Source organism: Cyprinodon tularosa, unplaced genomic scaffold (assembly GCF_016077235.1).
Source record: "Cyprinodon tularosa strain WSP-4 unplaced genomic scaffold, ASM1607723v1 ctg87, whole genome shotgun sequence".
In the NCBI taxonomy this organism is placed as follows: domain Eukaryota; kingdom Metazoa; phylum Chordata; class Actinopteri; order Cyprinodontiformes; family Cyprinodontidae; genus Cyprinodon; species Cyprinodon tularosa.
In genome coordinates, this window is record NW_024039640.1 from 2529091 (window position 1) to 2601179 (window position 72089).

At 41.2% G+C, this 72089-nt stretch overlaps 2 protein-coding genes, 2 long non-coding RNA genes and 1 pseudogene across 5 annotated transcripts; 2 read left to right on the top strand and 3 right to left on the bottom strand.

The window, feature by feature from the left end:
* Nucleotides 1–16378: 16378 nt before the first annotated feature.
* LOC119775430 (E3 SUMO-protein ligase ZBED1-like) lies at nucleotides 16379–17937 on the bottom strand. The gene is made up of 3 exons (XM_038273410.1): nucleotides 17491–17937; nucleotides 17076–17160; nucleotides 16379–16824 (listed from the first exon to the last, which is right to left on the bottom strand). The coding sequence occupies exons 1-3, from the start codon at nucleotides 17935–17937 to the stop codon at nucleotides 16436–16438; spliced, it is 921 nt and encodes a 306-aa protein (XP_038129338.1). The 3' UTR covers nucleotides 16379–16435.
* A 4417-nt stretch (nucleotides 17938–22354) lies between these two features.
* Nucleotides 22355–22720, bottom strand: LOC119775380. Its single transcript, XR_005279647.1, has 2 exons — nucleotides 22560–22720; nucleotides 22355–22451 (listed from the first exon to the last, which is right to left on the bottom strand). It is a non-coding gene; the product is annotated as an uncharacterized LOC119775380 (long non-coding RNA).
* Nucleotides 22721–23338: 618 nt separating this feature from the next.
* LOC119775390 lies at nucleotides 23339–42893 on the top strand (annotated as a pseudogene).
* Nucleotides 42894–46719: 3826 nt separating this feature from the next.
* si:dkey-243k1.3 (endonuclease domain-containing 1 protein-like) lies at nucleotides 46720–51915 on the bottom strand. Of its 2 annotated transcripts, XM_038273361.1 has the most exons (6): nucleotides 51747–51915; nucleotides 51507–51620; nucleotides 51317–51417; nucleotides 48869–48983; nucleotides 48264–48420; nucleotides 46720–47639 (listed from the first exon to the last, which is right to left on the bottom strand). In XM_038273361.1, exons 2-6 carry the CDS (start codon nucleotides 51582–51584, stop codon nucleotides 47248–47250), a joined length of 843 nt encoding a protein of 280 aa, XP_038129289.1. In that variant the 5' UTR covers nucleotides 51585–51620; nucleotides 51747–51915; the 3' UTR covers nucleotides 46720–47247. The 2 variants fall into 2 exon arrangements, with proteins under 2 accessions (XP_038129289.1, XP_038129288.1); XM_038273360.1 differs by lacking the exon at nucleotides 51747–51915 and having other exon boundaries at nucleotides 51507–51685.
* Nucleotides 50525–51071, top strand: LOC119775394. Its single transcript, XR_005279648.1, has 3 exons — nucleotides 50525–50574; nucleotides 50661–50913; nucleotides 50988–51071. It is a non-coding gene; the product is annotated as an uncharacterized LOC119775394 (long non-coding RNA).
* Nucleotides 51916–72089: the final 20174 nt, after the last annotated feature.

Consider the following 72089-nt stretch of genomic DNA (forward strand, 5'->3'; position numbering starts at 1 on the left):
TAGGCTGTTGTCTATTTTTGGAGTTATATTTTTAATCAGGGTGACAGTTTGCTATATGAGCCTGTTCAATCAGCACCAATGCTTTCTTCAGATAAGGTCTCAGTGTTGGCTTATCATTTTTCTTTGCTCTTTTTTCTTTTTTGCTCTTTTTCTTCTGTCAAACAAGCTGTAAATTAATCAAATGAATAGAGTAAAATACACACATTTCTGTGTAACATATTTTAGATGTAATCAATACATAAAAGTCAATTTATTTATAATAAATTAAACATGTTTACTTGTTTACATAATAAAGTTTCTAGTTAAAAAATGACAAAAAACAACAGTACTTTATTTTATTCCTATACTGTAACTAGCAAACAACAATGACTCACTGTGCAATCTGTTGGTCTCTAGACAGGGTTTCCTTTGGTTTCCTTATGCAGCTGTGAACCTGTAAGAATGGCCTGACAGAGAGCTTATCCTTATATACAGCTATCTGCAGGCATAAATACCACCCTCATGTTACTGCAACTTTACTTCCTGTATTCTACAGAAATTGAGTCACTGCAATCAAGGGAGAATAAGACTTCTGCAATAACCTTGTACTGTGGAATGACAAACAAACTTGAAAAGATTAGATTTTATATTTTCTTGAAAACCCTTGTTCAGTACAGATATTTCATCTTACCAAATAGTATTAACAAAATAAATGAAATAAGTTCCCAAGTGCTGTTGCCTTGCAGCAAGAAAGTTCTGGGGACAACCACTGGTCCAAGGTCTTGCAGTTTGGAATTTCTGTTTAACTTCCTCTAACTTGTTATCAGGCAGTTATCAAGCAGAGAACATGCAAACTGTTGGGATCTGGAGCTGTACCACCTTCCTCCAGCAGAGTTCGCCGTGGGTCCTCCTGAGCTGAGCTCCCAACACACCTGTGGCCCATCTCATCATCAGAGGATCCACCACTATATAACCTGCCTTCAGACCTTGCCTCAACGCCGCAGTGTTGATCTAGTTTGGTTAGCACCTGAGCCTAGTAAACCTGAGAATCTTTGCTATCTCTGGTTGAGAAAGGATTCTAACTCTTCCTTGTTTTTGCCTCACAGGAATCCTGTCTCTTCGTGAAGCTCTGGATGAGCTTAACCTGCCGAACCTATCCTCATGAGCCAAACCTGAAGACACTTCTCTGGATTCCCCCGCAGCTCTTGGTTAAGAGCTGGAAACCCAAATCAAGGTCTGCCCTCATAGTCAGAAGTAAGACGCTGAAGCAGTTATTGGACTCTGCTGAACAAACAGTCTCTGGATCCAACAGTAACCTCTCTCAAAGAGAAACCCGGACTCCTTCAAGGTATTCTTCAGCTAACTCAAGGTCTCATAAATCATCTGTCCCTGCGCTAACTGAACTATCATCTCTGCAGACTCCAGTGAACCTGCCCCCAGGCCTGAACCAGTTCCAGTTGAAATATTCATGTGCTTGTGTAACAATAAACCTTGTTAAACTTTTCATCAGCTTCCTTTTGTGTTCTGCATATTGGGCTTACTCAGTAACCAATCATGACACAAACTGCAAGTTTAACATGCCTGTGCATGCGTGGAGTCTCTTTCTCATTGTTCACTGTCATCCTCCTCTCTGCCACGGTGTGAGAGAGGAGGACGCTGTCCAGGCTTCAGTCCAGTGATTCAGACCCCCCCCCCCCCCCCCCCCCCCCCCCCCTGAAATTCACATTTATTCATTCCTTGTGCTGTTTTTGCTCAGAGTTATATGTGTATATATTTATATTATCTTGTGTGGTTTGTTGTGTATATATACATAAATGTATCTGGAGCGTGTAACAAAAGTAATTTCCCTCTGGGATTATTAAAGTATTTCTGATTCTGAAACTTTACCACATAGAATCCAGATTGCAAATGAAATGCGCATGTAAAAAGCTCCTGATAATCATTCTCTCATAAAATAATTGCATTTTCATTCTACTGGCTCATTCTCTCCCTTCGTCTCCTCCAGTCTCTGTGCATCTTTGCTATGCTGTCAGGGCTCAGAACAAAGGGACCCAGTATTCAAGGCAGACAGTCATATAATTCAAAAGCGTTTACTGTATTTTCATGACCATAAGGCGCACCGTACTAATAGGCGCAGTCTCAGTTATGTGTGCCATTTCTGTATTTAACACACACATAAGGTGCACCGGATTATAGGGCACGAGTTTTATATACCAGTACATGTCCTCTACTACCTTTAAATACCTCTACTGCGTATTTAAAAATAGAGCGGGAGCAAAACTGAGTATGATTGTGCTTTATTCATGTATTTATTACAAAGTATTAATCAAACCTGGGAGCTGGCCGTGAGAGCGCTGTGATCCCTCCTCTGAAACAGTTTATTGAAGCATAAATTAACTTAAAATGCAGAAATCTGCCGGCAGAATATGTTTGCTTTTATTATCCTGGTGCCTGCAGTTTAGATTATACCAGTTAGTTCTGACGCGCGGCTGAAGCAGCTTTGCTGCTCTGGCTGTGCGGTGTGATGGGCACGCATGGAGTCACAGATTAACAGCGATGGTGATGAGTTGAAAAAACCACCTAGTCTCCTTACATACACCTCTCTCAGCCACTCTTTCATCATCTCCTCAATGAGGAGATGAGGAGTTATGCATAAAGCACATACCTGTTCTTTTATACACAATCCACGCCCACACTTCCCCCTTTAAAGTTCTCATGGTGGTCTCAAACGTCCGCAGTAACAACACACATAGGGCACACCGCACTTTAGGGCGTGCCGCACATTTTGAGGGAAAAAAAAGACGTTTATATGCGCCTTATAGTCGCGAAAATACGGTAATTAAAAACGTCAGCAAGGCAGGAACTTCTGCAGAAAGGAAAACGGTCAATAACCTCATAAATCTGGCAGAGGAATATAATGAACTTGAGTTAATAACCCGGTTTAATAGTTCAGTCCAGGCCTAGAGAACGAGGTAGGATCCAGCTGGTCAGATGACAACAAGACCGGTGGATGCCCCTCATAGAGTCGTTTTTCAGACTCCCAGAGGACGGAGAACAAGCAGAAGATCAGAGGACAAACCCACAGCCGGGGTAGAGGACCTGCTCCAGATTCAGAACCAGGAGATCAGAAGCCCAAAGAGGTTCCAAAGGGAAATCCAGGTCATTGACAACAAGCAGTGCCGTGTTCAGCAAACAAGCCGAATCCAGCAGGAGTACAAATAGAGGTCAGGCACACAAATCAGAAAGGGAACAGGCAGGCTCAGTGGTTGAGAGGCAGAACAGGTCAGGATCAGGTAATCAGAAAGACTGAGGTAACGTTGAAATGCTCTCACCACTGGCTTGATAATAATCTACCTGATAACAAGTTAGAGAGGAAGTTAAAAAGAAGCAGAAGCAGGTGGATCAGATTAATGGTAACAAGAAACTGTGCGGCATTAGACAGGTGAATGAAATGAACAATTAAGCCAGTCACCATAGCCAAGATCATGACAAATGCTGCCTTCTTGTTTGTGATGTGTTTTTGTTTTTTTGCTGGATGGCAAAGAACTAATGGTGCATTTATGCCACCAATTATTATGGAGTGTGCAATTAAAGGACTGAATTATATGTATTTTTTCTTTACTTGTTTCTGTAAAAGTCTCTATAAAACTCTTACAGGGGAAATGAAACGTTCAACCAAAATAACTTAATTCACGAGATTGTGTGTGTGGAGTAAAAATTGAGCACTGAGAGTAAAAAGAAAAGCTTTTATTTTCTTTACAAAGGAGAATCACAGAACCAGCTGAACACAGCTCCCAATGTGATTCTGAAGCATTCAGAATCAAACCCCTCCATTTAGGAAAAACCCACAGCATACACATACACACATGAACATTGAATCTTCCAAAGGGTAACACTTCATCATAAGACATAAATATACTTTGGATAAGCATTCCAGACAACTGCTTTCTGTTCTCACCAGAGACAGGACGGGAGAGCATATATTTTAACCATAGCATGAAGGAGGCTTTGTAAACTCATTATTTCTTATGACCTTTCCTTCACCCTTTCCTAGAGTAGGGAGGGAAGGCACCTGTTTTCTGTCCCCCTAAACAGCATAGCTGTAGTGAATGGTACAGGATCTTTCTATCATTATTTCTGATTGAACATTTTATCACACAAAATAAGCAAAGAAAAAACCTTGATTCCACAATTCCTCCCTTTTGTTCCTTAAATGAACAATTACAATAAAACAGAGTAAAAACCATAAATAATGCAAAATACATAGAAATATAAATGAGTAAAATAACACAATGTGTAATATGTAAAACAATGGCAAAAACAAAAATAACAAGAATCAATACTTCAGTCTCCATCACTATGCAGCAGTCTAAGACAGTACCTCCATTGAGACAAATCACTGGAATTAAGCTGTTGTTTCAAAAATAGACATCTAGGTGATCATAAGCAAAATAAAAGAAAATACTTCTTTTTTAAGAATAAGAGTGAGAAAACAAAAAATTTAAACTCTCATAGTAGCACAACACAAAATTATAACAGGACAAATAAACATCAAAATGTCAGAGTCAAAGTCAATTAAGAATAGTCCAAATCACTCACAAAGGAGAAAATATTTAGAGAACTTAAAGCTACAGTGTGTAATAATTACAGGGATATACAGTCAGAACTGTAGTATATTATACATAACTATGTTATTTATCATCATCTACGAGCTCAGCCTCTTAACCTTAATATTTGCGTTGCCTTAGAATTCGTTATTTATAATTACATAGGAGCGGGTCTCGCAGCCATGGAGGCAGACATCTTTGCGCTACGGCAGCGCAGAGCCAACAAACTAGCGATTGCGAGATCGCCCATTGTTTAAGTCTACATGAAATCTATACCCTACACAGACTAATAAAATACTATCTGTAAAATTATCTAAGTAAACAAACCTCATCACTTGAGAAGGTAGGTGATGCGGACGTCATGGAAGACATTTTGTCCCGTAACGCTCGCCGTACTGTTGGGGGGGGAGAAGGGGTGGGGGGGGGATGTTCAAGTTGCTGCAGTCTGCAGTCTGACCGCTAGATGTCGCTGAAAATTACACACTGTAGCTTTAATTAAGTAGGAGTAGTTAAGTAAAATGACACAATAAACCTAATCCTTAAAGTACATCTTTTGTCTTTAAATTGTTTCTCAAATAAATGTAACTAATCACTACCCCCCTCTAGATTTACCATGTTCTACTAATGAAATGGCAGAAAATCTGTTAATTAAATTTAAGGTTTGCAGGAGTTTGAATATGAAAAATGAATACTTTACAAGGCTCATGAAAAGACGCGGTCATCTTCTCTCACTGCATGAGAGGTTGTTCTTGATCTGGTAAATAAAATTATCAGTTTGTTGCTTACTTGTATATGTAAGATTAATAAGTTGTCTAAAATCTCACACAACCTGCTTTAAAAGAAAAATGAAAGGCAGATAAAAAAAAAAAACTTATTAGAAGATTTAGAGTTTTTAAAATGATGAGGCCTTAATCTGATAACCAATTTCTACAATAAAAAGCTATGACAGAGCAAAAGAACTGTAAATAAATCCCTGTTAAGATTTTTTACGACACTAAAGACATCCTCTTAAATATTGACACGGATTACATAGTACAAAAGCATCTGATTAGCTATAGAAGAGATCCCATGGCACAAGTTATCAACTGCATTGACCAGAAATAGTCAGTCAGTTGTTACCCACAGTATATCAAAGTTTAAAAGCATCCAAGTCTATGACTATAAATTATAGAATTTGAATAAATAATTGTAGGCTTTAACAGACTCCTATTGCAAAGGCAACGTTGAGTATATAAAAATCATAATTTAGATGGGTTTACCTTTTTAATACATTTAGAAAAGAATCAGTGTTTTTTTTCCTCAACACATTTGAGTTTACAAGTTAAATATCAAATATTGAAATGTCCTTTTTTCCTTATTTTGGAGCTTTTAATGTTACATCCCCAAATCCAGACTGATCTTCTATTTCTAGCTCATTGTCTGTGTACTGATACTTCTACCAAACAAGTTGTCAGTCTTCAGGTGTGTTGTAGAAACCACATTCAACACTTCATCCACAGCAAATGAAAAGGCTTCGTGCAGTGGGACTGGAATTCATTGCAAAGTAACTTTACAGCAGCACCTTGATATTCAGTGGACATTTGTAACTGAGCAACTTCCTTATCCATCATATCATTTCTCAGTGTTCCTTCATGTTCCAAGCAGAATGTAAGCACAGAGGCATCTGGATAGCTGTTGTTACAGAGCAAGAAAAGTTGGAATATCATATCACAGTTCACTGTCTTCGATGTTGAGTATTATTAATCACAGGAGGTCGTCCTTTGATCTGGGATGTATCCACATACCAGAAGAAGAGTGTGAACAGCACGTATCCCAGATGGAAAATCTAGCACTTTGTAGCAGCTTTTAACCACTGTGGCATCTGCAGGCTCCTTGCAGGCATATTTCTTAAAGCTGCCTCAGCTGGAATTGATCCTACTGAGTAGGTTATTGTAGATAACATCTTAGGTAAACCCAAAGTGCTTGATGAAGGTTCCTGATGGAAATGTTTGATGTAGCTCCTCCGGTTGAGCTATATTTGTCTGCTTCTTTAGCCTGGTCTGGTACTCTGCCAACAGTGTTGGCGGTAACGCGTTACTTAGTAACGCATTACTGTAGTCAGACTACTTTTTTCACTAACGAGTAATCTAACGCAACTACTATTCCAAAACTAGTAGTCAGATTAAAGTTACTTTTATAAAACACCATGCGTTACTACTGCGCGGGTTATTTAGGTCTACTATACATTTTTTCTTTTTCTTTTTTTGTCTATCTCTTACGAGGTACGTCATATCTGTTCCGCGGCGCCAAAATCAGATCAAAGATTCTATCTCGTCAGATCAGATGTGATGTGAACAATGAACATGGAAGGAGAGAAGTCCGCCTTTAGCAGCTGGAAATACAGGCATTATTTTGATTTTATTTCGGTTAAGGATGACAACATTAAGGTCCGTTGTACACTTTGCGCTGGTGACAGAATGTTGTCTACATTCAAAAACACGACATCAAACCTAAAAAAACATCTGGAGAAACAGCTCAGCACAACGAAGCTAACGGAGCAAGTCCCAACTGCAAAAGACACAGGTGAAGGAGGTCCCAGACCCAGCAAGCAGAGGAAGCTGGATTTCGGTGTAAAACCAGTAAGTGGGGCGGAGTTGAACAGGATGGTTGGGCATTATGTGGTCGAGGAAATGCTGCCTGTGAATACTGTGGACTCACCATTGTTTCAAGCCATCATATCTAAGATCCCTACCAGTAATGATACCGAGCTGCCTCACAGAACATGCTTTTCTATTTACCTGGACAAACAATATGAAGCGATGGAAAAAAATCTGAAGGCTGCGCTACATGAGGTCGATTTTGTGTCTACAACAGCTAATATTTGGACAGCTAACAATAAAAGTTACATCGGGGTGACATTACACTGGCTTAGTAAAGACACGTTAGAACGTAAAAAGGCCGCTTTAGCATGCAGAAGAGTGCGAGGGAGACACACGTATGACGTAACTGGACAAGAAATTGAAGACATCCACTCGGCGTATGGGATTGGGAGCAAGGTGGTTGCAACAGTGACAGATAACCAGCTCGAACTTTGTTAAGGCGTTTCGAGTTTACCAGGCTGTGTCTAGCGATGATGAGATGGAGGAAGAGCCAAACCCCGATGATGACATCACGTTTTTACCTATGGCAGAACTCTTGTCAGCTGAGCATGAAAGTGATGCTGAGGCACAGATTGTGCTTCCTCCACACCACAGGTGTGCTTCCCACACAATCAACCTAATTTCCACAAACGATGTGGAAAAATATTTAACATCTAATGCGGACATTAAGGTTGTTTACAGGAGCAGCACAGCAAAATGCTCAGCTCTTTGGACAAAAGCAAGTAGGTCCACCAGCGCATCAGAGGCAGTAGAGGAAGTCAGTAGAAGAAAGCTCCTGGTACCAACCTCCACACGGTGGAACTCATTTTTTGATGCTGTTGTGCCATATGCCATGAGCATACTTTTTGGACATTGGGAAGCAGTGTCCATATTTCATCCTGATAGGATGACCAGAGAAGAAAACGCAGCTTTGGTGAATAACAGCTTGGGGACTTCAGCAGCCCCCCCTTTTTCAGCCAAAGCAGTCACATGGAAGTCACAGAGGTGTGAAAACCTACCCCCCTCTGTGAGGGCAGAACAAAACCACAGAGCACACAGGATTCTTCCTCTTCTCCTCTTCTCTATTTCTCCCTCTTCTGATCCAGCCTGCTTCTGCTCCTGCGCTCAAAGCTGGGGCCCACTGTGGCCCACAGTGGAGATGCAGGCCCCAGAGGAACCAGATCCCCAGAACCATCAAGGATGAGTCAGAACCTTTCAGAACCAAACTGCTGCAAACAGAACTTTTGCAACACATTTCTCTTGAGTTTCAGAACTTACAGAGCCAGACTGGACGAGGAGCATGCCCTGGTGTGAGACTGAGAGGACCCCTGCTGTGAGACTGAGACAATGAATCCCTGACTGCAGAGCTGCAAAACTGGATGAAACTCAAGCTTTCCAAATGGACATGGAAAAAGGTTTGCAGGTCTGGCATGATTAGGGACAGAACAAGCAATATGTCTTTTGATGATGCTAATCATATTGTGTGTTTACTGCTGAGTAAAGACAACGCTAATTGATGCTAAAGAATGGATTGCATGCTACGCTATGCTACAGGAATATGTGTTGAGCTGTTGCTAAGGCTTAGACAAGCTTTATTCACTGAGGATTTAAACACTGATATAACATTAGTGTTCATGTGTTCCTCAAATGCTCATTACATTTCCATTACCAAGTATGACCAAGAGTCATTTAGTGGAATCCTGATGTCTATTCGCTGCTAGCTATTTCAAAGAGAGTAAAGAATCATTTAGCTAAAGGTTATTGGTTCTTGATTAAGCAAATCATTTAATAAAACATTATTTGGCCAAATAATGTTTTATTCACCTCATGAATTTGCATTGTGAATTGGTCTGAAAACATTCCAATTTCTTTAAAATTTGTGAAAAGCTAATTTGATCATATCCCAAATTATTCCAGATAAACTTTGGTTTCAAACACAGAATCCATCTTAAACTGTAATATGTTTTTCAACCGTTTTCCCCTTCCTCTTTGTACATAGTAGTTTAGTTTAGTTTAGTTGAGTTTTACTAGTCTTAGTTGAGAGTGTTAAACTGAAATACGTTTGACTTGGAGCTGAATGAATTTTGTTAATAAAATCTTATATTTTGAACAGAAGTTGTGGTGAATTTATTCCATCTATGTGCAGAAATAACTGTTTGACCATGATTAGTGCTCGAATCACTCTTTCATCTATTGTTCTAACACACAGTTAGTAGGACTGTGTGTCATAAACAGTATATAACAGCTGAAATAATATCTGATTAAATAAGATATTTTACCACCCCTACAGGGGAGGGCAATAAACATCTTAACGTATCAGAAACATAAATTCCCAGCGGGCTGGGAATAGAATTTAACTATAGAATCACAACAATGCTTTGAAGAGAGTTACAGAAATCCCCATGAATGAGCTGAATACTCTGTGCACAAAGCTGGGAGTGAAATGCTTCAAAGAGAGAGAATACCAATTCCTTAATGAATACTGCACGGCCACAAAGCCCCTGACTGTGGCTCTGGACATTCTCCAAGAAGACTGTCCTTATGGAAATGACCGCAGACCTTCCAGATGCTATAGTGCAGGTATGATCCACGTTTAAGCTATTCCACTTAAAGCTGCAGTCTGTAACATTGAGGAGAGAGCAGACTTCGACTGAAAATTTGAAGAAAAACAGGTTTCACGCCACTCCCCCACCCTCTCTGCTTCACTCATGCCCCACCTCCAAGCTCCACCCCTCTCACAGCATCTGCGCGTGCGACCAGAAGTGTCCAAGCAGCGTACGCGGCATGGAGTGTGAACCGGTAAGAGCGATAACACTCACCTCCAAGCAGCTAGATATAAGATGCTGGTTATACCGAAGTTTGCTGTGTAAGCAGTTGCCGGCAGGGGCAGTAAGGGCAGTTTCTCGTTCGCTGGTGGCTGTCGCTGACTTCCACGCGCGTCCTCCTGACTGCGGCAGCGGCAAGTCAAACAGTGAGAGAGAGGGGGGGGGGGGGGGGCGGTGCGGGAATCAGCGTGTGTGAGCTGTGATTGACACTCCATCAGACGCTCCTCTGGCTGTGATTGGTTGTTTTGTCTCGTCCCGAAATATTCTTTCCAGATTGAAATACAGGCAGTATGCGGGACCAATTGAAGCAGTTTTTTTTCACAGGTTACATATCACATGTACTGCTGTCTGGGCATAGAGACAGTTTTAGCCAATATGACAAAAAAGTGATTTTTAAAAACTTACAGACTTCAGCTTTAACACTATACACATTCACAATGAGAGTCAAAATTCTCACTTATGCCAATTTTATGTTCAACAGTGTGCTATTTAATAAAAATAAATAAATGAATGAATAAATAAATAAATAAATACACATAAACAAACAAATGGGATATTTACATCACAGCACAAAAGAGAAAAAATGAAAAGAGAAACAGAAACACAGACAGACAGGTTATTGCACGTATCCTAAACATAGCAATTTATTTTTATTTTTCAGGCGGTCAAGACCCGGTTTGGTGATCTCCTGCAAGACAGAGATGCCCTTCTAGCAGCTGTGAGCTGCCCAAAATTCAAACTCAGGTGGCTGAGAGATGCCGACAGGAGGGAGCAAGTCAAACAGCTTCTAACCGAAGAATGCCGCGCAACTGCTCCTCCAATACAGAGCTCTGCCAGTGTGGCCAACATACCTGTCACCCAAGGTGAGAAGGACTTCTTCAATTTTGAGGCAGAGCCAGAGGAGACCTACTCTGCAGAAAAGGAGGTCATGAACTACCTGAGCTCATCCCATGATCTGCAGATCCTGCATCAGTTTACAAACATAAAGAAGATCTTCATGAAGTATAACACTCCAACCCCATCCAGTGCTCCTGTGGAGCGTCTCTTCAGTCTGGGGGGATTTGGTACTCACGCCAAGAAGAAATAGACTATCTGACCAGAGGTTTGAAAAGCTTCTGTTAATGAGGTACAATCAGTGGTTTACCTGCCCCACCCCACAGTTCCTTGCATAAATACAACTAAGTGAAGCCATGAATACAGATACAGGTTTGATTTTTTCGTAAAACTCCTTGCTGCTCTAATGTGGGACAACTACAGGTTCATTAAAATGTTAAATATAATATAATAGAATGCATCCGCGGACACCATCAGCTCAGCGCTACTGGAGAGGCTACACGCCATCCTCCCAGATGGACAGAAGGCCAAACTTATGAAAACTCCCATTACATCCACTGCTACGCACATCAGATGAATCTCATCATGCAGCAGGCGACATCCCACATGCCCAGGATTGGCACATATTTTTCCAACCTGGCTGGATTTTCTGCCTTCTTCTACAGGTCATCAAAGCGAACCGCAGTACTGGATCAGGTGGTTTCTCATAGACTGCCCAAGGCCTCTGCAACACGCTGGAACTTCCACAGCCGCGCGGTAAACACGGTTTATGAGCACAAAGACGACCTGCTGAAGTGTTTCCAGACCATCAGAGACTCGGGCAATTTTGACAATCAGACTACCAGAGAGGCTGGGGGCTTTGTCAGGATGCTGGAAGATGAGGCTTTCTGTTTTTTTTTCTGGCACTGTTCCACAGAATAATGCCTCATGTGGACATGCTGTTCAACCAGCTGCAGAAGAGGAACATCAAACCTGTCTGGATTAAAGCTCTCCTTCAGTGGTTCAGAGACAACATGCTCAAGATCAGGTAAATAATCTTATTAAATTAATCCAGAAAGTTATTTTCAGAGTAGTTACTCAATCAAGTGTAAAAGAAACGCCTTCAAAGTAAATTGTTCTTATAGAGCACTTTATCTGGCCTATAAGGAAACTACAGAGATATGAATGAAATTGTCATTATTATCTATCAGATGATCATAGACATGTGAACTCAAAGAGAAAACTTTTGAATTTACGATAAAGTCAATGTATTAATCCAGACTGTTGAAAAAATTCTGTTGTTTAACAAAATGTTTAAAGTACATAAAAACATCAGTCAGTTTCATTACTTTACAAAGTAAAGTAATGAAACGTTTTATGTTTGGACCAGGATGTCTATTCCATCTCTGTGTGAGGACAGCGGAGCTGGTCAGCCACTGAAGAGACAGAGGATGCTGGGACCAGCCACAAATTGCTTGCAAATTGACTTCTTGTCCAGTAAATCAAGTTTATCTTTATGTACATGACAGACAGCAACATGATTAAGCCTGTTTTGAGTCATTGTAAACCGGAGCCATGTTTTGAGTCTACGAAGCGCACTGAAACTTCTCTCTGCCTCAGAGGATGAAACGGGGACTACCAAAAGCAACCTAAACCAGAGTTTCCACTTGCCCAAAAAGTCTACGGACCTCTCCAGGCAGTCCATCAATGAGCCCTGCAGCTTCTGCGCTGTTGCTAAATGAGTAGTTCAGTCTAAACATAGAAAGTTGCACTGAAAGTAACTCTCTATTCAACTCTGGGTATTTCCCAATGACTGCAGCATCAATTGTTCCACTGAGTGTCTCTTCCAACTTTTGCAAAGTCAGCAAGTCATCCTGGTTAAATAGCTTAGTGAGCTGTGTATCTACAACATCCAATACTTTAAAGAATTCACCTCTGTAGTGGTCCTTGGCACATTCAGGTTGATGTGTCTTAGCACCTTCAGTGAAGCGTTTTGGGGGTGGCCTTCTCTGTGTAACTGTGATGGGTTTAAGACCCAAAGACTGAACCTCAGCCATCGCCTTTTTAAACAGAGTGTTGAAACTTTCTTGATTTCTTTTAGCCTTAGGTGAAGTCTGAACAACTTTCACAGCAGTCCTCATTCCAGCATGGTTTCAGTTCTCTTCTGGAAAGAGATGCTCAGGCATTCAAGCTCATCAATCACAGGTGAGGCAAGGATGAGACCAAAAACTGTTTTACCTTTCCTAAACTGCCCCAGCAGTCCACTAGCAGTGGATGCTGTGTTTGAGGCACCAGAAGACATCTCCTGCAAGCTAGCCAGCACTGACCTATACTGTGACAAACATATCTGATTGCTTTGCTCCTTACTGCCCATCTTGTGGGACAGAGGGGTTTTATTGCAGTGCACGATAGATTCTCTCTATGTGCTGTTGCTGCATGGATTGCCTTAAACTTCCCTGACTGAGAGAAAAGAAATCCAATGGGTCTCTGGTCAGAACTGAGGTTAAGCAAGCTTTCTGTGCAATTAAATCAGTGCAGTGTAGGGGTGTGCAAAATAATCGTTGTGACGATGCATCGCGATTCAAATTTTTGTGATCTACTGCATCGATTCTTGATGCCAAGTGTCGATTCTTAATTTAAAAAAATGAACAAATAAAATACATGAATGGTTGGCACACATTAGCCAAACCAAGTGGAATACAACTTCCAGTCCAGCAGATGTCGCTGCGGATGTGTTGACGCCCGCTGCTTTGTGTCACAAGCATTTCCGGCCGCGGGATACTGTGACGAGTCATTCGTAAACAAAACATGGAGGACACTTGAGAAAATTCGCCCGGCTCCATCACATTTCAAGTCAGATGCTTGGATGCATTTAGGCTTTAAAAACAAAGAAGGTAAAAACTAAATTGATATGATACATGTAATTTGCAAAAGGGGAAATGTCATACATTTGAATTTTTTCATTTCATTGATTTAAAGGACCACTGAGGCCATGTAAACGGCAATGATTATCCTTATTTTGTTATTTTAAGTTTTATGAATCCTAAGATCTTTTTGTCAGTGTGTCCACACCAGTAATAGTAATATTTGTGTCCAGTATTTGTTTTCATGGCAACACCTCCAAAAGTTGTTTTAATAAATACATCTATGTATGAATTCAGTTGCTTTCAGTTATGTATCAATTGAAGACACTATCCAGATCATACCCAGCCAGTCAGCCACTGGTAAGGGCTGTATCTTTTTCTTACAGTGTTCAGTGAAAATATCGCAGTATCGTGATGCTTCGTGATAGAATCGCATCGTGGCATGTGAATCGTGATTCGAATCGAATCATGACTTCTTTCCCAAGACCCACCCCTAGTGCAGTGTGCTCCACAATGAACAAAAACTGCTAGTGGCTGCTCTTGCTTTATCAGTGCCTGTGCACCTGCATGCTTCCCGGACATATTGGCTGCTCCATCATAAGTTTGACCTCATAAAACATGCATTGGTAAGTTTAATCTGAGCAGCACATCTTTAACAACAGCAGCAAGACCTTTTCCTGTTGTTTCAGAAACTGAGTACGAACAAATAAACTCTTCATGGGGCTTCATGTCACTGTCAATGTAACGCAGACAAATGCTTTCTTGTTCTTTCCCATAAATGTCCTGTGTTCCATCCATAATAATTGCAAACTCAAAAATTGGTAGGTTTCTGATTGTATCTGCTATTTCACTGACAATACTATTGCTCATAGAACACAAGATTTCATTCTGTATCTATGAACTTAGGTATTCTTTCTGAGACCCCAGCAACCACTTAGCCAAAAGGGCATCATCTTCTGTCAGATTTTTCAACAGTTGATACAAATTGCTGTCATCATCGTCATGCCCTCTCAAAGCTTGTCCCTGCCGTGCCAAATATTTTATAGAGCTCACAATTTTCTCCAGACAGTGACTATTGTCACCTTGCTGAGTTGCCAAAGCACTAGATAATTGGGCATTTCCAGGATGATTTTCTTGTGCAGTCACAGAAACAGCATGACGATGTGTGTGACTATTTTCATGTGCTTTACATTTTTAGAATGCTTTTTTCCAATTTTTAAATCCAGAAGTGATAAAGGCCGGTTCGGATTTTGCACCAAATGGTGTGAGTTTGTTCTGGTAAAATGCCATGGAATAAAAACACAAAATGCCCTTTTTCACTGCATCATAATGTAGCCAGGGAAATTCCTTGTATCACTTTTCTTGAAAATGTAAAGTTCTGTTGGCTAGAGCTTGAGGGTCTATGAATTTTGGATGTGGCTGATTTGGCTCTGTTCTCTGTCCAATGACTTCAGAGTCTCTCAGCTGTGTGTCCCTAGTCTGAACTCCCTAGAAGGAAAAGTTAGAATGTTACTCAATGCCCCTGAACTACACTTACTACAAGCAAAAGATTAAAATTTTCAACTTTTTTTGTGGACTCTCATGAAGTATCTACTGGTTTGAGTTATTCTATCTTAACTGTTGCTCCACTCCTGTCTCTCCCTCACTCGGACTTCCTGGCTCTAGCCCGGTTGCACTATCCTCTCCTTTTCCTGTCTCCTTTGTGCTGTCCCTGCATTGCTGCTCCTAAACATATGAGATGGTTTCAGAAATGAGGTACAGCTCTTGATCCTAACATGGCCAATTTTAAATCAAACAAAACATTTTATTTGTCGCATTACAGACTTTACACGCAGAGTTAATCGCAGAGGCAAATAAAATCAATCGATTAAAATCCTTTCAGAGTATTATCTCATGGACTCTGAACTAAAGTCTTTCTGACAGGGAGCTGACAGTGTGTTAAAGAATTATGGACAGGGCGCTTTGAAGCATCTGGTTCAAAAACGCATCCTAAACCTTTGGTAGAAATCCATCTATCCTTCCATTTTCTGTACACCCTGTTCCTTAGTGGGGTCTGGAGGTGCTGGTGCGGGGTACACCCTAGACAGTAGGGGTGTAAATCACACCCATCATGCCGATTTGATTCAGTATCGATTTCCTGACCCAACGATTCGATTATTTTCGATACTCAAGAATACACCACGATACGATTCGATTCGATTGGATTAATCGATTAATTGGTTCTTTTTTTTTCACCTTCAAATTAGAAATAAATCAATAAAAGCTGTAACAACGTTAGGCTTTTTATTTGAGAAACAACAGCAAATAACAAGTAGAAAAGTACTTCATTGACTATAAAATGACAATGCTCAACAAAACTTAAAGTAATGAGTGCATTAGTGCCTTAGCAGATTAAGTAACAAAAACAGGCCTATAGTACATTAACTATAGAATAACAATACTCCAAAAAAAAATAAAAAAATCAGTGCAATAAGTGCAAAAGTGCACTAGCAGCAAATGGTAACAAAAAATGCCCTGTACTTAAATCACTATAAAATACTTAAAGTGCACTAGTAACAAATAGTAAAAATAAAACAACATAGGCCATACTCCACAAAGTCAGCAAAATGACTCAAAATGTGCACTAGCAACATAAAAGTAGGCATTTACTTAATTCACTTAAAAGTAATAATGCTTCTGTGTGAAAAACAGAACAGTTAGTAAAGCTGTAACATTAAACTACAGCATTGTTACAGTTCAATACTTTCAATTGTGCATTTTGACAGATTTTTCTTTAAAAAAATCAGCTGGTCCACATGCTCAGAGGACAAAACACTACGTTCTGAACGCACTATGTCCCCTGCTGTGCTAAACACGCGTTCTGATGGTACACTTGTACCAGGTATGCACAAGTAGGTCTGAGCCAGGTCGGCCAGGAGAGGAAACTCGGCCTGGTGAGCTTTCCACCATTGTAACACCTTACCACCCAAACTCAGAGATGCAATATCTCTGTACTTCCTAATTTCATCATTGGCTAGCTCTTTGGATGTTTTCTTCCTGGCACATTGGTCCTCAGTGCTGAAGGAGTCCCCAAACAAGTCATCCAATACTTTTGTTTTCTTGGAAACTGGAGGGGTTTCTAAATTAAACAAAAATAAGACAACAGAAGGAGTATAGTTAGTCAAAGTATAATATGGCAGTAGGCTATAGTCATATAGAACAGTTTTAGTATATTATATACATACATAAGTGTGTGTGTTTATAAATATAGAAAATGTGCACATATAATATGTCTATATAATATTTATGAAGTGTATGTAACATGAGTAGGTAGGTTTAAGTAGGATTTTTATGATGCTTCTGAATAATTGTAGAATGTAAGAACAGTACCTTCCATACTTTTCGTTTCCCTCTCATCACACATCTGGGCATGGAGAGGTGTTTCCTGGGCCTGGACCTCTGGTTCATTCTGTAACTGTCACAGACACATATACACTCATAAGCACCAACTTAATACTACATAAGAACAACACCCAACAGTTCAATGTAGACTGAAAAAATAATGCAACCATTTATGGCATTTACTTAATAATATTTAGTTACTTTAACACAATTGTTTGGTGTTGTTAGCAGGGTAGGGCATAAAAATAACTAGTAAATGCTAAAGCGGATGCATTATTTTTTTCCGTGTATTACCTTAAAACACAGACACACCACCAACGACTACTACAACTATAAACAATTAATAATAAATAAATAAACGCTATACTATATTTTAAAAAGTATATGATGATAAACAACCTACCCTCTGTTCCTTCAGCTGTGCTGCTTCTTCAGCAATACATTCAAAGGTTTGGTTTCTTCTTTCATCACTCAGGAATGGGAGCTTTTTAAACCTAAGGTCCAAAGCAGCTGCTCGGAGTAAGAATGGTTCCTCGTTCACATACCGTTCTCTGAGGTCCTCGGCCATGACTCGTTTCATGTCTTTGATCAAGGGAGTGTCGTCTGGTGTATATTCAAAATGTGTCAGCAACTTCTTTCTGAGGGGGGCGATGATTGACACTGTGGGTTGCTTTTCTTCGCACATGAGCGTGGTGGCAGCTTTCAGTGGGGCCAACAAGCTAAGCACTTGCTCTGCTGCGGATAGGTCACCTTCCGTGAGAGTGCGAATCTCGCTTCCGCCTTTCCTCAGCTTGTTGTCCAGGAGGGTTGCCGTCACCGCAGGCTGTTGCTCCAGGAACCGCTCTAACATTTCGAATGAACTGTTCCACCTTGTCTTTACGTCCGCTTTAAGTTTGTGGCACGGGAGGTTAAGCAGTTTTTGCTTTTCCTTGTACACTGCGGTTGCTATTGCGCTGCGATGGAAAAAACTCACAATTCTCCTAACTCGACCCAAAAGCCTGTCTGTGGCTGTGAGCTTGAGGCCATCTTGAGTGGACAGATTGAGACTGTTGATGATGTGGGGTGACATCCCGGACTCTTCCCCAGCCCTCTTCATATTTAATGCATTATCCGTGACGAGGGCTGGTGCTTTGTTACTCAGACCCCACTCTTCACACACAGCTCGTAGGACGTGTCCTATGTTAACTCCTGAATGTGTCTCTGCCAGCACACGCGTCTGTAACACGTAATTTTGCATCTCCCATTCGTGGTTAATGAAGTGGCATGTTACTGTGATGAAGGATTCTGTAGTGCAGGAAGTCCAGCCGTCACAGGTTACAGCTACGCGCTGTGCCTCCTGCAACTCTTGAATTACACTATCACGAACTTTGGCATATAACTTTGGAATCAATGATTCGCGATGGAATGCAATACCTCGGCTCCAGTGTGTCGAGCAGGTATCGGAAGCCTTCGTTCTCCACAACGCAATATGGACGTATGTCTGTACATATGAAGAACGCTATTGCCTTGGATATATTCTTTGCCTTCTTAGAGCTGTGTGAAAACTTCTCCGGGAAAAATGTTGTCAGTGGCGACGAAGAGGGCTGTACTTTTTCTACGCCTTGGACATCATGGCGTCTTTTCAGGTGAGCAGACAAATTGGATGTGTTGCCACAGTAGCGTATTTCGCAACGACAAGCTCTGCAGATAGCAATATCCTTCAGCAGTTTTTTTCCATCCTTACGGAACCCAAAATACTTCCACACATAGGACTTGTACCCGCCGCGAGGTGTGTGTAAGTCGTCGTCTTTTTTCACTCTTTTGTCTACCTCTTCTTTCATCTCCGCTGTCTCCGCCATGTTTGTTTTGCATACTGTTGAAGCGAGTTTGTGCAAGCGGAAAGAGGGTGTGGCTAAAGCAAGCGAGGTAGGAAGGCAAAATAGGTATAGCGCCACCGCAGCACGAGAGTCAGAATTACGGCCAGGAAAAAAAAGTAAAAAATTGACCGGAAGAAAAAAAAAACATGAATCGATTCTCTTGCGGACGTATCGATGCATCGGATCATCGGCTGTTGGATCGATGCATCGATAAAAAACGATTATTATTTACACCCCTACTAGACAGGTCGCCAGTCTGTCCAGAACTTTGGTAGAAATGGCGCCTTTAATTCCAGTTTGTAGTACAGAACAGAGAAAACTACAGAGTTGTCAATATTGTGTTATCTATTTATTGTCTAAAAAGAGGAGAAAGCTGTTTATTTGAGGAAATAAAGCTGCAGAAGTTAATAAGTTGGTTAATTAGTACCAATGCAGCTGCTGCTGCTAATTAAAATTAATTCTCCTTGTGGTTTTAACTAACAATCAGGAGCGCAGCAGGTATAATATGTCTATTTCGGCGAAGCAAAACCACGCAAAAATTAAAAAAATCCTCATAAAACGCATGCCCAGACCGGGCTAATTTCAACAACACAGGTGTTGCCCTTGTGTTGTGTGACTGTTACTCACACCGACGTTACTCTTTTAAAAAAAAGGCGGAGTAAGTCCTGCTGCTGTTTCAGCCTTTTAGGTGGTGGTGGCATTGTACTGAAATTTGATATTTAAAAAAAAAAAACTGGCTAGCGTAGCTACAGAAGCGTATTGCATTCACCAAAAAAAATAAATAATCTGACAGCTTATCTGATAATTATGAGATCAGTATCTCGTAATTACGAGATATTATCTCATAATTACGACATCTTGTCTCATAATTACGAGATATTATCTCATAATTACGAGATGTTTGAGCCTGTAATGTAGAATCTCTCGCAAAACTGGTCTTCATGATTACTTATTAAGAATATCTACATCCGTTCCACTGAACAGTTCTATGCAGGTCTAACATGATATGCGTTGGAGTTATGCTCCTGTTTTTCACTTCATCAATAAATCCATCTATAACCCTGGGATTACTACTTGTGGAGTAAGCATGCAGCGATATGACCATACATGAAAATCCGTCAACATTCTGTTTGGTTTTAGTTTTTTATATGAATTGACATGCTGCATGAAGTTGGGACCTGGTCGTTTTAAAAGATTCTGAAGCTGTCATGATCTCAGCGCTGCTGGTTTAGTTTTTCCCTTTCCTCTTTGCTCCCCTGTTTAATTGGTCCTGCTGCTGATTAACCCCGATCATTTCCACCTGGTTATTCAGCTATTATGTTGCGTACTTGCCTTCTGTAGGCGCCAGGTTATTCTAACAGTTTGGTGAGATTAACTAGCGATCTGTATCTTGTTGTGTTTCCTGATTGTGACCTGTTTCTGCCCTATGGATCCAGAGTTTTGCTTTGCCCGTCTGTTAGTCTGATCTGTTCTGGACTGATTCATGGATTCTTTCCGCTTCTCTACCTGGACCTGTCCGCAGCTGATGAGCAGCTCTGCGCTCCTGTTTGGTTTAATAAACGGATTTAGGATTTTGAAAAATTATCGATGGACAGTTCTATGTGACACCACCAAGCTAGCTTAAAATGGTTTTCAGACACATTCATTTACAACCACATAGCAGCCCGTGCTGGTTTAATTGCTCCTGCAGTCATAATAGGCTTCTTCACGTAAAAACATTCTAAGGACTTACTTTACAATGCTGACAAATTAAAATTAATTCACTCCACTTTAAGTAAACTCAGCATTTCCCAGTGTCACATACTAGAGCCCTGCACTCCCGCTGGAGTCCCGCGATGCAAATATTGAAAGCTCATTGCAGGTGCAGGCGGGAGTGGTGATAAGCAGCGGTCCCGCGAACTAAAAACTATTCTTAAATCGTAAAATAAAATGTAGAATAAAGTCATAAATGATCAGTCTATGTCTATATATATATATATATATATATATATATATATATATACACACATCACAATGTGCTGAATATTGCAGCTTGTGCAACCTAACAGGCGTCATGCACTTTGCAGGGAAGAATCGGCCAGTAATGTGCTCAGCTAAGCACTGCGTGTTTAATTCCTCAAACAAATGACACGACTTGCCTTGAGCAGTAGACGAACGTTGGAATCATGCGGGAATTGCGGGCGGGAGCAGGACAAACTATTACAGGTGCGGATGGGAGCGGGACTGGAAAATCTGTCCCCCGTAGACCTCTATCACATACATAAAAGGAAATAAAAGCATATTAAATCCAACAAGCCACTCATTGTCCACGTTTCATGTAGTGGAGATCAGCAATGGCTGTCCTTCCTGATCTCCTAAATATGACATATTATCTCATAATTATGACATCTGATCTCGTAATTATGAGATAATATCTCGTAATTATGAGATAAGCTGTCAGATTTTTTTTTTCGGTGAATGCAATACGCTTCCGTACGTAGCAAACGTCTAGAGCAGGGGTCACCAACTTTTTTAAGGCTGAGGGCTACTTTATGGGTACTGAGTCATAGGACGGGCTACCAATACTGACCTATGAACTAGAGGAGTCGGCGTTCACCTGAACTTCATAGATAATAAACATATTTCTATTGTTTCTTCTTATTTTTTTATTTGCTTTTAGATATTCTCATTATGAAATCCATATAAATCCTCAAATGTTCTAATTTATTGATATGATAAAATGCTTCATAAAAAAATAACATTTCAGATTTAGTCCACTGGTGAATTATTCTGTTTTTAAAATATGCTGAGGGCACCCCATGTTGGCCTTGAGGGCCCCTTAGTGCCCACGGGCACCACGTTGGTGACCTGGTCTGGAGAAAGTTAGCAGTTAAATATTGGATGAGTGATCATCCCAAGTCTAAGATGACTAAACCCAAAAGATCCAGTTTCTATATATGAAAGTGAACTGACAACAAGACGTTATAAATAAGCAATATTCATAGCAGCATTCCCGACAGACCATTTTACCTCATTCACAAGTTTCTGACTTCTGTGTTGCTGTTTCCCTCCCTTCTGAGTGCTCACTCAGCAGTTCAGAGAGGGGAGGGGGAGTACAGTGACGTGACGCTATGCTGCGCCTTCAAAATAAAGGCACGCTAGTGAAAAAAAATGTCAAAATCCAATATTTTTTGCGGTACATTTTTTCGGGGGGGACATACCCCCCCGCTTCCTACGCCGCTGCCTGCAACACATCTTAAACTTTGAAGACATTTTTAACTCCTCTGGAAACGAGTTGGACTGTAAATAATTAGTTTCTCTCCATATAAACAGTCGGCGCTTTGGAGAACAGAAAGAGGAAAAATTAATTTTCGCTCTTTTTAATTTTCAAGACATACAGGACGACAAAAAAATGGCAATATTACACCGGTAGTTGTTCCCATTGACCTTTTATTGCACTGGCTGTTTTTACTTCTCATACAGCTCTCTGTGGTTTTTCAACTCGGTTCTTTCTCTCATCGCTGAAGCTCTGAAACAAACAGATAAACAACAGCAGGACAAGTTCCTGAAATCTCTGTGTGCGGATTTGGAGAAATCCCTAAAACATGCTATATGCTTTCTTAATGCAAGGAAATACCTTTGTGATGGTGACTTTTTAGGATCTCAACGTATTTCGTATCGATCAGATAACACAGTAATTTGTAGTTCTTGGAGTCTACACGCAGTTTACTTCCGATTTGGGGAGAGGGATCCTGAAAAGCCCCGCCCACAGACACATCTGCAAAAATCAGCGGTTTTCCAGCTGCTGTCACCAGTTGATCTCGTCCCCAGTTGATCTGTCACACCGGCCGGGTTGACAGCGCAGGTTGACCACGCTTGTGTCAGCTCCCTCAGTTGCTGAACCTGCCATATATTTCTGTGAGCAGGCAAGCACAGCCTGTATGTGTGGAGGGAAATCTAGTTAGTAAAAAAAAAAAAAGGTAATTACAATTATTTGCTCACTTTGTCATTAATCCTTAGCAGTCTTTTTTTGTTCCATTTAGATTTTTTGTTGTTAATGTAGTGTAAAAAAAAATGTATGGTTGAAAATGTTCATGTTTTAAGCTCCTTTATGGACCACAAGGGAAAAAAGAAAAAGTAACAAAAAGTAGGAAAAAAATATATATGCAAATTAGGCAATGATGTCATTCAGCGACCTCTAGCGACTTGTAGCCCAGCCAATAGCTACTTTCCTTACTGAGGAGTTGGCAACACTGTTTCCAGCTGCTGTCACAAGTTGATCTTGTCACCAGTTGATCTGTCACACCGGAGCCAGACCACGTGCTCCCTCGGAAAGCCCCGCTCCTTCACGAGAAGGCAACTCACAAGTAAATCATTTTCATTTTCTTTTGATGCATTAATGTAGCTAGTGCTGCGCAGGTAGATTCAGGGATTTGAATTAATGAATTAACCCTCCAGAGGTGAAACCACAATACCTGGTAAGTAAGTAAATTAATGCTACAATTATTCAACTAAGAACACTAAATTGATTTCACTTTCAATTTTGAATAGGTTAAATAATTAACTATAAGTCCAGTTCTAGTTAATCATTTATTCATTATCCGCAGGATATTATTTTGCACAACAGCAGTGATTTAAAATAATAAACAAAAAATTAAGATAAAAACACATATCTAATATACATGTCTATATAACAGAGAACAACAGAAAGTTCATTTACATTCACCTGTCCTTTGTGGTCTTTACTTGGTCTTTGAAATATTTTTTTTTAAACAAGATGCTTGCACTGAAAGAAGAGATGTATAAAAAAGACAGATTATATAATTTTTATGCAAAAGTACTTATAAGTTCAATCATATTGTATTTATTTACCGGTCGACATGTATATAAAAGGAGCATTGGTGGAGTTTTCTTCTGGTTGACTCACAGCGATTCAGTTCAGCTCCTAAGAGTGAGGCAGGATCCAGACAATGGACCAGCAACGAATGTCCCCGATACAGCAGCCCCGATGAACAGGCAGAAGTCCAAATCAGGTCAGGGAAACAGTACAGAACAAGGACGGCTCTGAGATCCAGGAGTCCGTAACCCTGTCCCGGTCACTCTGACCAGAACAGGAACAGACAGATCCAGGGCTCCAGGAATCCACAGAACATTCAGGCAGGTTCAGGGTTCCATGAGTCCAACAGAGAGCTCAGGCATAAATGCCGAGTGGAAACAGGAAGGCTCAGCAGTTAAGAGGCTGAAACATGAGAGGAAACAAGGAAAACTGCGGATCATTAAACTAGCTCCCCCCTGCCGAGCCGAAACAGGAGAAGGTCACGCTAAGCGGGGAAGAGCCAGGACAAACCAAAACGAGACTAACAATCCTCTGTAACCACTGGCCTCCTTGAACGAAAACTTGAACTAAGGCATCAAAGTCAAACACAAACAAATTCAAACATACATCATACAACGATCTGGCCCCGATAGCTGGGCTGACATGAATATAAAGCAGCAGACAGAGGCTAAGATGAGTGATGATTAGAAACCTGGTAGAGTTAGGCAGGTGAGGGAAATTAACAATTATGGCAGCGATCAGGTCAGTCATCTATTCTTCTATTCATGCTCCACAATAAAAGGTTGTTATGCTAAGAAAACATTTTTTAATGTGCTATTTTAAACCCCAACATTTTGTCTTCATTGCAGAAAGAAGCTACGTCAACATCTCTCCAGGACAGTTGTCTTGAATCCACGGCCTCTTTCATCCCAAATGTTGAGCAATAATTAATTCCATCATGTCCACCCAATCAGCTCAGTCTTATCCTCAGGAGGCCTACAAGGCTCTGCTCAAAGGCATCCAGGAGTTCGACCTTCAGCACTCCAGTGTTCCTTGTAACCTGGTGCTGATGGGAGATGCCTTTCCTTTAGTGATAAACAGCCATGGTCACATCCTCATGGCTGCCTCTGTGTATGGCAGGGGAAGAATTGTGGTCCTGAGCCATGAGACCTACCTGACTCTCTGTCCTGCTCTGGTAGAAAATGCTCTGACCTGGCTGGGAGGAAAGAAGTCTACAAACTTGTCTTTCGGGGTGCAGAAAAAAATGAAGGCTGTTGCTGATAACCTACGCAGTTCCAGGTACAAAGTCAGACTTGTTGAGGAATTCAGTAAAGATCTTGGAGTCGATGTGTACATAACAGATGCCTATGAAGTGGGCACAAAAGCAGGAGACCTGGTAACCTTCATGAAAGCAGGAGGAGGGATTTTGATTGGTGGACAAGCTTGGTGGTGGTCCTATCAGAACCCCAAAGAAAATCTTATCCTTGAGTTTCCAGGGAATAAAGTAACAGCAGTGGCAGGAATCTACTTTTCTGCTCAGTATGGAGAAGCAGAAAAAATGCCCATTTACCCTGAAATCCCAACCTCCTGGAGAGCTGTACAGTAAGTTTTAACTTTAGTTTAATTGAAGATTTCTTATTTTCTTCTTTACATTGGATCATCCTTCAATAGTTACATTTTCTGATGCTAGTGGTGAACTTTAACATCGATGTCATTATTTCAAATCTATTTTTCCTCCTTAATTCATTATTACAGCTCTTTGTCATGTCTCTTGTGTTGTTTCCAAACAGAAATATGATGGATTTTAAAGGAGACCTGGAGTTTTTGCTACAAGGGGTTTCAGATTTTGACCTCCAGGGAGATGGAGTTCCCTCTTTAGCTCTGGTCCATGGTCCTCTCTCTTTTTCCATCTGTACGACAGATAATGGAGAGATCTTTCTGGCAGGGTCATACTATGGACGGGGACGTGTCATTCTGGTCACTCATGAGGGGTTTCTGCAATATGAGGTGCAGTAAAATAACAAACTTAGAGCAGTGGTTCTAAAACCTGATCCTCAAGTATCACTGCTCTGATTGTTTTAGATGTCTCTCTTGCAGAAAACCTTCCTGAAATGATTGCCTGAGCTCATAGGCAGCCATCAAGTGCTGCAGAAATCTGTTAATCATTCCTTCATATAATTCGGTTATATGGCAGCAAGGAGACACCTAAAACTCGCAGGACAGTCATACTTGAAGACCAGGATTAACATTTAGAGGATACAATATGCTTTATGAATTATAAATTATGGGTTAGTATAACAATGTGTAGTACTGCACACATTTTTAATCATCTGGACTTTCTTTTGTTTTTTCTGATGGAACACAAACTTAGTAGAGCTATGCCAAACATTGCAATTCCATTTCTGGTTGCCACTTATTTAAGACTGTTTTGGAGTAGAATGGATAGTTTAAAATGACAATACTTAAATGATCCTTTCTTTTCTAACAGACACTGGCATCATTTTGGAAGAATGCTTTTAATTGGTTGGACCAAGGCAGAAGAGGAGTTGTTGGATTTCAATCAGGCATTAAACCGTTACCCTACTTAGGGTTGACATGTAAAACTACACAGTTAAACCAGGAGCTGAGCGTGTTTGTGTGCACAGCATACACTGACACTGATGCAAAGATGATCCAAAACTTTGTGGTGGAAGGAGGAGGCCTGGTGATTGGTGGACATGCCTGGTACTGGGCATATACACACATCGGTCAAAACCCAATGCAAGACTTCTCAGGTATAAAACTATAATTACTTTTATCTCACCTATAAGGCTATTGGATTCACATTGAAACGGAAATACACAGCATAAAAAACTGAGCAAAATCAACAAATTGTTATTTGCCAACTGATATAAAACCATACACACACACTCATATATATATTTATTTATATATTTATATATATATATATATATATATATATATATATATATATATATATATATATATATATATATATATGTATATATGTATATATAATTATAAAACTCTTTTCTCACCCCTCGTGGGGTGGTATGTGTCATCCTCAAGCTCGGGTCCTCTACCAGAGGCCTGGGAGTTTGAGGGTTCTGCGCAGTATCTTAGCTGTTCCTAGGACTGCACTCTTCTGGACAGAGACCTCTGATGTTTTACCTGGAATCTGCTGTAGCCACTCTCCTAGTTTGGGGGTCACAGCCCCCAGTGCTCCAATTACCACTGGCACCACTGCTGCTCTTAGTTTCCACATCTTTTCTAGCTCCTCTTTCAGCCCTTGGTATTTCTCAAGCTTCTCGTGTTCTTTCTTCTTGATGTTGCTGTCGCTTGGGATTTCCACATCTATTACTACTGCCTTCTTCTGCTGTTTGTCGATCAACATGATGTCTGGTTGGTTAGCCATCACCTGTTTGTCAGTCTGGATCTTGAAGTCCCATAGGATCTTAGCTCGGTCATTCTCAACTACCTTAGGAGGTGTCTTCCATTTTGACCTTGGGAATTCCAGCCATACTCATGGCAGACGTTCCTGTACACTATGACAGCTACCTGGTTGTGGCGTTCCATGTATGCACTTCCTGCCTGCATTTTACACCCTGCTGTTATGTGCTGTATTGTTTCAGAGGCATCTTTGCACAGTCTGCATCGGGGGTCCTACCTGGTGTGGTAGACCCCAGCCACTATTGGTCTTGTACTGAGTGCCTGTTCTTGTGCTGCCATGATTAGTGCCTCTGTGCTGTCCTTCAGTCCAGCCTTTTCCAGCCACTGGTAGGATTTTTGGATATCAGCCACTTCTTCTATTTGTCTGTGGTACACGCCATGCAGCGGCTTGTCCCTCCATGATGGTTCTCCTTCCTCTTTCTTGTCCTCAGTTTCTGTTTTCTCCTGCCTGAGGTATTCGCCAAGCCATTTGTCTTTGGGGGCCATCTTCCTGATGTATTCCTGGATCTTAGTTGTTTCATCCTGGACATTGGTCTTGACACTCACTATCCCTCGGCCTCCCTCGCTACGCTTGGTATACAGTCTCAGAATGCTGGATTTGGGGTGGAACCCTCCATGCATTGTGAGGAGCTTTCTTGTCTTGATGTCAGTAGCCTCTATCTCCTCTTTTGGCCAGTTTATTATACCAGCGGGGTATCTGATGACTGGCAGGGCATATGCTTTGATGGTTTGGATCTTGTTTTTCCCATTCAGCTGACTTTTCAGGACCTGCCTTACTCTTTGTATTTAGCTGTGGCAGTCTTTCTTGCTATCTCCTTGTGGTTTCCATTAGCCTGTGGCACCCCAAGGTATTTGTACTGTAGCTGTCCTGAACATCTGTAATGTGGCCTTCTGGTAGTTCAACCCCCTCGGTTCTGATCATCTTCCCTCTCTTTGAGAAAATGCGACCGCACTTGTCCAGTCCGAATGACATCCCAATGTCATTGCTGTAGATCCTGGTAGTGTGGATCAGTGAGTTGATGTCTCGCTCACTCCTGGCATACAGCTTGATGTCGTCCATGTAGAGGAGGTGACTGATGATTGTTCCGCTTCAGAATTGGTATCCGTAGCCAGTCTTTGTGATGATCTGGCTGAGGGGGTTCAGGCCTATGCAGAACAGCAGCGGGGATAGTGCATCGCCCTGGTATATGCCGCACTTGATGGTGACTTCTGCTATTGGCTTTGCATTGGCTTCCAGACTTGTTTTCCACAGCTTCATTGAGTTCTTGATGAAGGCTATTAGAGTCCTGTTGATCTTGTACATTTCCAAGCATTCCAGTATCCATGTATGTGGCATTGAGTCGTAGGCTTTCTTATAGTCAATCCAGGCAGTACACAGATTTGTCTGCCTGGTCTTACAGTCTCGAGTGACTGCTCTATCCACTAGTAGCTGGTGCTTGGCTCCTCTGGTGTTGCTGCCTATTCCCTTCTGGGAAGGGTGCATGTATTGAGCCATGTGCCTATTCATCTTAGCCGCTATGATGCCTGACAGGAGCTTCCATGTTGTACATAGGCAAGTTATTGGCCGGTAGTTGGATGGGATTGTTCCCTTCTGGGGATCCTTCATGATCAGGATTGTCCGTCCTTGGGTTAACCATTCTGGATGGGTCCCATCCATCAGCAGTTGGTTCATTTGTGCTGCGAGGCGTGCATGAAGTGCGGTTATTTTTTTCAGCCAGTAGGTGTGGATCATGTCAGGGCCTGGTGCTGTCCAGCTCTTCATACCTGCAGCTCTTTCTTGGACATCTGCCGTTGTAACGGTTACTGGTTCTTGTTCTGGGAGATTGCTGTGTTCTGTTCTTAGATCTTCTAGCCACTGAGCATTGGTGTTGTGGGATGCCTCCTTCTCCCATATGTTTCTCCAGTACTGTTCAGTCTCAGCCCTGATGGATCTGATCTTGAATTACCCTGCCACTGTGAGTACACTTTGGATGGGTTGGTGGAGAACACCTGGTTTATTCTCCTGGCTTCTGCTTCTCCCTTGTATCTCTTTAGGCGGGTGGCCAGGGCGGCGAGTCTTTGTTTGGCAGTTTCTAGAGCCTCAGGGATTGACAGCTTGTTGTACTTACCTAGCTTACCTAGCTTGTAACCTCTTCCCTACACCTTTCTGCAGATCTGAGAGCTGACTAACCTCTCTCCGTGTTGCCTTGATCTTGGCTTCCAGCCTTCTCCTCCACGGGGGCTCTGCTTTGTGGCCTGTGGTGTTTATCTTATAGCCAAGCATCTCTAGGATTACTGTAGCTGTGGCGTAGGTCAGCTCGTTGGTCTCAGTTATGTCTTTAGTAGGGATAGTACGTAGCGCTGCATTTACATCTTCTAGAAGACTTTCAGAGGGTACTCTGTCACTTAGCCTTGGCAGTCTTGGTCGTCGTACTAGGGGATCCAGCTTGGTTATGATCTGCTATCGCAGGTCAGCCGCTCTTACATTTAGTGGGCTTGTTTTTGTTGGGGCTGGGGACCCAATCTCTATGTGTTGGGATGATATCTCCCTACTGACCTGTTGTCCTGACTCCCCCTTGCTGCAGCATGTCAGTTGTACCTCATCAATTTCTAGCTGTGATAGAAGCTGCCGTTTGCGAATGTTAGAACACTGAGTTAGTAGTTGTTTCTTTGTCAATGTCGATGATGGTTGTTGGAGCTGCCATAAGTCCCATAGTCTCTGCATGTAACCTCTCTCACTGGGGACACTTGTATAGTAGCATTTCATCAGTTCCAAGTCTTCTGCTCTAGTCCATCTATGTCTTGTTCCAGTAGCCAATTATATATATATATATATATATATATATATATATATATATATATATATATATATATATATATATATATATATATATATATATATATATATATATATATATATATATATACACACACACACACACACAAACACACTACAGGACAGACATTCCTCAATGATCGTTTCATTTGTGCTGCGTCTCACAACGTTCTTCTTTGTGATCCAAACACCTCTCTCTCTCTCTCTCTCTCTCTCTCTCTCTCTCTCTCTCTCTCTCTCTCTCTCTCTCTCTCTCTCTCTCTCTCTCTCTCTCTCTCCTGATCATATCATGAAGGATCCCCAGAAGGGAACAATCTCATCCAACTAACTAGAGAGAGAGAGAGAGAGAGACCTTTGACGCTGTTTATTTACTTTACATTGGAAAACATAGTCTGTTTCATCACAATAAAAAAACAACCATTAATACACAAAAAAACACACACACGTTAAATATTAAACAACCAGTCAGCCATCTTCCTCTACTGAGCATAGGGAGAGAGAGCTTTTTGTGTTGTTTGACCAGCCATCCTCTCCAAGGCAGGGTCACCACTGCTCAATGTTTACTCCAGTTTTAAATGGTGATTCTGACTTTTGTTCTTCAGTGTCCTGAAGTCTTACAATAGATTTTTCATACTAGTATGTAGGGTTGTTATGTTTTATTTTCATTATGTTGGTGTTTTATATAGATACGAACAGGCAGTGATGTATGTAAGCAGAAACCACGTAGAGAACAAACAGCAAGATCGAGGTTTAAGAAAAATTCAAGATTATGACTGAATACATCAGTTAGATAAAGAAAGTTGAGGTATTACCTAATTCCTTATTTCCAGGCAACAAGATCCTAAACAAAATGGGATTGAGCTTGCTCAAAGAACATACAAGAGCAGGTGTCTACAAAGCTCCTGATCCAAGCCAGGTCCAAAAATTCCACATCCGTAATCTTCTGAACCACTTTGCTGGTCATGTTCTAGAGGACAAAGAACTCCCCAGGAAAAATGACGATCACCATAAAAAGCTAGAACATTTTGCATCATTCTTGAAGATGCAGGCTCACGACTGCTTCTCCTACATAGAGATTCTTTCCATTTTGACTCGCATCTTGAAGAAAATGGGGATCCCACAGGTGAGTTACACAAAATTCCTTTTTTATATAATTGTGTCGCCATATATACAGGTGCTGGTCATAAAATTAGAATATCATGAAAAAGTAGATTGATTTCAGTAATTCCATTTAAAAAATGAAACTTGTATATTATATTCATACATTACATACAAACTCATATATTTCAGATGTTTATTTTGTTTAATTTTGATGATTACAAATGACAACAAATGAAAATCTCAAATTCATCATATCAGAAAATTAGAATATTGTGAAAAGGTTCAAAATTGATGGCCCCTGGTGCCACACTCTAATCAGCTAATTAACTCAAACCACCTGCAAAAGCCTTTAAATGGTCTTTCAGTCTAGTTCTATAGGCTACACAATCATGGGGAAGACTGCTGACTTGACAGTTGTCCAAAATACGACCATCGACACCTTGCACAAGGAGGGCAAGACACAAAAGGTCATCGCTAAAGAGGCTGGCTGTTCACAGAGCTCAGTGTCCAAGCACATTAATAGAGAGGCGAAGGGAAGGAAAAGATGTGGTCGAAAAAAGTGTACAAGCAAGAGAGATAACCGCACCCTGGAGAGGATTGTGAAACAAAACCCATTCAAAAATGTGGGGGAGATTCACAAAGAGTGGACTGCAGCTGGAGTGAGTGCTTCAAGAACCACCACACACAGACGTATGAAAGACATGGGTTTCTGCTGTCGCATTCCTTGTGTCAAGCCACTCTTGAACCACAGACAGCGTCAGAAGCGTCTTGCCTGGGCTAAAGAGAAACAGGACTGGACTGCTGGTGAATGGTCCAAAGTCATGTTCTCTGATGAAAGTAAATTTTGCATTTCCTTTGGAAATCAAGGTCCCAGAGTCTGGAGGAAAAGAAGAGAGGCACTTCATCCACGTTGCTTGAAGTCCAGTGTAAAGTTTCCACAGTCAGTGATGGTTTGGGGTGCCATGTCATCTGCTGGTGTTGGTCCATTGTGTTTTCTGAGGTCCAGGGTCAACGCAGCCACATACCAGGAAGTTTTAGAGCACTTCATGCTTCCTGCAGCTGACCAACTTTTTGGAGATGCAGATTTCATTTTCCAACAGGACTTGGCACCTGCACACAGTGCCAAAGCTACCAGTACCTGGTTGAAGGACCATGGTATCCCTGTTCTTAATTGGCCAGCAAACTCTCCTGACCTTAACCCCATAGAAAATCTATGGGGTATTGTGAAGAAGAAGATGCAATACACCAGACCCAACAATTCAGAAGAGCTAAAAGCCACTATTAGAGCAACCTGGGCTATCATAACACCTGAGCAGTGCCACAGACTGATCGACTCCATGCCACGCCGCATTGCTGCAGTAATACAGGCCAAAGGAGGCCCAACTAAATACTGAGTGCTGTACATGCTCATACTTTTCATGTTCATACTTTTCAGTTGGCCAACATTTCTATAAATCCTTTGTTTTTATTGGTCTTCAGTAATATTCTAATTTTCTGATATGATGAATTTGAGATTTTCATTTGTTGTCATTTGTAATCATCAAAATTAAACAAAATAAACATCTGAAATATATGAGTTTGTATGTAATGTATGAATATAATATACAAGTTTCACTTTTTAAATGGAATTACTGAAATCAATCTACTTTTTCATGATATTCTAATTTTATGACCAGCACCTGTGTATATATTTGATATTCTTTTGAGTATTAAATGTGCAGTGTACATCTGTTTTCAGCCCCATTATCCATAATTTAGGAAACATCCTTCCTATCGATTAAGAGCTGCAAGGCTTTTGTGCTGCTTCATTGACCAGCTTTGTTGAAAAAGGCTGTTGGACTGAATAATTTTATGTGGGAATTTATCATGTTGCATTTCTTTAAGGGATAAAAATGATAGAGGAAGGGCAAATACAAGGGCACACCGCACTTTTTAGATTTTTATTAAAAAAATTATCCAAACCATGCATAATTTACCTTCAACTTTACAATGATATGTCACTTCATATTGGTCTTTTAAATAAAACTGCAGTATAGTACTTTGCACACGGGGCTTTGGGAAATAAACAGCATTGCCACAATTCAAGTTCAAATTACTGCAGCAGTTTCTTCTTCCTCTTTAGTCCACCAGATAAACGCCTTCCCCAACACATTACTTTGGCTGATACCTATAAATGCAGCTCTCTTCAAATATAGAACAAGTCACTCGTGAATAAATTATTTATAGAATTCGGTGTTTTGAGGAAGATTAATCTCAACCTACAATGTAAACTATATTTGAAGCCGAGCAAGCAGAACCCTGTGAAGCATCCTAAAGATCGCATGCTCCTCACGCTGGTAACACGTGTACGAAGCTTCGTCAAACCGGGAAGAGCTTCTACCCTACATCATCAAGGATAACCCACCACTTCCTGTGGTTAAGGGTCAACTGATCAAGATCACTGCCCAGACAGGAGGTCAGATCATTTTTCTCTCATTGTCTCATTGTTATTCTTTAACTCAAGGAGGATATGAAATAGGAATTTTTGTGTGACAGAAAACGAGGAGTGGATCAGTACAGGCCTGTACCTCCCTCCTGGTATGAAGACAGAGGTTACATTGTCGACCAAGCTTGTCCGGAGGGGATGGGTGGTACTGTGCTTAAAATCAAACCTTTACTCTTTTTATTCTATCCTCTAATCATTCTGCTATATCACACATGATCCAAATGAAATAATATTACCATTCACCAAGCCAGGCAGTAAAATACAGCTGCACCTTATGCAGGTTTTGAATCCATAGACATTTGGTATGTTTCATCTAAAGATCCAGATTGGATGCCAAAGCAATGTACTGAAGCAGGAGGAGTTATGGAGAGCGCCATGTGTCATCAAGAGGTTCCCTGTTACAGCTGAAAGGATGCAGGTGTGGAACCTGTGGGGAGGACTCATCTACCTGCTGGCTCCACGTGATGTAAAGGTGGATAAGGAGGAAATCATGGTTCAGCAGGCTGTTTCTGCTCCCTATTACAAGTCTGGTGAGTGTGTTCTATCAGCTAATGTTCCATTGAAGAGATTTCTGAGGATTGGTGTGGATGAAATTCTTTCCTGAGAAATGAGTAATGGGTATTTATATCTAAAAACCGTGTAAGGGAGATATTCATTACTGTTACATGTGGACTAAGCCAAAGTTCAACAGCATCAGTACAGTTGGCACGAATGGACAATTGTTTTTTTTTTTTACAGTTTCAATCAAATAAAATGTAAAAATTTTCTGGGGTAGAAAAAATAAATAAACATGTTTAGACTTTTATAGCTGGTTCTAAGTTGAATACTATTTATCAGCAATATTGGCGATAACTAGTTCTTTCAGGGTTTTTTCATGTAAAAATATGAGAATCTTTCCTTAAAAACATTCTTCATTACTTTCACTATTTCCTAAAATTCCTCATTTAACTACTGTTCAACTTAAACCAATGACTAAAGTTCAGAGAATGTGTATCTATGCATGGCTGCCATACATCCATCCAACCATACATACATTTTCTGTCACGCTTATCCCTGCTGGGGTCGTGAGGGGTGCTGGTGCCTATCTCCAGCTGTCAATGGGTGGGAGGCAGGGTCCACCCTGGCCAGGTTGACAGTCTGTCGCAGAGCAACACAGAGTCAAACAGGACAAACAACCATGCATACACACACTTACACCAAAGGAGAATTTAGAGAAGCCACTTAACCTAACAGGTCCAGGCCGGCCTTCACCGACTCATGCATGGCAGCTAATACGCGACCATCTGAGGAGAGACGCGACAACGCTCTCGGTTCCCGCCAACAGGCATGTAACTCCTTCAGGTACTCCTCTGATGGAGGTACAGAAAAGGGAGTAGGAGCCCTTCCACGTCTGAAAAAAGCACTCCCGGAGCTGGATACCTCTCCTTGTGGGAATTCTAGCTGCAGCTGCTTCAGGGCCATAGACATGACCTCCCGCATGGAACCGTCACCGGCCTCTCCAACCGCACTCTGAGATGAAAATGAACCAGCCTCAGAGACTTGAGAGGACACTGCCTCCTCCTCATCTCTAAAATGAGAAGCGGAAGCAGCCAAAGAGATGACGTCATCCTCTACAACCAGTTCGGGCATTGGTGGGGAAGAGAGCCCAACCACTGGGAGCGAGGGATCAGATTGACGTGTCTGCAACAAGGACTTCATCTCTGCCAGCTCTGCTGACAACTGCTCCACCCTTGTGGGCAGGCCCTGGTCAGGTTTGGCCCACTTCGAGCACAAGGCAGCCGATACTGGGAGACGGGGCGAGAACCGCTACCGTCACCAGGTGTAAAACCAATAAACTAAAAAAGCTAACAATATTAGCTGTATGGCAACTTAAGTTGGGAGTAGGAGCGAAGAACGCTGCCATCACCAATTATAGCGGATAAAACAAGAGAAGCTGCGAACACAAGGCGGCCGATACTGGGAGAGGGGGGGAGAACCACTACCGTCACCAGGTATAAAGGCAATAAACAAAAAAGCTAACAGCGTTAGCTGTATGGCAACTTAAGTTGGGAGTAGGAGTGATAAACGCTGCCCTCACCAATTAAGAGAGCAGACCAACGAAAAGGCTGCAAAAAAGGTTGATATTGGGAGAGGGGGAGAAAAACGCTGCCATCACCATTTATAACAGAGCAGACCGACGAAAAAGGCTGCAAAAAAACCCAAAAAAGGCTACCAACGTTAGCCGTCTCCAACTTCGGCAAACGAAGTTGACCACAATTGGTTGGGAGAGGGAGCGAAAACCGCTGCCGTGAGTAATTATAACACCGCAGACCGGGGAAAAAAAGGCTGCAAAAGTAGGGCATATACTGAGAGAGGGGGCAAAAACCGCTGCCGTCACCAGGTATAACACCAACATGAAATGTTATTGTAATCCAAAGCGGGGCCCTGAAGAAAATCTTTGGGAACCACTGCCCTAAGGGAACATTCAGTGGTTTCAGCACCGCCCTCTGGCGGTCAGTAGGGATGAAATAGAACTTGATGTTTTTATATTTCATGCATTCTGTTCACAATTTCCAGTTCTACCTTTTCACATTGATGATCTCTTGCAAAGTAAATATTGGTAAATATTCCCTTCTGTTTTCAAAATTTGAAAACATGGATGAAAGAAATTAATTATCATGTAAACCACTATATTAATGTGCCTTCACAATTACAATGCTAAAGGTAGAGATGGGAAATACACAGAATATGTTTAAAAGATATTTTCCAACCTGGGCTATCAGAGGATGATACACAAGCAAACATTTTTTTTTTTCAGTTATATTTCGACTTAGAATATGTATATGCATAGTTTCATAAAATATTTTGATATTTAAAGGTTTTTACCTCTTTTCCAATGCTGCTAGTAGGAGTAAAGAACGCTCATGCTGGTTTTGTAAACATGTAATGGAGATAATTACACCCACATGATCAGAATAGGTGTGTGCATGGACCCCATTCAGAATGACTTGGAAAAATAAAAATATCTCAATATATTTATTTAATATATATATATATATTTACTTTAGGTGGAATCGGATTAGAATACCCAGTCTAACATTTTTACATTAAACATATTTAATCTGATCCGGCCTTCAATCCGATTGTGTCCATGTAAATGTTGCTAGTGTGGAATTTCACCTTAACTTACACCTTAACCATTGAAATGTTGTTTTTTATATTATACTGTCGTTAGTGTAAATCTTGTATGCACTTGTTTTTGACACTTTTACAACAAATTTTTCCTGATGTGGCAAAATAAAGTTTTTTTTTTTTGTTCTATTTGCAAACTTTTCCAACTTTACGTTACTTACATTTATTAGTAATATTCTGTAGATATTTTCATCATACTATCCACCCTTTGATTAACTTAGGGGTAAAAACACAGCAGCTGATTGGTCCTCTCTGTGCCAAGCTCCGGCACCCTGGGCAGAGATGGAGTTTGAAAATATCATCCTCACTGTGCCTTCGCACATCATTCGTCACGTGGAGAATCCGCTGAAGGTGGAAAAACTCTGGAATGGCATCATGAAGGGTGTTGCAGACCTGGCTGTCATTCCACAGAAATTCATACGCAAGGAACGCATTGTGGCTGATGTGCAGATTTCAGCTGGTAAGAGTGCTTTCTTTCATTAAAATGTAGGATATTGGGAATTCTCTGACCATTATTTTAAAATTTGCTCAATCAAAAATGTTAAAACTTGACAACAAAAGCTTTGGATTTAACATAACTTTTTAGTTAAGAAAATGATTAAAAGACAAAACATGAATGAAGTCAGTTCCATATTCTGCCAGACAACAGGAAGTTTGACCAAGAAAATCTCTACCTGGGTAATCCTTATTTTATTACTTTAATACCTGCATTTTTGTGAAGAGACAGGAAAACATGTCCATCTGAGAAACTGATGCATTTAAAACTAGAAAAGCACTCGCAGAGCACAGACCTCCACCAAGCAGTGAATATTGCCCCACATTGTGACTTACACCTGTAGTTAAATCTCACACATGATCATTACCAAAGTTTTATGAATTGTTCCTTTGTATGAGGGGCACCTTTAGTAACAATTTCCTTAAAATCCTTTTATAATTTTATAAATAAGCCACAGCTTGTTGCTGCAGCCTCAGGTGTTTGTTCTGCTCTCACCTTCTTCATTCACTTTGCTTGTTTGATCAGTGGATTGAGACTTCGAGCAAAGCATTTCTCATGTTTACTGTGTTTTTGTCTTCAGTATAATACTTCTGGACTATTTTCTTTGTTTAATCAGATGCTGAACCTGTCAATAGTCACTGCTTCCACTCTCTGGTTTAGGAGCGAACCGCTTCTTCCAAAAAATTATGTAAATTAATCCTTAAAAAAAAAAAGTCTGCTAGCCAGATTATGTGTATCATCACCAATATTCAATGGATTGCTTCTTGGACTGAGGTGAATCTTTATAAAACTGTTCAGAATTTTTTAAGTTATCCTATAATGACTCCAGTATTTAGGCAAGACAGACAGTGGAATAATTAAAAAAACGTTTATTAAAGCAACTGTAGCGGCTAAAATCCTATGTTTTAGGCTACTGGTGGTTTCTGTTGGAAGGCATTGGTTTTACGTGCGCTCAATTAAGATTTAGAATGCCGATCTTCCGTTTGACATAAAACAAAGTCATTTATTTTCAGCCAAGTCCATTATCTTACTGTTTTCCTTCAAGATCCACATAAATCCAACCAAGCACAGTAGAAAACTGTTTGCCTCAGCCTATTAACAGTGTTGGGCAAGCTACTTGTCCATTGTAGTGAGCTAAGCTATCAGTTACTCAACAATAAATTAAGCTTCACTACACCAAAGCTACCACCTAAAGAATTATAGCAAGCTAAGTTACACTAATGTGTTAAAAGTAGCTTAACTTCATCAGAAGCTACTTAACATTGTACCAACCTAATATCAATTCAAAATGAGTCTGATGCACTTGTTAAAATATTTATTAAAGATCAGCCAATGACATAACACAGTGTAAACATTGCTTTATGATCAGCATAATAAAATAAAAACTAAAGTAATTATTAGTAGACAAACTAGTAAACAATCTGCTGTTATTAGAACCAAATTAAAGGTAGGCTACTGTGTAGTGTTCTACACATGGAGACATGGCTATGAGTTTGCATTCAATGGACATCTCTAGGGAAAACAAAACCCTACAAAAGGCATCTTATTTCTTTAGGGTTTCCCTTAGAGAAAACTTCTTTAGACTTCAATTAAACAGTCCATTCAAGTAACAAACAAAACTGTTTACAAAAGAAGGTGAAAAAATAAAGAAGCTAATTAAGAGATACATATATATATGACTCACCATATAATTTAATTTCTACCTACATATTTATTCATTGTATTTTTGGAGGCAATTAATTGAATGCTTATTTATTTATTTATTGAGCATTTATGTATTTATTTTATATACGGTAGAGCTGTTCCTCCATAAAAAATCTTATCTGTGCAAAGCCTAAAAACAGATTTATGTAAACATCCTGTCAGGTAAACTAGGCCATGAAAATAGAATATCGAAGTTTCACTACTGCTCTCTAATTAGAGTATCTTAGTGGCACATATGGGAGAATTATCCTGCCATAATGCAGGAGCACATAACTTCAATTAGAGAAAAGAATTTCATCTTCTTGCACTCAAAACTTATAATGCTCACACTCGAAACATGCGCTCTCTCTCAAATATTTTCTCTTCTCTCTCAAATCTTTGTTTCTTCTCTCAGATTTAAACAGATATTTTCTATATTATCACAGATATTTTCTCCTCTCGCTTGCTTCCTTCTCTTCGCGCACAAACAGCGCTCTGCACGGATCTCAGTTACGCTCGCAAACCCGTAGGCTCTGCTTGCAGATTTGTTTCGCTCTCTCTCAGACTGCAGTTGGATCGTTGCCTAGCAACCTTTCCAGCCAATAGAACGACAGCCTCGGAAAGGGTGCGCTTGTTTAACCCTACTGAGTGTGCCTGTGCTACTACGCCACTTATAAAGCGTCAGCTGAAACTGCTATTTACAGTAGTTTTGTGGCTGATTGTTGTTTAGAGATAGAAAACCTGTTTTCATTTCTTAGTTATGCCCTGGATTTTGTAGCGTTTGTGGACGCTACGTCGCTACTTGATCAAAACAATAACGTCGCTACAGGAAAGTTACTTGATAAATAAAGCAGCGACGCTACGGTGAAGCTACTGGAAAATGTAGTTAAACTAATAGCTTCGCTACATGTAGCGGCGCTACTGCCCATCACTGCCTATTAACCACACCTGAACAGAATTGATGGTTGACCTTAAATAACCCATCCCCTCATCAGACACTCAGAACTCAAAAATTACATACGCCCCCTCGTGGCGACAAACACCAAAAAATAATTGGCTCCTACAGCAACGATGGACAGTTTAGCAGCAGCTAGGGCATCTGAGGCAGGTAATTCTGGCGAGAGCAAACAACGGTTAGTGTCCATGAAAACCCCGATGGAGGGTGATCTGAACTGAGTCACTGACCTGGCTTAGGGTTTAGACCGTTCCCAGAGAACAAGGTTGATAGCAGCCGGTTAGCTGAAAAGACACAACGCTTGTCGCATAGAGTTCCAGACGGCGAAGCCTTGAAGGATGCAGAACTGACAGGAGATCAGTTCCGAGCAGATGACGGAGAGGGCAAAGTCAAGAGGCAGATCCAGAATCTGAAGACAGGTCATGCAAAGAGATCAGAACAGGGGCAGGCAGACTCAAAGGTCCAAAGACAGAAACGGGTATGGTAATAAGAACACAAAACAGTAATGCCAGAAAAGTACTCACTTAAGGCTCAGGAATAATCTGGCACTGATGGGCAAGATCAAGCAGTTTAAATAGAAGCAGGAGCAGGTGGTCAGATGAGGAGTGATGAGAAACAGGGCAGAGTTATACAGGTGAATAAAATGAGCAATTGAGCCAGTAATCAGCCCCGAGATCATGACATATCCTGTAAACAGAAGGACAGACAAACATACACAAATTCTCCTAAAAACATAACCACTTGGCGGAGGTATTAAAAATACATCACAAAACAAAACTAAGCCCATTTGATGCAATAGCATATTTAGGACAGATGAGTTTGTTATAATTTAGGCTTATGAGCTTAAAATAAAAAATGTAGATATTAACCCTTCAATGAAATGGTAAAAATGCAACAAAAAGGATAATTGAACACAGTTTCAGTAAAACATGTACATCATCCTGCTGAAATCTAGCTTTAATACTTTGTGCAAAGACTTCTTTTCTAAACTGTTACCCTTCTCTGATGACCCAAAAGTATTTCATCCATGATAAAAAACATATTTAGTTGAGAAGAAACTTATTACACAGCAGTATTGTGGCTGTGAGGAAAGCACATGGCTGAAGAGTAGAAAATCATTTTGATACCAGAGATATTTAAACTCAGATTTTTTCTGCTTCTTTGCAGGGTGGTTGCATTCCGGCTATCCCATTATGATGCACTCTTCAATAGGAGGTGAGCTGTTTAACCCAGAGGATGCAAGAACCAAAGGTCTGTGGGGAGAAGTTCATGAACTGGGACACAATCAACAGAGAACCTGCTGGGAGTTTAGTCCCCACACTACAGAAGCCACATGTAACCTTTGGTCAGTTTACGTGCATGAGGAGGTGCTGGGACTCAACAGAGCAAAGGTTACTTTCTCTTTCTTAACAGACACCAGGCCACAGATGCTTTGTTTACTCAAGTCCAGTTCAGTCTCTTAATCATATTATTACTACTACTATTACTACTATTACACAAGGATGACCCAATAAAAAAAGAAATAAGCTCCTCCGACTCCAAACTGTGGTCCTACACTGAAAAAGAAGCCATTTTTGGCATATTTGGTTACTTTAACACAATTGTTTCATGTTAGCAGGGTAGGGCATAAAACAATTGTGTGTAACTAAATATGATTAAGTAAATGCTAGAAACGGTTGCATTATTTTTTTTCTGTGTACTTCCATTTGCCATTATTTTATGCCATTTGCAGAAATAGTAACTCAGACTGGGAGACCTTGTTACCTTTATCAAAAATTATATTGATTTTTAATTTATTTAGTTATGGATATTTATAAAAATATATAATTAAACAATATTAATAATTTATTTAATTTAATTTACAGAATTCAAACATGTTGTGAAGTTAGTTCTTTTTAACCTCCAGTGAATGTTATATATTATAATTCATATCTGCAATCGACAGGCTCATCCCGAGATGACCTCACAGAGTCGGAAGAAACGTGTGGAGAAGTACGTTAAAGAGGGCAGGAAGCTCAGCAACTGGGAGGTTTGGACTGCTCTGGAGACATACCTGCAGGTTAGAACACAAACAATAAATCACATTCTGATAAAAATGTTTTAGTCAAAATTATTTTATTCACTAGGTAAATTAGTAATTGTATTAAATGAGCTATCTGTGTGGCTCATTGCTCAATCAAAACAAAAAACATCTGCATAATCTTAACTCTTTACTTCTTGTAGCTCCAGGAAAGGTTTGGCTGGGCTGTCTTTAAGAGAGTGTTTGCTCGCTATCATGACATGAGGAACTTTCCTGTACACAACGAAGAAAAGATGAACCTCTACGCCGAGACTTTCTCCAAAGCCACAGAGATGAACCTGACTGGATTCTTTAAAGCCTGGGGATGGCCCATCAAACCAGCCACTGAAGAGAAACTGTCCAGACTGCCTCCCTGGATCGATCACCCCATGGCCCGATATTCCTAGAAATCCAACTAGATTGCACTCAGAGCTTAGTGACATGGATTAGTTGATGATAGATCTAGGTTGTCTTGTTTTCCTATTTTAATGGTAGAAATGTTTAATGATAAACAAGCTTGCGTATCGTATTGGATAAACAAATCTATGTGAGTATATTTTTAAAGATGGTGTAGGAGTCGTTTGTCCTTTCCTGTCTTTATCGCCACCAGGGGACGTAATTTCTTTTCCAATTGTTTGATGGGGGATGGGATTATTTAAGGTCAACCATGATTCTGGTAAGCTGTTGTGAGGAGGCAATAGTTTTTAACTGTTTTCGGTTCAGATCGGTGTTGTATTTATAAATTTATGTAAAGGGCAAATAGTAATACTGTGGACATTGTTGTTATATTAAAGGGGAACACCGTTTTTTTTTTTTACATTTGGCCATTTACCATTTTTTGGAAAAACATTGCCCAGTTTTGGCAATAAAACAGCAATAAAAGAATGTAATTGCATTCTTTGGTAAGTTAAAGGGGAACACCTTTTTCTTTTTTTACATTGGCCCCTTGATTTTACATTGTTACATCATGTTCTACTCACTCATATTAGTTTTGTGTCAGTTGGAGCTGTTCTGAAGATATTCGGTTAGGTTATATCCAAGTAACGTCTTCCTATAGGCAACGAATTGAAGGCACAAACTAAACTATTCATAATTTATTCTTTATGGTACGCAAGCATTCATAACATGTAGGCAAATCACTGTCCCCCAGACATCCGCGTTTATACTTTTTATATATATATTTTTTTTTTAAACAAAGTGGAGTGTGCATGACGTCATCAGCGTGCGCCGGCTACCGTTCATTCATCCTGTCCGCTGAACTGCTGCTAGTTTTACTCACATGCCTGGAAGATGTCTAGTGCTACTACCACAGGTGATCTCGCTCTCAAAATGGAGTTGAACAATTCAGATTAGCTAGCCGAACGAATATAAGGGGTAGAGCGTAGCCGCCTGTGGCCTGGGCTGCCTGTTACGACATCAGTCCTGCACGGGATACATTATGAATGCTGGCCTACCATAAAGAATAAATTATGAACAGTTTAATTTGCGCCTTCAACTCATTGCCCATAGGAAGACATTACTTGGATTACAAAACCGAATATCTTCGGAACAGCTCCAAACGACACAAAACTAATATTAGAGCTGCAACGGTGTTTTCACAGGTCTGCCTAAAAAGTAGATCAGACAGCTGCAGCTGATCCAGAACGCTGCTGCCCGTGTCCTCACTAAAACTAAGAAAGTAGAGCACATCACCCAAGTTCTAAAGTCCTTACAGTGGCTCCCTGTATCTCAGAGAATAGACTTTAAAATACTTCTGTTAGTCTATAAATCTCTGAATGGCTTAGCACCTAAATACATCACAGACTTGCTATCAGTGTATCAACCCTCCAGACCACTAAGGTCTTCTGGCTCCAGCCTGCTCTGCATACCTAGAACCAGAACTAAACATGGAGAAGCAGCATTTAGTTCCTATGCTTCACTTATCTGCAACAAACTTCCAGAAAACTGTAAAAGTGCGGAAAGCCTGAGTTCCTTTAAAAACAAGACTAAAAACACATTTGTTTAGGATTGCCTTAGACTGTTCTAGTTAAACAGTTCAACTGTAACATCATTAGTTAAACTCTTTTGTTTTCTTTACTCCAACTGTTTTTAAGATTCTTTTTTGTTTCTGCATTTTTTGTTTTATTTATTTATTTATTTTTCCTACTTGCTTTGATTCTGTTTTAGTTTCCTATATTTTAATCATGTAAAGCACTTTGCATTGTCTTTGTACTGAATTGTGCTATACAAATACATTTGCCTTGCCTAATATGGGTGAGTAGAACATGATGTAATAACGTAAAATCAAGGGGCCAATGTAAAAAAAAACAGTGTTCCCCCTTAAAGCTGAAGTCTGTAAGTTTTTAAAAATTTATTTTTTGTCATATTGGCTAAAACTGTCCCTATGCCCAGACAGCAGTACATGTGATATGTAACCTGTGAAAAAAACTGCTTCAATTGGTCCCGCATACTGCCTGTATTTCAATCTGGAAAGAATAATTCGGGACGAGTCAAAACAACCAATCACAGCCAGAGGAGCGTCTGATGGAGTGTCAATCACAGCTCACACACGCTGAATCCCCCCCCCTCTCACCGCTTAACCTGCCGCAGCGCCCGGCTGCCGCAGTCAGGAGGACGCGCGTGGAAGTCATGGCGGAGCGACAGCCACCAGCGAAAGAGAAACTGCCCTTACTGCCCCTGCCGACAACTGCTTACACGGCAAACTTCGATATAACCAGCATCTTATATCTAGCTGCTTGGAAGTGAGTGTTATCGCTCTTACCGGTTCACACTCCATGCCGCGTACGCTGCTTGGACGCTTCTGGTCGCATGCGGTAGCCGCGCAGATGCTGTGAGAGGGTTGGAGCTTGGAGGTGGGGCATGAGTGAAGCAGAGAGGGTGGGGGAGTGGCGTGAAACCTGTTTTTCTTCAAATTTTCAGTCGAAGTCTGCTCTCTTCTCAATGTTACAGACTGCAGCTTTAACTCACAAAAGAATGCTAGTAAATTATTTTTTCGCAGTTTTATTTCCTAAAACTGAGCAATGTTTTTCTACAAAATGGTACAGTCCAGGGGGTGGAATCAACTAAAGAACATATCTTTTGTGTGCTTTATCTTAGCACAAAGGTTAAAACAAGACAACTCCAAGTGTTTTAGCTGTTTTCCTAGTATTTACTCTATCGTTTTTCTTTTCAAATAAATAGGAATTACTGCCAGACAGTGATCTTAACATAGAAAGTGAGAAAGTACGAAATATGAGAAGAAATCATGCTTTTGCTCTACTTATTGTACAGAAAAGTCAGTTGTTTGGTACATAACAAGCCGAGGTTGTTTCCATTAGTGATTTTCAGCTATGTAGCGCCACCTACCGTCTCTTACAGACAGAACAACAATGTGTATCAACATATTAGAGCAGAGGCTTTGTTTTCTAGTGTGTGCAGGAGAGATAAGAATGAGAAAAATGGTAAACTCGTTTCAGGAAAAGAAGCTCTCGGGTTCAATGAGTTTTTATTGGCCCTTAGAAGATTGAGAAAATGATCCGTTATCCAGATGAAAAAAAAAAAACAAAGAAAGACAATTGGGCTTCAGTTTTTGTAGTTGATTTCAACTTAAAAAAAAAACTCAGTTCAGCATTCAACCGGATTCCCAGTTAGTTTTAGACCTATTCACACCTTCTTGCATATGATGAATAATTTCTCAGTGAACCACGCCCGCAATGAACTAGACTAGAGACGCCCTGGCATTAGGGGAGGCCACCATTCATGTGAAATAAAAGTGACAAAATAGTTCATACTAGGAAAAGCTTAAAAGCTACAACCCTTTTAATTAGCTTTGAACTGTGAAAACATTTTAGATAAAAGCTAAAAAAAATAAAAAAAACTTTTTAAGTACAAAAACCCTTATCTTTCTTTAGTGGTGTAAATTTCCAATTTGTGCCCATAGCAGTGTAGAATTGTGGTATCTTAAAGCAACTTTGATATACAAATGCTGTGTTTTCTTAAACAAACAGTCCTGTTCTCGTACACTGAGTTCGCCTGGTCAACCCTTCCTCACAGGGTTTAAGATCCTTGGTTTTAGTTGTTTACTGCTAGTTACTTCCACAATATCTTGTCCAGTCTTTATCCTGGTATACCTAGTTGTAGTCTTTTTTGTAATATTCTCTGCTTGTGATAAATTGTATCACATTTTTCACATACTCTTGTCTATTTTGGATTCAGCTCAGTCCTAACAAAAAAAAAAAAAAAAATCACCCCTAGTGTAATGTTTTAATTTTCTCAACCAGCATGTTGATGATCCAGCTATGCTGCTGCACCATTTTAGGGAGATTTTTTAACCCACATCTGAGGTTCTGTTTTAAATGGTAGAACCAGGCCTGTAATGTTATCATGCTTAGTGACATCAAGACCAGTTAAAGTAAATAAATAGAGGATCATTTTCTTATGCTGAGTGAGATCTAGGCCATAATAAATAGATTTGTCCCTTTTGTCATGTACTGAGGATGACATCAGCACACATATACGTTAATGTACAATAATCCCCTGGACCAGTGTTGTAAGGGTCGCCCCTATGCAAGCTAAAATGGAGTAAAGACACCGAAAACTACACCCCCGTGTGTGTCTGTTTTAATTCATTAACACCGAGTCAAAGTGTAACAGCTGTGTCTCATTTTCAGAATTCTGTTAGTGTCCAAAGATTTTCAATAGCATCACTGGTATCAATCATTCCAGATCCCTGATGTCTGCTTGTGGGAGCACATAACAAGGCGGACACAAATAAACAGCCATAATAGTCCTGTGAATCATGATTTTAATATTACAGATGTTTAAAATGGGCGCATTATCATTTTATCAGCTTTAACCTCTTTTAGACTACCTTTCATTTAATCTTTTTACTCATCAATAGCTGATAATAGATATTCCACACATAGTGTACCATATCTGAAGCTCTTTGCTGCCACCGCATGGTCTGAAATATGCCAAATATTCCTCAATTTAGAATTCAATTAGCAATCAGCACCGAATTTAGTATTTGCACAACAGCAGAAATATTAATAGTTTATTTTGTGATATAGTTGTTAATAAATTCTTCAAATATGATTCAATTTTGGTTATTGTTGTGCTACTTTAACCAATGGTGAGCATTTTTGTAAATGTCTCACTCTAATTTCAAATTGCCTTTAAATGTAATTTTTGTTAGTGGAAACCTGTCCGGGTTGTGTCCTGCCTCTCCCTTTCTGACTTGGATGAATGGATGTTTATATGTAATCTTAAATTAAAAATATTGAGCAATTACATTTAGATTTTTGTGTGCCCGTTATTTAAGCCTGGCAGTTGTTGTAAAACAACTCTCCAACTGGTTCTGTGGAAAACTGCTGCAGGAAAGCCCCCAGGTCATCCAGGGAACGTTTCACAACATAGTTCTCCTCGGTGTTCCTTGCTGTACCAGCGCCGCTCAGGATGGGCCTGTCATTGTTGTCCACGCAGCAGTAAGCGTTCCACACGTAGTCTGGGATGTTGACACGCTTCACATTGTTTTTGATGATCCAGTTGTTTGCAGAGGGGATGGCGCCAACCAACACGTAAGCTTTTGAGCATTTTTCAAGGAAAAGAGTGGTGAGGTCTGACTCATGGATCCTCCAAGCATCTTGATTCGTTTTGGGGTTCTGGGGGACCACATTGGTCAAGGTGAAGGTAGCATTACGGCTCGGCACTGGAAGATGGAGATTGTTATGAAATTAATAAGTAATTAAAAAAAATCTTACATTCACAACAACAACAAAAAAAATCAAGGTAAATTTAACAGGCTGGTTCAGCTTATCAGTTTATCAATTATCAGTTATAAAGCATGCTTACATTACCCCAGAGACTAAAAACTTTTAATAAAATATATATTCCAAAATGATCAGAAGCCTTTCACCCCAAATACAGTCTCACCTATTCAAGGGGTAATCAAGTTTAGGTTTTAATTAAAATTAAGTCTACAAAATTACCTTTTTTTTAATCAAATTTCTACCAGTTATACACTATAACACTTTATTGTTTAAGATTCAAAAGTCAAACTTGCATTGATGGACATTACGTCTAACTTGTGAAGGTTTGACAATTATAATTTATTTTTTGAATGTAGTTTTTTTTTCTTTTATTAAGTGTAGTTACAGTTTTGTTTTAAGCTCTTTTTGAGATCCAGTTTTTAAATCTAATTTAATGGGTATGCACCTGTATGCAGCAAAGGAAGAAGTGATATTGTGTCTGTACATTAGGTACAAGTATTTGTACCTCTAAAGCCATAGCATCACCTGTTGTGCCTCAATGATGGCGCACCAGCCTATCCTACCTGGATGGTGTCCGTTAGGGTTCAGGTGACCTCGGTCAAAGCCAGAGTTTGTGTAGTCCTCATTGAGGGCTTGTTTCTCTCCCTGGTAGACCCCTGGGAAATCCTTCCCCAGCCAATATCCGTCCTTCATCTCAGCTTGCCAGGACATATCTACCAGCTAAAGCACATCAACACATGTAGAAATAGAGAAATAAAGAGTGTAAAATAAATCAAGAAGTAAATAAAAAAAATTATCCTTCAAGATCACCACACACTCATAAGCAAATCTTTTGTTGGACAGAAATAGAAAACAAGACATACAAATGCGGTTGAAGTAAACATTTTATCATAATATTAATGACTAATGACTAATAAGGTGCAAATGTTGTAAGAAGTAAGGGTCCATTAAATAAGCTAAAGAAGATGGGATTCATTAGTGGTAACTTTTTACGGACCATTTGGCCTAAGAAACTCTACACCCCAACATGTTTGTTCTCGATTAAATTAAAACAAGAACCGGCTGAATTTGATCAACATCCAGACTTTTCTGTGGAAGTTTCCCCACATCCCTTTATATTCTGATCATATCGAACAGGTAGTTTAGACGGTGTGATGTTGAGTGTCACCTGAGGCTCAACAAACCACCTCTTCTCCCTGCCGCCTCCGTTGCTGGGCTCAAACTGGTAGGCAGAGTAGACAGCAATGCGATGGTTGGTGTCATACAGTGTGGCAAAGTGGAACCTTAAAGCACAAAGATCATAAAACTATCGTTAGACAAACTGTGCAGCAGCAGAGGAGAAACCAGCACGCTGCACAACTAGAGCAAGACAATGGAGACAACCCTAACCTTAAAGGGGAATGGCGTTTTTTTTTACATTGGGCCCTTGATTTTACGTTATTACATCATGTTCTACTCACCCATATGAGTTTTTTGTCATTTGGAGCCGTTCTGAAGATATTCCGTTAGGTTATATTCTAGTAACGTCTTCCTATGGGCAACGAGTTGAAGGCACAAACTAAACTGTTCAGTTTAACATTTATGGTACGCCAGCATTCATAACATGTAGGCGAATCACTGTCCCCCAGACATCCGCGGTTATATTTTTTATATTTATATTTTTTAAAAGCAAGGGGGCACGTGTATGACGTCATCTGGTATTGTGACAGGCAGCCCGGGCCACAGGCGGCTACGCTCTACCCCTTCTATTCATTCGACGAGCTAATCTGAATCGTTCAATTCCATTTCGAGAGCGAGACCATCTGTGGTAGCAGCACTAGACATCTTCTAAGCATGTGAGTAAAACTAGCATTAGTTCAGCGGACAGGATGAATGAATGGTAGCTGGCGCGCGGATGACGTCAAACACATGCCGCTTTACGGACATCCATAGGAAGACGTTACTTGGATATAACCTAACCGAATATATTCAGAACAGCTCCAAATGACACAAAAGTCATATGGGTGAGTAAAACATGATGTAATGACGTAAAATCAAGGGGCCAATGTAAAAAAAAAACGGCGTTCCCCTTTTACTTAATTAGGCAACAGAATTGCTTAATTGCTCACAAAAAAAAAAATCCCCATATTGGCAGGTAATTTTACATACCTGTGCAAATAAAGGTAAAGGAAACAGTTTTTAAAAAACAAAAACGTTAGAACTGTCATACACAGTCATATTGTTGGGATCTGGAGTTGTTCCACCCTTCCCCAGCAGAGTGCGCCGTGGGTTCTCTGGGCTGGAGCTCACCAGCACACCAGGAGCTCGTCAGCCATTAGAGGACCCCTCTACTTAAAGGAGAATTCCGGTTTTTAACACTTTTAGCCCATTTTCTGTAGTGTCCAGGATGAAATCGAATGATCGACACCAAAATTTTGACAATTGGTCCTGTCTCTGCTTTTTGGCTCATGCAGAATCCCCCCCTGGCTGCTTCAGAATAGCTTCCATAGTGCATGTCCGATAATGTCCTTAAAACAACCTTTACAAAATGCTAAATAAAACACTACAGGAACGTTTTTTCTTTACGAAACTTTTTTTGGAACGTCATTGAACAGCGCTGACGACCCGGTGAGTAGCATATTTTAAAAAAAGAAAGTTTAAGGTTGTTTTAAGGACATTATCGGACATGCACTATGAAAGCCATTCTGAAGCAGCCAGGGGGTGATTCTGCATGAGCCAAAAAGCAGAGACAGGACCAATTGTCAAAATTTTGGTGTCGATCATTCGATTTCATCCTGGACACTACAGAAAATGGGCTAAAAGTGTTAAAAACCGGAATTCTCCTTTAAGCAGATGCCAGACCTTTCTTCGACGCCGCAGTGTTAGCTAAGTTTGGTTAGCGAACCTGAGCCTCCTTGTCTTTGAATTTTGTTCCCTAGAGAAAACTGAATTCTAACCAGTCTTTGTCTTGTCGCTCCTAGGAAAACCTGTCTCTCGTGTGAAGCTCTGGGAGAGCTTAACCTGAATCTGCCTGCCTGCCCTAGAGAGCCAAACCTGAAGATCTCACTTTGGAATCCACCTGCTGCTCTCGGAAGGAGAGCTAACCCCTCAATCCAAGGTCTGATCCAACAGTCAGAAGTTAGACGCTGCACCTGCTGAGCACTCTGTCAAACCAACAGTCTCTGGACCCAACCGGTTCCCCCCCTCTGAGAAGAAATCCTGAAACTCTCCAAGGTATAATCTGCAATAATCTGAAAACTCAACAACGCTTCCTATCCACCTGGTTGACCAAACTGTCATCTCTGCAGACGCCTGAGAATCCAGCCCGGACCTGTTTCCTGAACGCAGTCTTATTTCTGTGCAAACATTTAATAAACTTTGTTAAACTTTTCATCTGTCTCCTGGTAGTGTTCTGCATGTGGGTTTGATTCAGAACCAATCATGACGCATATGTTTACATTACTGTTTTTCATCAAAAGGTTTTTATCACTGCTGCTTACCTTATCAAGGCTGCAGTTTCAAAAAATGAAATAGTCTAGAGAGCTGTACTAAACAAAATTTGTTTTTGTTTACACATGTGTGTACAAAATGACAAAATAAAATTTGTCTAAGTCTAACTTATTACTAGTGTCACTACCTGTTGACGAAGCGCTGACACAGACGGGCAGCGCCAGATGTGGAGGCTCCCCATTCAGGCACCTTATCCTTATAAAAGTATTTCAAGCATTCTGGTTCATCCTGCAGCAAGAATAAGAAAACATAAGCTTTTTGACAACCTGAGGCCAAATACTCTTTTTTACTTGCAAGATTTTAACAAGGAAACAAACCTCAAAACGTTCCACAACGTCTGCATGAGCAGAAAAGAGAAGTGGCAGGAGAACGCAGAAAACTTCAAATGTTTGCATTTTGAGTAAGAGATGAACTCAGGAGGGTCAGCTGGCCTGCGAGAAGATGAAAAAATACTGTGAGTGTGTGGTGAAAGCCTGTGGATTTACTACAAAGCTAACACATGGGAGGAGGAGCAGAAAGTGTGTGCCGTGTGTTTGCAGGAGTAGATTTCCACTCACCTGCTTGCTGCTGCGGCTTGACCTCTTCCACAGCTGCCACCTTTATACAGGACTTCTCACCACTTTCTACCCAGATGACCCCTGTTTCTATTTGATCTCATGTTTACTGAAGCTTTATATCAATCAAGGATGAAGGAGAGTCTGACTAACACGTGATGTGTGGATGTGGTGGGTGTGCAACGCTGTGCCAAATGTGCTAAAAAAAAAAAGTGCTATGATTAGCACCAAAAAGGTGTGAGCATGCAGTGACATATGCATGTTCATCATGTGTCAGCACACTTATACGTGTTGTGGGATCATCATTTTATTCCAGCTCCTTTATTACAGAGAACAAATTATTTTATTTAAATTTCCTAACTACAAACATTTAGTTTCTCTGAATAAAATAGAAGCAGATGTCTAAAAAATTGTATTTCATTAATTTTTTGGGAAATTTACTGTAAAAATCAGATTTTTAGATATTGAATTATGATAAAATATAAATATTGTAGCGATAACATAGTTAAATTATGTTATAAACATTAGGAAACTATAGTCTACAATACTTTCTATAAATGGTAATAAACTGATTTGGATTGAAATGGCTGCTTATAAATCCATTTTTATCTCAACAAGTTATAGTTTTTCTTGATTTATATTAGTAAAAACTATTTGTTAGCTATCCAAAAGATATTTTGTATAAGAAGTATTAGTCTTAGATTTCAGATAAGCGCAGTAAATACTTACCAGAGAGCAGCAGTTTTTGTTTTGGATTCATAATTTTACATCAAAATAAAAAATCTGCTACCAGAAACTAATTTTCTTCCCCTTAAGATGAAGTAATATCCACTGTTTGTTATGATTACAGTACATATATAGAAGAAGGGTTGAAGCTTCCCCTACTTGTAATAAAGCACTTATGTTTAGAGTTTTTAAACAATTAACATTAAAAATGTTTAGAAAATTCAACAATATTTATTTTTCTTTGTTTCTTTATACAGGTTAATCATATTTTCACACGATTTGCAGAGGTAAGCCTTTTTTATGGTACACTACAGTGTATTTTTAGCCACCAACTGATTCCCTGATAACAAAGTGAGGAACAATGACTCCAAGTCATTTAGGGAGTGTCATCATTTTGCAGCTTTTCAGAGAAGAACCTAATAGTTTATTGAGTAAATTAAATTCTTTATATTTCTTCTATTAATCCCCGAAGTGGGAAGGGTCTGTATGGATGTTTGTTATCAGGATGTCCTTACCCAGAATATTTTTAGCACCCCATGTTGACAGGTTCCCTCATAATCTTCAGCATGCAGCTTCTGGAAAGATAACGGTGAGATGTGTGCTCATATGCTGCTGTTCTCACCGCCTTGGCATGTTGGTCACAGCATTAAACATGACACTATTAGCTTAACAATATTGATTTAAATTGTGCCAAAGTTAGACAGAAACAACGTCTCTTAAAAGCCTGTTGGAAAACCAGGGTGTTGGTAGAAAGGCTTTGATCTAGATGGTGGAAAATTTGTTGCAGTGGTTTAGTTTAGTTTTTGGATAATTTCTTGGACTGCTTATTTTTGGATTGTCTGTAGTTGGACCCTTTTGTGTTTTTTCCTTTCTTTTTTTCCCCCAGAAGTGCTGGAAAAATCCATGAGAGATGACTCTCAAAACACTTTAACTCTTAAATATAAATAAGGCACAGAAATGGTTACAGATATCAGCGCTGAGCCTCTTGCCAAATAACTGCACAGAATGAACAAATAGTTCCCAATCATGGTTACCTTACATTATAAAAACACTAAAAGGGGGTGTGCACTGCCTCACCTGATGTCAGTAGAAAATGTGTCACCACCCCAGAGTTAACTTTTAAACTGTGTACCAGCATAGCATCCAAGACTATCTCAGTGAGCATGAGTCTGACGTTCCCTTTATCCATCCCAATTCATGAAGAACATCTGTGATAGACATGATGTCTGTATGAAGTAGCCTATTTAGTATTTGTCGACTAACACCTTGCACATCTTACAACATGTAGCTGTCAAGGTTGAGTGGAGAGTTATGAGGAGCCAAATGTAGAGATCAGGAGGCAGAGGTGTGTCTTGCAGATTTAATTAAGCAACTTAGGCAAATATCAAAAAATTCAAAATGCAAAGAACCCAAAAATCAGAAACGTCAGGGAAAACAACCACAAACAAGCACTGAGTGACTGCAGATGTGGAGTATATATGGGGAACAAAACAAAGGACAGGCTAATGAGCTGAATGTGGAGCAGATGTGAGTGGAACTAACTAGAACAATGGAAAAAAATCAAAATCTAGATAAGCAATTTTTTCTTAAAATAAGTGTATTTGTTCTTGGATTGAGGAGGTAAAACAGACATTTTGCCAATGGAATAAGACAATTTAAACTTAAAATAAGAAAAACAATTGCATTGTCTTATTTCGCGGGCATATTATGTAATTATCTTATTTTAAGAGTAAAAATACTAATTCCATTGGCAAACTATCTCATCTACCTACTCAAATTAAATAAACAAATGTAATTTAAGACATTTTTACTTATTTCTAGATAGTTTTTCCAGTGAAGGAAGCCAAGGGGAAAGGAAACAACTGTGAGCCACTAAAGAACTAAACCCTGACAGGAAACAACTGCAAATGCAAAGAAACAAAAAATAAAGAGAGGACATCTCCCTGACAGTAGCTTGATGATGAGCAATGATCTCTTTTTTTTCTTTGTATGAATTTTTCTTTTGCTACTTAAAACAGAACAACTAGAGAAGAGGCTCATATTGCTGCAGATTAGCTCAGGAAGCTAATGGCAGCATGAGCTAATAGTAAAATTATTTAATTATTTCACATTTTTATCCACTCTGATATAAAGTTTTCTCTACAAACGATCCAATGATGAACTCAAATAATAATAACCCCTCTCCTAAATGTACAATCTCAGCTCGCCAAGATGGACAGAAAACAGTTTTCTTCTCTGACTTCTCAAGAAAATGAAAAGCATAGGTGAGCTCCAGTGAAAGTGAAGCTCATCAGGAGGTCCTTGGTTCCATGAAGCAGATGCCAGATTGTTTTGCTTATATGTGTTAGGAATCCAGTTTGTGTGTCTCCTTTTTCCTTTCACCGGGAGGTGCCCTGTCTTCGCTGTCCCTCCCTGCACACCTGCGGCTAGTTTGGATCATTATCTGGAGGAGTATTTGAGCAGTGGACTGTCACTACCTCGACGCCAGAGTGTTTGCCAGTTTTGGGTACTCTAGCCAAGCTGAGTTTAGCTGAGTCTAATCTAGCTTTGTTTCTCTGAGTCTAACGTGTTTTTGTCATTCAAGTACCCATCGGAAATCCGAGTGACAGTCCGTTCCATTGCTCCTTCCATTGGTCTGTTGGGATCCTCAGGCTTGCCCACCTGAGGGCGCCGAGGATCCTCTTCTGCTTTCTTTGTTTTTCCTTAGGGCTGGAGTCACTGTCAGATTCTGGAGATTACCCTCTGCCTCCAGCAGAGTGCGCCGTGGGTCCTCCTGAGTTGAGCCTCTCACACACCTGTGGCTGATCTGCTAATCAGGAGGACCACAGTATTTAAGCTGCTTTCAGACCTGGATTCCACGCCGCAGTGTTGATCTTAGCTGGTTAGCTTCCTGAGCCTCTGTTACAGAAGATCCTTTGTTTTCTCTAGTGTGAGATCAGAATCTAATTCTTCCTTGTCTCTGCCTCACAGGAATCCTGTCTCCTCGTGAAAGCTCTGGATGAACTTAACCTCCTGTCTCTTCGTGAAAGCTCAGGATGAGCTTAACCCCAGTCTCCTCGTGAAAGCTCTGGATGAGCTTAACCACCTGTCTCCTCGTGAAGGCTCTGGATGGGCTTAACCTTCTGTCTCCTTGTGAAGCTCTGGATGAACTGTCTCTCAGGCAACCTGTCTCTGGCTTGCAGCTCTAGGTGAGTTAACCAGCTATCTGCCCTGGTGAGCCACCCCGAAGATCTCTACATGGTGTGAACCTAATGACTTCAATGAGGAGTTTTCCTAGAGGTTCCCATATGAAGGTCCCCTGTTGTTCTCTACGTTGAGCTGGAAGCTCAGCCTGAAGGTTCCCTCGTGTTTTCCCTGTCGTTTCCTATTGTGAGCTGGAAGCTCAAACTTTGAACTGCCAGGCTAAGCCTGAAGCTAAGTGCTTAGCTTCACATGAACTCTGCTGATCTTCAGTCTCCAGTCCCAGTCATGTCTCCAGTGAACCAGCCCCTGATCCATTCCAGTCCCTGTGCTTATACCCTGTGTGTCTGAACTTTATTAAACATTTGAACTTTTACCCAGTTTCTCCGTGAGTGTTTCTGCATCTTGGGCTAGCACTAAAACCCATCATGGCAGAACACTGCGGCCAACAAGCTAGCCCTGTGGAAACATCCTCAGACTCCTTCAATCGAGTTCTCCTTTTTTTCAAACAGTCCAAAGATGACCTTTCCTCCATTTCTCCACCCTGTGAACGGATATCATCTGCTGACATCATTATCTCCGAGCTCAAGAAATATCCAGACCTCTACAATAACCTTCAACTAGCCGGATACCTAGATCTTATTTATTGGAATATTGAGGACGCTTTTTCTAAATTACCATTCAACCAACCTCCACCTACCTCCAAGTCCAAACAGTCATCTGCTGCTTCTGCGGGTTCGCCTCTGCCTTCTGCCTCGTCCAGGCGTAGGAACCTCCGCCGGGGGAAGAAAGCCACTCCTTCTCCGGCGGTTCAGCCTGATGCCTCCATTCCTTCTCCGGTGGGTCAGTCTGACGCCTCCATTCTCCCTGTAGTCCAGCCAGCAGCAGTAATCAGTCCATCTACTCGCCAGGTCAGTTCCTTCCGCCTCATCAGCCACCTTTCAGATCAACAGTTAGCACCCTCAGTCTATAAACTCAGATTTGGTTCATTAATCAAACCTCAATTAGCTAGACCTCCACGCCAGTCAGATCCAGGACCAGAACATTGTATTAAGTCTGTTTCTCTAGTCCCTGAATTTACCTGCTCTCCGTTTTCTCCAGCTCCGGTACTCGTTAGCCATCCAGTTTCCTTAGCCTCAGAGTCCGTTAGCATACCGTTTCCTCTAGCCTCTGAATCCGTTAATCTTCCAGACTCAGCTGACACATCTGTTCCATTAGTTTCCGAACCCGGTTGTGTTTCAGTTCCCCTAGCTTCAGAACCAGAATACATTTCAGGAACCCTAGTTTTTCAGCCCGTTAGCTGTTCAGATTCCCTAGCGTCTGAACCCGGAATGTTACCGTGCTTCCTGTTTCAGAGACAATTAGCTTTTCTGCGTCTCCGACCTCTGAATCCTTGCCGGTTAATCCTCCCGACATTCAAGAGTCAGACCTCTGGGATTTTTATTATGGGGACAGAGAAGATCTCTTTCCTTTCAGGTCACCTCATTTTTCTTGCAGTCAGCCAGAACTAGCATCCATTAGTAAACCTGTTAGTTCCATTTCTAAGTCTGATAGCAATCCAACTAAACCGGTACCAGAACCCACTAGCACATCTGATCGCTCGTTGCCTAGATCAGTCCATGAACCTGTTAGCCTGTTTTCTAAGACCCCCCGATGTAAGAGAAGGCGTCGCCGTAAGCACGCTCTGAGCTGTCTTGAGACCCCTGAGTTGGCCCCGTGCCGTCCAGAGACCCCTGAGCTAGCCTCGTGCCGTCCAGAGACACCTGAGCTTGTCCTGTGCCCTCTTGAAACCCTTGAGCTAGAGGTTAGAAGGGCTTCAGATTTTAGCGTTGGTGAATATGTGCCACCTAGATTCCCTCTGCAGAGGCCACCTATCACCAAGGACCCTCCACCGACGCCTCAGGCCACCACTGAGACTGAACTGGAGCCTCGATGGGTGGTCTCCCCAGTTCCTGAGGCTGTACCACAGTCGGTGGTATCGCCTGCACCAGAGAAGGAACCCCATTCGGAGATTCCGCAGGTTCCTGTGGTGGAGCCGCAATCGGCGGACTCCCCTGTTCCTGACCGGGAGCCGCAATCGGCGGACTCCCCTGTTCCTGACCGGGAGCCGCAATCGGCGGGCTCCCCTGTTCCTGACCGGGAGCCGCAATCAGCGGGCTCCCCTGTTCCTGATTGGGAGTCGCAATCGGCGGGCTCCCCTGCCCCTGAACCGCGGTCGGCGGCCTCTTCAGAGCCTCCTCCAGAGCCGCTCTCGATGGTCTCCCCAGAGCCTCCTCCAGAGCCGCACTCGATGGTCTCCCCAGTGCCTCCTCCAGAGCCGCTCTCGATGGTCTTCCCAGAGCCTCCTCCAGAGCCGCACTCGATGGTCTCCCCAGAGCCTCCTCCAGAGCCGCACTCGATGGTCTCCCCAGAGCCTCCTCCTGAGCCTCAGTCGGCAGTCGCTACGGAGCCTGAGCTGCCGAGGAGGGGACGGGGTACCCCGTGGGGGTACCTGCTGAAGCTTGGGCGTCATCCTCCTGACAAGCTACTTCGCCTTCGGTCCCGCGGCAGACCCTCGGAGCATCATCCTCACCGTTGACCCCGTGGCAGACCCCCAGAGTGTCAGCGTCGCCTCCGACCCCGCAGCCGGCCTCCTGAATCTCAACCTGGCCTCCGGCTCGACGGTGGTCCCTCTAAGACGCTGCTCCACCATCATCGCAACGGTCGACCTCCAGGGCAGCAACTACGCCTCCGCCGTCGGCCCCACGGCAGGTCACTTGAGACTGTGTCCTGCAGCCGGCCCCACGGCAGGCCACCCGAGACTGTGTCCTGCAGCCGGCCCAACGGCAGGCCACCCGAGACTGTGTCCTGCAGCCGGCCCCACGGCAGGCCACCTGAGACTGTGTCCTGCAGCCGGCCCCACGGCAGGCCACCTGAGACTGTGTCCTGCAGCCGGCCCCACAGCAGGCCACCTGAGACTGTGTCCTGCAGCCGGTCTCACAGCAGGCCACCCGAGACTGTGTCCAGCATCCGGCCCCACAGCAGGCCACCTGAGACTGTGTCCTGCAGCCGGTCCCTCAGCCGGTCACCAGAGACTGTGTCTCGCCGCCGGTCCCTCGGCCGGCCACCAGAGACTTTGCCCAAGAGGGTTTTTGGGTTTTCTTTTGTTTTCATCCACCATAAGTGGATCGTTTTTTGTTCTGGACTCTGTTTTCTGCTCTCCTGGCCTGTTTCCCCCTTCGCCCACCCTGGGTGGGTTGTTTTTTGTTCTTTGGACCTTTTTTTCTGTTGGTTCTGGCCCTCCTCGCCCTAGTGCCCCCTCCGCCCGCCCTGGGCGGGTTGTTTTTTGTTTCCTGGACTCTATTTTTCTGTTGTCTCTGGCCCTCCTCACCTTGGTGCCCCCTCCGCCCACCCTGAGTGGGTTGTTTTTTGTTGTTTTTTGGACTTTCTTTTTCAGGGGGCGTCTGGAATCCGCCCTTGAGGGGGGGGCTCTGTTGGGATCCTCAGGCTTGCCCACCTGAGGGCGCCGAGGATCCTCTTCTGCTTTCTTTGTTTTTCCTTAGGGCTGGAGTCACTGTCAGATTCTGGAGATTACCCTCTGCCTCCAGCAGAGTGCGCCGTGGGTCCTCCTGAGTTGAGCCTCTCACACACCTGTGGCTGATCTGCTAATCAGGAGGACCACAGTATTTAAGCTGCTTTCAGACCTGGATTCCAGGCCGCAGTGTTGATCTTAGCTGGTTAGCTTCCTGAGCCTCTGTTACAGAAGATCCTTTGATTTCTCTAGTGTGAGATCAGAATCTAATTCTTCCTTGTCTCTGCCTCACAGGAATCCTGTCTCCTCGTGAAAGCTCTGGATGAACTTAACCTCCTGTCTCTTCGTGAAAGCTCAGGATGAGCTTAACCCCAGTCTCCTCGTGAAAGCTCTGGATGAGCTTAACCACCTGTCTCCTCGTGAAGGCTCTGGATGGGCTTAACCTTCTGTCTCCTTGTGAAGCTCTGGATGAACTGTCTCTCAGGCAACCTGTCTCTGGCTTGCAGCTCTAGGTGAGTTAACCAGCTATCTGCCCTGGTGAGCCACCCCGAAGATCTCTACATGGTGTGAACCTAATGACTTCAATGAGGAGTTTTCCTAGAGGTTCCCATATGAAGGTCCCCTGTTGTTCTCTACGTTGAGCTGGAAGCTCAGCCTGAAGGTTCCCTCGTGTTTTCCCTGTCGTTTCCTATTGTGAGCTGGAAGCTCAAACTTTGAACTGCCAGGCTAAGCCTGAAGCTAAGTGCTTAGCTTCACATGAACTCTGCTGATCTTCAGTCTCCAGTCCCAGTCATGTCTCCAGTGAACCAGCCCCTGATCCATTCCAGTCCCTGTGCTTATACCCTGTGTGTCTGAACTTTATTAAACATTTGAACTTTTACCCAGTTTCTCCGTGAGTGTTTCTGCATCTTGGGCTAGCACTAAAACCCATCATGACATGGTCCAACGCTGGTCCAACCTGTCTGCTCTCCTACGTGTGCTTCTAACTCTGGATTCTCCACACAGTCTTGATTCAAGGACTAACAAGGCCCCCCTCAAATGTGAGTTCTTGACTCTTAATATCTGAGCTTCCAAGATTCCCACGGAACCTGAACTGACCATTGAACTTCCCTTCTGACTTCCAGTTCCTGTTCACCAGCTCACTGAGTTCCAGATCCACACCTGTAACTCCTCCAATAAACCTTTTTCGTGCTCTCTGAGTGGTTTCTCTGCATGTGGGCCAGATTTCTTAAACCCATGATGACAATATGAGCCATAATCATATTCACATCCACTGAGTGTCTAACACTCAGTAAGCAATAAGGTAAGCAGCAGTGATAAAAATGAATAATAAAAAAAAAAAAAAATATATATATATATATATATATATATATATATATATATATATATATATATATATATATATATATATATATATATATATATATATATATATATATATATATATATATATATATACACTATATTGCCAAAAGTATTTGCTCACCCATCCAAATTATTGGAATCAGGTGTTCCAATCACTTCCATGGCCACAGGTGTATAAATTCAAGCACCTAGGCATGCAGACTGTTTTTACAAACATTTGTGAAAGAATGGGTCGCTCTCAGGAGCTCAGTGAATTCCAGCGTGGAACTGTGATAGGATGCCACCTGTGCAACAAATCCAGTCGTGAAATTTCCTCGCTCCTAAATATTCCACAGTCAACTGTCAGCTGTATTATAAGAAAATGGAAGTGTTTGGGAACGACAGCAACTCAGCCACGAAGTGGTAGGCCACGTAAACTGACGGAGCGGGGTCAGCGGATGCTGAAGCGCATAGTGCGAAGAGGTCGCCAACTTTCTGCAGAGTCAATCACTACAGACCTCCAAACTTCATGTGGCCTTCAGATTAGCTCAAGAACAGTGCGCAGAGAGCTTCATGGAATGGGTTTCCATGGTCGAGCAGCTGCATCCAAGCCATACATCACCAAGTGCAATGCAAAGCGTCGGATGCGGTGGTGTAAAGCACGCCGCCACTGGACTCTAGAGCAGTGGAGACGCGTTCTCTGGAGTGACGAATCGCGCTTCTCCATCTGGCAATCTGATGGACGGGTCTGGGTTTGGCGGTTGCCAGGAGAACGGTACTTGTCTGACTGCATTGTGCCAAGTGTAAAGTTTGGTGGAGGGGGGATTATGGTGTGGGGTTGTTTTTCAGGAGCTGGGCTTGGCCCCTTAGTTCCAGTGAAAGGAACTCTGAATGCTTCAGCATACCAAGACATTTTGGACAATTCCATGCTCCCAACTTTGTGGGAACAGTTTGGAGCTGGCCCCTTCCTCTTCCAACATGACTGTGCACCAGTGCACAAAGCAAGGTCCATAAAGACATGGATGACAGAGTCTGGTGTGGATGAACTTGACTGGCCTGCACAGAGTCCTGACCTCAACCCGATAGAACACCTTTGGGATGAATTAGAGCGGAGACTGAGAGCCAGGCCTTCTCGTCCAACATCAGTGTGCGACCTCACAAATGCGCTTCTGGAAGAATGGTCAAAAATTCCCATAAACACACTCCTAAACCTTGTGGACAGCCTTCCCAGAAGAGTTGAAGCTGTTCTAGCTGCAAAGGGTGGACCGACGTCATATTGAACCCTATGGATTAGGAACGGGATGTCACTTAAGCTCATATGTGAGTCAAGGCAGGTGAGCAAATACTTTTGGCAATATAGTGTATATATATATATATATAGTCTAGAGAGCTGTTCTTAATGAAATTTATTTTTGTTTACACTTGTGTATACAAAAAAGTCTCTAAGTCTATAAACGGTAACAGCATAACAGCAATACAAAATGGATCAGTTCATATAATATCAAAGCACATTACAGAGTCCACTTATTCAAACTGTATATAAAGACTGGTTACACAGTTTTCTGTCGTAGGAAATCAAGAAGATTGCAGAGTTTAATCCTAGATAAACATAAAGGACAGCGGCGAATTGATTGCATTTTTTTTTTGTTCACTTAGCAGCAATCCCTCATGTACATGCATGTAGCCACAGTGGAGAGGAAAAGCTCCCCTTTAACAGCAAGAAATCTACAGAAGAACCAGGCTCAGAACAGCACAGGAGTACTTTCTATGTGAGGGAACAGTTAATAGTCAATTGCAGTAGAAGCTCCTTTAATGGCTTGATCCAGGAGAGATACAGGTATTCAGGTTTGAGACAGGATTTATGTCCAGGAGATGAAATGGAAAGCATCATTAGTCCCATGTTTACCAGTAGTTATGTTTAGGAAAGACAAAATTTACCAGAAAGGACAAAGCCTATTATCTATGGAAGGAGAACAGGAAGTTGGCAGCCATTAAGCCGCTGCCCAACTTCAGAAGAGCATCACAGCTGAACAGAACACCAGGCTAGATGTAGCTTTTATGAAGAGAAATTAGAGAGAAATCACAAGGTAAGGAGGTAGGTTCTTGTATTTACCAACTGTTGTCTATTGATACTGACTTGTCTCAGTATATTACTGGCTTTCTCATTCTTAGTGTTTGTTTGGAAAGTCTCCCCCAGTTCCCTGCCTCAAATCTCCTCAAAGCTCTTCCAACAGCAGTCCTTTTCCCTGGGCGCCTTAAAGTTGAGCTCTGTTCCTTCCCTCTACCGCTCCACTCTCAGAGTTTCGCCTTATCTCCACACTATCCTGGAGGTGAAATAACAGACAAGAAAGCACCAATCTCCTGCCAACCTTTGCCTTTGTAGATATACTGACTTCCTCCTGAAACTGATTTCTTCACCACTAATAAAATCTTTAATTAACTCCTACTTAGACAGTTGTTTCACTCATCCAGATATCAAACAGCTATTTACCTTTCATCTTAAAGCCACCCTGGAATCCAGTTCTAGAAGGGAACCTACCGCTGTATGCTTTTTAAAACCTTTAAACCCTTTTGTGTTGTCAGTAATTGCTTAAGAGCAGAACACTGTCTTTAACAGAAAGGACTGAAAGCGGCATCTTCATACAAACGAAAGAAAGGTGATGAAGAATATTTTCTTTGTGGATGTTTTGCTTTCACTATTTTTTAATGTATAAAGTAACAGCGTCAAACAGTAACGTCACATAAATGAGGCATTAAATAAACTATTTCTAAAAGCAGCTACAAGCTAAAGCAAGTGCCTGTATTTTATTATTTTGGAAGTAAATTACAAAACCTGTAGTTTTTCTTCTCTCTCTTTCTGGCAGTTCAAGCAAATCCTGTTCCGGTTAATTTAATTTTTTTGTTACCCCTGTGTGTTGTTGGGTTGTTCCGCCTCTAGGCCGCACTGTTGCGTTTTGATTTCAAGTTGAATCTCTGAATGAATTTCCTATCTGAACACTTCTTGCATAGCAGATTTTTATTATTCTGTCAAGTTCTCCACCTGGAAAAGCACATTTATGATCCAGTAGCTGAATAGTTCTGACTGGTTCTGTCTGTATTTCAACAGGAAATCCACAGACTCTTTTTTAAACTGATACCTTTAAAAGAGCAGAGAAAATCTTCAACGTTTTAAAGGCAGGAAATCAAAACCTTTGAAGGTATCATTTGTTGTCAGTCATCTTTTCTAAAGAAAGAAATGTTTTTTATAAATTATTTATGTATGTTTCTGATTTCCTCCCCTGAAGTTTAGTGGACTGCATCTTTAATGTGGGAGACTGATGCTTTGTCGCTCTAAAAGATCACAGTGAGTCGAGGGTCCCTGGGCGCAGATTAGGCTTAATCCTCAATTCAAAAGCATCTTCAGACTCTCTCTTCAAAAAAGAGGAAACTGCATGAAGTGCAACAGGAAAAGTTGGTGCAAGTGAGAGAAGCAGTAGATCAGAAGAGAAATCACCCACTAAAACCCGTTAAATGGAAATAGTTTCATCTAAACTTTTTTCATTTATGAGTTCAGGCAATCATGCACATTGATTGGTAACTAATTAAACACGTTAAGTTTAAGCAGGAATGTTGGAGATCTCAAAACCTTTTATAAAATTTTAACATGACTGCATGATGGTAACACAAAGGACCGTATATATAATTTAGAAAGGCTCCAATGTTTTTATTAGTGATGTGGAATTAATCTTAAAGCATATTTCATCTACAAAGCAAGGAATGCTTTATACAATAGATGTGATGTAGGTTTTACCCAGAGGACGTGGTGTCTGCTGCAGATCTTAAAAAATTACCAACTCACCAATCATTTACTGTTTACCACTTTTGGGGTAAAATGTTTGAATCATGGTCTCTTATGGAGCAGGATGTGAGATTGTAGCCAGATGTTTGTAAAGTTTCCACATAGATTGTCCACAGAGATCGGTGGAAGATGAAATGGTGAAGCTGCATCTTACCTGCGCCCCAAGGAAAGATGACCTGACAGACAAACACCTCAGCTCAGATGGAAAGAGAAAGAATGGAATTCAATCACAGAGAGAACGGCTGCCCCCATCTACCCCCCCAACCGATTTCAAATATCCTCTTCTCTTTTCCATTCCCTCCTTCATCATTTTCTCTCCCTCTTTCTATATTTTTTTTAGATCGCTTCATTTCAGATGCATTCATACATTTCCAATATCTTTATGTATGAGGCTCCCTCCTTCCTCCTTACTTCCCCTTGTCACCTCTCCCCTCCTCCCCCATTCTGTCTCTCCTTCTCCCTTCCTCATCCCGCGTCCCCCCTCACTCCTCTCTTCCTTCCCTCCTTCCCTATCTCTACCCCTCTCCTTCTCTCCCTCCCATCCCATTACTGTAATCCATCACTCCTCCATCAGCCACCATGCAAACAGGCCTCCTGGTTGCCACGGCAACCACCTCCGGCCCGGCAGTGCGAAGCCCCTCTCCGATTGGCTGGCAGGGCCCAGGCAGTCTCAGTCTGTCTGGGAGATGTGGTAATTGGCTGGGAAGACACACACACACACACTCACACAAAAACTACATATACACACATCGATATTCACACAATGCAAAACACACACCTTTAAACACACTTGTACTAAGTCTGGGCCTTCAATAAATATACAAAAATATTCTGGTGGATATTAAAACGCACATACACACCGCATCAACATCCTCAGAGATATGAAAGGGAGACAGGGGTCAGAGTAATGAAGCTCATAAGAAGATGGGCTCTAGGCTCTGTGTGTGTGTGTGTGTGTCTTGGTGTGAGTGTGTAAAGTGATTTTGTGTAAAAGTGTATGTTCCTGAGCGCCCATGTCGAAATTCGAGGCATTTTTTGTGTGGGTTTCTCTACAGGATGGCTGGAGTTGGGGGTGGTGTGGGAGATTTTGGATAAGGTTGGAGCTCTGCCAAAGGATGGATGGAGGGTCTTTTTTGTTTTGTTTTGTTTTTTTTGTCAGAGAGCATAGTTAAAAATACCTATATTCCTCCCCTGGAACAGAGTGCGTAGTATTTTTTTGTCTCGTCTGTCTGCTGGGAGGCAGCAGGAAGGATAAAAATGAAACTGTTGATGAGCCTGACTTCCCCACACTGCCGTTGCACAGCCAGGTCTGTCCAACACGGCAGCAGTGAGGAATGTCTCATCTTCAGGAATATATCACAAATAAAAGCTGTACCTGCCCTGAATAGCAAAGCATACTCTGGACTAGTGGACAATGGGGCTTCTTTGTCCCCTGTTTTTAGATTATCTGACCATCTTCGTGAAACATTTCTGTTCTCTTTTTTTTTTAGAGTTAATAACCAATTAAATCCTTTTCAGTAGCCTGGAGAGAGAAAAGAAAAGCACGGCTCTAATGAAGATGTTTCAGCAGATGTGGGTTTGATATAAATAGGAAATAATTTATTCACTGTTGCGTGTTTCAATAGACTCTTTTAATAGATTGTGATCTTCAAAGTGCAAAGAGGAGAAAGCGGTTGCTGATGACCCCGGCTTTGAGCTCTGACACACAGCTGCATTTTACCTGAATAAAAAAAAAAGCTAATCTGACCTCTGAGCTGAAAAACAGAGCAGAAGCTGTGACAGGTAAAAAGCTGTTGTCTGAAAACACACAACTTTAAAGATTTATTTTCACCACAAAACTAAACAAAGGAACAAAACTGGTATAAATAGAGAAGGGTGACTGCAGTGTTAATTAGCTGAAAGTCATACAAAGACAGGAGATTCTACTTTCCTCACAATCTAAAGACTTGACTTAAATTTGCCTTCTAAAAAGCCACTCATATTACATGCATAAATTTGGCATTGTGATTTTTTCAGTTACTTCATTATTATATAAATTTTTATGTTCATATAGTAAAAAGATTAATAGAAGCTTTAATAAGCTCTCCTGTTTGCCACTTTTCACCTGTCTTAATTGCACCTGTTGTCTGAATGAAATACACCTGTCCACAGCTTTAAACAGTCAGACTCCAAACCTAATGATGGTCAAAACCAAAGAGCTGTCAAACAACACCAGGAAGACAAATGTAGACCAGCATGTTGGTGTAAATAGATTAACTGTGCCAGCCAGGGGTGATTCTAGGATCAGAGGTTTAGGGGTGCTGAGCACCAAGAGAAAAATAACTTTTTAAGCCAAGGACTGTGTAGTGTTATACTTTTATAGATTTTATTTTACTTTGCTTTTTATTTAAAAAATCGCATACAGTTCAAAAAAGCAACTCAGAATTTAGCTGTAGTGTGATTCAATTTAGGGTTCCTCAGAAACCCTAGTAATGTGATAAAAACACCTATTGTTCCAGCAATTGGAAGAAAATTGAACACACACACAAGAACATTGATAATCTTCCTCGATCTGGGGCCCCATCCAAGATCTCATCCCATGGGGTTAAAGTGATCTCGAGAACGGTGAGCAATAATCCCAGAGCTACACAGAGGGACCTGATGATGGATCTGCAGAGAGCTGGAACCAAAGCACCAAAGGCTGCCATCAGTAACACACCATGCAGAGAGGGAATAAGGCCCTGCAGTACCAGGTGTGTCTCCCTGCTTTAACCAGTGGCCTACATGACCAGACTAGAGATGCACTGATCCAGTTTTGTCAGCTCCAAACCGGTACCGAATCCTGGGCTGAGCTTATCGGCCGATATTTCCGACACTGATCCAATTTAATTGTTTAATGAATAACCTATATATGCTGCCATGTAAGTGAAGACTTAACCCTTTAAAGCCCAATCCAAGAATAAAACAAAACAGAAAATTACTTTTTTTTGGTTTGAATTCCTTATTCGGCCTTTTAACAAAATATGTAAAAAGAAAAAACAGAAATACATTTTTGATAATAATAATTTATTACTATGCGTTAAGTCAAGATAATTTTTTGTGTAGTCTTCTGCCCTCTGTTATCAGGTATATCTGATTGTGTACAATAGGATTTTGAGCAAAGTTTTTACCATTAAATTATGCAAAAGGTGTCAGACGCAAAATATTTCAGAAACCTTATGTATCAAATATGATACATTTGGTATTACAAGGTTAAGCCTCGACATAAACATTGTAAAAAAAAAAAAAGGTAACAAATAAAAACAGATATGAATGTACTGTATACTATTTATCAACAAATAAGCTGCAAAAAGTAAGAAATCAGTTCTATGTAAGGTGCACTGGACTGGATGTCCGATATCCAATATCAAATCACTGATGTCCAATCTAAATTATTAGTCAATAACCAATAACTGATCCAGGTATCTGTGCATCTCTAGACCAGGGGGGTCTGAAGTTTCCCAGAGAGCTTATGGATCATCCAGAAGATGACTGGAAAATTATTGTCATTGGATTAAACCAAAATCAAACTTTTTGGCAAAATTCAAACCATCATGTTTGGAGGAAGAAGGATGCTACTACACTGGAAAAACGATCAGAAAAAAATCTTAAATTAAGTGTATTTACCCTTAAATTGAGTAGTTAAATGAGATGATTTGCCAATGTAATGAGTATTTTTACTCTTAAAATAAGATATGTAGATACAAAGCACTTGAAATAAGACAATGCTATGGTGTTTCCTTATTTTAAATGTAAATTGTCTTGTTCTATTGGCAAAATGTCTCTTTTACCTCCTCAATTCAAGAACAAATGCACTTATTTTAAGAAAAAAATTACTTATCCAGATTTTGATTTTTTCTAGTGTATAAGTTCTCTCCCAATGACACGATAAAGTACCTACTGCAAAGCACTGGGCTGGAAACATCATGCTTTGAGGGTGTTGTTCACTTAAAGCACAGGACAACTACCGTATTTTCACGACCATAAGGCGCACCGGACTAAAAGGCGCAGTCTCAGTTATGTGTCCCATTTCTGTATTTAACACACACATAAGGCGCACCGGACTATAGGGCGCGTTTTTTATATACAGGTACAAGTCCTCTACTACCTTTAAATACCTCTACTGCGTATTTAAAAATACAGCGGGGGCAAAACTGAGTATGACTGTGCTTTATTCATGTATTTATTACAAAGTATTAATCAAACCTGGCAGCTGGCCGTGAGACAGAGACATCGCAGATGACACAGCGCTGTGGTCACTCCTAAATTAACTTAAAATCCTGAAACCTGCTGACGGAATATGTTCGCTTTTATTGCCGGTATCCTGGTGCCTGCAGCTAAAATTATTTAGATGAAAAACACCTGCCAGCAGCCGCGGTGAACCCCAGGCTGCCCAGCCTAGAGGCTGCTGATGAAGAGATTTCTGCTGTCAGCGCACCGCTGGTATGTGGGGGTCTGAGCGCCTCCGACAGAAATAGATAATCTGGATGAACTGACTGCAATTATGAAGTTTTCAGGTGGACTTTCTCACTTAAAAACATATTAAAACTACTTTATTCCCACTGATCACAGCAAATATAGCTGCAAGATTTAGATTATTTAAAAACACCTGCCAGCCACCGCGATGAAGAGGAGGAGACGCGCCGGGGATGCTGTTGAATTAAGTTTTCAGGGAGAAAAATACAGCGGGAGCAAAACTGAGTATGATTGTGCTTTATTCATGTATTTATTACAAAGTATTAATCAAACCCATCAAAGTCATCATCCTCTGTTTCTGAATAAAACAGCTGCGCTAAATCAGACATGCCAGTTTCCCCTTCTTCGCTGTCAGTCACTTTCCGTGCAGCGCAGCTCCTCAGAAATAATGCCGGCTTTTGCGAAAGCTTGAACAACAGAGCCAGCAGACACGTTAGTCCAAGCATCTACAATCCATCCGCTAACGGTGGCGAAATCTGCCCGGCGCTGCCTTCTTATCCTGAAACTGTGCTCTCCGTCGGTCATCCATCGCTCCCACGCCGCTCGCAGCCTTACTTTGAACGGCCGCTTCACACCGATGTCGAGCGGTTGAAGCTCCTTTGTCAGACCCCCGGGATAACGGCGAGCACAGCGTTCATTTGATTCACCTTTTTTTCACATCGGCTGTGAGATGGGCACGCAGCGATGGTGATGCGTGGAAAAAACCACCTAGTCTTCTCACATACACCTGCCTCAGCCATGCATCCATCCAGCCTTTTCATTTGCGTTAATATCATATGTCATCAGAGCGCTGTCTGTCTCGCTGGCAGCTCCCAGATCAGCTTCTCTGATTGGTTGATGCGGCGCGTCCAGCAGCAAAACTTCAAATTTTCCATCTCGAGCAGCAGAAGCGCGGCGCTTCAGATGCTTAAACGCTCCCGACGTGCTGCACCAAAATGCGCTGCGGGACCTTTTGCTGCACCTATATGCGCGTCAACCATTGACTTTGCATGTAAACACGCTGCTTCTGCTGCACCTGCTGGGTCCGGTTCACACCGATGTCGAGCAGTTAATTTGTTTCCCCATGTTTTTCACATCAGCTGTGAGATGGGCACGCATGGAGTTACATATTAACAGCGATGGTGAGGGGTGGAAAAAAAACACCTGGTCTCCTTACATTCAGCCACTCTTTCATCATCTCCTCAATGAGGTGGTCTCAAAAGTCGCAGTTACAACACACATAAGGCGCACCGCACCATAGGGCGCAACGCACATTTTGGGGGAAAAAAAAGACGTTTAAGTGCGCCTTATAGTCGTGAAAATACGGTAATCCGTGTTAAAGGACCAATGAATTGGGCCATGAATTATGAGATTTTAAGCCAAAACCTAATTTCATCATTAAGATAGTTGAAGCTGGAATATGGCTGGGTCTTCCAACAGGACAATGATCCTAAAGACCTCTCTGGCAATTCAGAACTGGCTCAATAAAAACGATCAGAGACTCTTTCTAAATAGAAAAACCTGCACAAACTCAGAATAGCAATCAGAACTCTCTTCATAATCTTATATAATGTAGAGCAACAGGGATTTTAACAAAAATAATTAGCTTATTACAGTTTTTGTTCACCAAATGAAATGTAAAAAGATTAAAATGTTGTTTTTCAAAAACAAAAGTATGGATTAAAATGTGCGTGGTGAATATTTTTTTGTCAATTAGTCCTGACAAAAACTACAAAATTTAAATTTATAACCCAATAACACAGTGTTACTGATGGACTCCACTATAAATGGCTTGCAGATATATCTCCCAGGAGGGCATCTGCAAGCAAGAGAACATTGTGACTCTCCATCCTAAAATTTAACAGAGACAGGAATAAAAAATATATCTTTAAAATAAATAATGGACCAAAGAGGTGAGAAAAGCATGACATAAGCATATATAGAACAAGACAAAGGGTTGGGGCTCATTTTTCAATGGCAATTTTTAATGGAAAAAAGAGTCAAGGAGAGAAACTGGTAAGTTGGGAAAGCTAAATGAATTCACAGAGAATGACTGAGAGCAGCGATGGCAGCGATGCAGTCACAGTCCACACTTCAAAGCATTCCCAGGTACCAGACAGAGAAAGAGACAGGAGGGTGGGTGTTTGAGGGGAGGTTAAAAAATGTCCATGAAGATTTCATCTTCCTTCCAAGGTAGAAAATACAAATTAAAAATTGCTCTTTATCCAGTGTTGATAACACCATACAATCACATTTAAAAAATATGGTGAGAATAAAAATAAAAAAGTGCATTCGCACTCACACATATACGTACTTACAATTAGTTTTTGATAAAGGAAACAAATAAAAAAAAACTGTGCAAGCAAAATTACACAATGACAATATACAGGACAGTTGCCCAAAGTCTGTACGCCGAGCTGCAGCCGCTCCAGCAGCCAAAGATCAGGGCAAACCGTGGGCCCGGTAGATCCGGTTGTGGCTTCTGTTACCCTCACATCTCCTTCACATCGGTTGGTCCATTTTGTACAAAGTGAAGGCTCACATTTCATTAGATAAGCCCAGCCTAACATGGCTTCCCGTCCCTCCCAAGAGTACAATCAAAATGAGTTTGACTCTGCACGTTTATCCCAAGAAAGCTCCCAGGCAGAAAGCTAATCATTCCCCCCCAACCCAACATTATTTTTTCCACCATTCATAAGACAAACACATCCAATATTTCCCCAGTAAGGCTCATTAAGAACATTTCCACTCAAACACACTTCAAGTCTAACTGTTAGCTCTGACTGGTTAATGATCGGAAACAAAAAGTCATCGTAAACCTCTGTGAAAATATCACTCTGAATTAACACATGAATGTATGAAAGACTCTTATGCAAGTGGAAGGTGTGAATTCTGTAAAGTCAATTACAATAAGGAGAATATCACAGCAGTGCAGTTTTCTGAGCTCTGGGTCAATTTGCCCTTTTGCCAATTCATTATCCCTTTCTATGATTCCATGCTGTCACCATTTCATCCCAACCTTCCTCCATGTTATGCCCACGTATATATATACATATATATATATATATATATATATATATATATATATATATATATATATATATATATATATATATATATATATATATATATATATATATATATATATATATATATATATATATATATATATATATATATATATTCTTGGTAGAAATGGTTTGTCTTTGAATGATGGTTATAATTATCTAAAATACACAAATTAGTTCTTTTGTATATAGTTCTGAATTTTTTT

Excerpts from the sequence above, each read along its gene's own strand:
- LOC119775430 (XM_038273410.1), bottom strand. The coding sequence starts at position 17,937 with ATGTTAGAGCGGTTCCTGGAGCAACAGCCTGCGGTGACGGCAACCCTC. Across the intron at positions 17,161-17,490 it reads CACAGCTGAAGGAACAGAGG|TTACAGAATGAACCAGAGGT; the intron begins GTAGGTTGTTTA and ends TGTCTGTGACAG. Across the intron at positions 16,825-17,075 it reads GGAAACGAAAAGTATGGAAG|AAACCCCTCCAGTTTCCAAG; the intron begins GTACTGTTCTTA and ends TGTTTAATTTAG.
- si:dkey-243k1.3 (XM_038273361.1), bottom strand. The coding sequence starts at position 51,584 with ATGCAAACATTTGAAGTTTTCTGCGTTCTCCTGCCACTTCTCTTTTCT. Across the intron at positions 51,418-51,506 it reads ACGTTGTGGAACGTTTTGAG|GATGAACCAGAATGCTTGAA; the intron begins GTTTGTTTCCTT and ends TTCTTGCTGCAG. Across the intron at positions 47,640-48,263 it reads CCCTAACGGACACCATCCAG|TGCCGAGCCGTAATGCTACC; the intron begins GTAGGATAGGCT and ends TCCATCTTCCAG.